A 72,089-nucleotide genomic window follows, 5' to 3' on the forward strand; every position below is an offset into this window, starting at 1 on the left:
TTTGGATTACCTTCTTCTTTAGATTTTCTCTCTCTACTTAGGATATTTCTCTCTCTTAAATTCTCTCTCAACTTTTGTTCTTAATTACTTTCATTAATCCAGATTTCCTTTGGTAATAATTTCTTCTCTTTTAATTTCAACTATTTTATTTACTTCTTTGATTATGCTTTGCTTTATTTATTTAAGTAGTTTAGTTGTGATGATGCTTGAGTAGTTTTATTTCTAGGGTTTATGGGGATCTAATAAATGATATGAAGGGGTAATTTGTGATTGTTAATTATCAATGCTTGGTTAATTTCCTATTGATTGATTTAATGCTATGCAATTAGGTTTGGCCATATTTAATTGTATGAGTTTAGCAATATTAATTCGAGATTCGACATATGAGAATTGATGTTTAGGCTTAGTTTCAATAGGCAGACTAATTTATAAATGGTTAAGTCGAGATTCGACAGATGAGATTTAATACCGGTTAATTAACTCTGTGATTATAATACGTAGCGAAAGCCCTTTGTAATCTGATTAATCAATGCTTGATGATTGCTTACTGTGATTTGCCCTGGAATATTGTTTATTAGTGAACCTATGCCCTAGGTCTTTTAATATTTGATTTTCCCCTAATTTATTTCTTTCGACCTTATTCTTCGTAGTATAGAATTTATTAACAATAATATTGGTTACTTAGATAATTTAGAGTATAATAATTAATTAGGAGTAGAAATACTTGCTTCCCTGTGGAGTTCGACCCTACTTCCCTATCTACTTTAGTTAGAGCACTTAGGTAATTACTTTTGATTAGAGGATACGACTTTACCCTGTCAGATTGTGAGCTATATGACAATCAAATAAAGCTTTCCTTTCGAAATTGGGTTAGAGATTATAAGCAGAGCCTAACGCCCTTTGGTCAAGGGTTATGCATGCTAAATATTGTGATAATCGGTGTGAATTGACATGTTTAAAGAGAAAGCGAATTCTTCGAATTCTCGGCGTGATATTATGAATAGCAATGACGTGGTCCGAAAGGGATTGAATATGGCAGTAGGAGCTGGACATCGCACCTTCTTTTGGCACCATTGATGGGTGTGTAAGGATCCCTTAATAAGCTATGCCCATGTTGAACCGCCAATTAATGTCCAAGATTTAACAGTACGAAAGTTATGGGACAATGAAATAGGGTGGAAATTTAACAAATTTGCTGATTATTTTCCAACTAATATACCTGAAGAAATAGCTGCTCATGAGTTGGTAGCAGATGAGGACAGTGGTGAAGAGTTTTATTAGAACGGTTTGACTTTGGGAGGATTTACTTTAAACTCTGCTATGAGCATTGTACGTGAATTAGGCGGAGTAATTGATACTCCAAAGGAAGGTTGGGCTTTGATTTGGAGCACTCCGGTTCCCCAAAGAATTCGCTTCTTTTGTGGTTGGCTATACAAGATAGATTAATGACTAACACTAGAAGGTTTGTGCGAACTTTGAATGATGATCCTTATTGTTTTATCTGTGGAGAAGGGGAAGAAAATGCATACCATGTTCTACGGTTTTGTCCCATGGATAAAATGCTATGGAATATATTGGGTGTGCGAGGCTCAAATTTGAGTGAGGAATTGAGTTTAGAGAAGTGGATTTTATTGAATATTGACGCTTAAAAAGCAAACATGGGAAGTGAATGGCCTCAGGTTTTTTGTGTGGCATGTTGGTGGCTTTGGCATTGGCGTAATGCCGGGACTTTCCAACATAATCCTAGCATCCCTTTCGAATAGGTTGGTTTTATCCTTGCTAGGGTGGGTGAGATTAAGCGAGCCATGGATAGAGCTAAAGTATATTATGATGATGCTAAGATGCCGAGGGTAGAGAAGCTCATCAAGTGGCAGTTCCCTAAGGAAGGGTGGATGTGTCTTAACACTGATGGGGCATCGAAGGGCAATCTTTGCAGAGCTGGAGTTGGAGCTGGAGGTATTATTGCAGGTTATCGAGGTGAAACTAATGAGATAATTACGCTGAATTATGGGTTGTGTTCGTGTACAAGGGCTGAGCTTGCGGCTGTTTTGAGAGATCCAAGTGTGGCTTGGGATGGAGGCCATAGAAGAGTGCAACTCATTGTGGACTCCGAGGTTGTTATGCGTATGTCAGTGGATGAAATTCCCTCCAACTCTCCATTTATTCACATCATTTGCAGATGCAAAGCTCTTGTTTTCGAAAGGAAATAGGAGGTGACCATCTCTCACTGCTATAAGGAGGCTAATCGGGCGGCGGATTGGTTAGCTAACTTTGGAGTAAAATCAACTGTGAAATTTGTTCTCTTTGTGGAGGTACTGAAGGATCTTCTTGCCGTTTTATTGGAGGACTTGAGTGGAATAACGCATACAAGGACGGTGCCGGCTAATAAAGCATAGTTGTAGTGGTGCTTTGGTTTTTGTTTTTGCTTGTTTTCTTTTTATTTCTTTGTTTTAGTCGTTCTCCTTGTTTTGTTTTTGGGGATTGCACCTTTGTTTCACAAAAAAAAAAAAAAAAAAAAAAAAAAAAAAAAAAAAAAAACCAACTAAAATTTTGCTGGTTTACAAAAAACAAAAAAAAAACTAACTAAAATTTTGCTACAATTGAAGTTGTATAATTTTATTATTGCTACCAATGAGAAAAAAAAAACCATTTATGGGATTAATCTTTATCTTTATTTTTATTTTTTTTAGAGTGAAAAATTATAATTCCTCCGTCCCCTATTGATAGTTCTTTATGGAAATTTTTCACGAAAGTTAATAAACACAAATAAGAATAGTAAAAGTACATTGAAAAAGTAGGGGTGAGCATGGATCGGATATCCGATCCGAAACCTAATTTGGGATCGGATATCCTAATTAGAAAATTCTCATATTTGATAATTGTATCTGATCCGAAAATTTTCGGATATCCGATATCAAATAAGTTCAGGTCTAATAAGGTGAAAAGAACACACCCTAATAAAAAATTGGATGTTTATATTCATTTTTATAATGAGGGAAATTCTCAATGGTAATCTTGAACTTCCTTTTTTTTCTAAACGGTAAACACTAACTTTTTAAATTATCCATGGTAATCAATAATTAGCTAAACTAATTCAATGGTAACTTGAGTTAAGCATTTTTAAGGAAGATTAACCATGGTTTATGTTTAAATGGGAGGGAAAACATGAATTGACTAAAACACCCCCATTTATTTTACCCAACCAACTATGTCTTGTCAAAAGGTCTGATTAAAACATTTGAACTTCATCATCTTCATTCAAGTTCTTCAGTCTTTCATCGTGTAGACACCCATTTGTGTCTCCCCAAAACCAAACCCGGTGATGAGTACCTTTCACGTCGAATCATAATCGAATGAAGTGAAAGTGTGGAAAGTTTAGTGTTGCGGATAGTTTTAATTTATTTTCTCTACTCTCTGTTTTTGAAAACTTATTTTAAGAGAACAGCCAATCCAGTTTGTTGGTCCATGATATGGGTCCAATAGTAGTGTAGTTGGATGGGGCTTGACAAGAGCTTTCCAACGATATATTATAAGCCCAATTCCGATGAATATTGAGGAAGTTATGGCCAATTTACTGAACTAGGCCCGGTTTGAACCTTATATGCGGCCTAATGATCTAGGGGAGGGCCTAATATAGATTTATCATTCCTAATGTAATTAGGAATGGTTTTAGTCTTCTAGATTCTTCTAGAAGGTTCTTTTCATTCCTAATTCAATTAGCATTGATAAATTGACTTTTGTTGACTTTTCAGAGTTTTAATTAAAATCAAAGAGCATTTTTTAGGGAAAATACGATTTTATTCTCCTGTACGGCAATTTTATCTGATTTTAAGAAAACGCGTAATTTTCCAGATCAGCGCCAAATGCCAGCTGTAGCGCCTGGCGCTACATTTGGCGCCTAGCGCTAGCATTGGCGACTGGCGTTAGTGTTGGCGCCTGGCGCTAGTGTTGGCGTCTGGCGCTAGTGTTGGCGCCTAGCGCCAATAGCCAGCGTTGGCGCTGGTTCATTTTTACGTGCATCAGAACTCTGTTTTGATATTTTATCTTTTTGGCTGATTTTCTCTATAAATAACGTATTAAAAACTCCGTTTTCGATAACCAGTTTTAATCTATAATCATCAAAATTCACCAACTCTCATCAAGATTCTCTTGATTACTCTCTTTCTCTCTCTTTCTAAACTAGATTTTATATACAAAATTCCACATTCGCAAGACTTAGATACACCTAGCCATATTCGAAGTTGCCTACGCCCTAGACGTGAAAGGTTTAATTTCTGAGGGTTTGGTCCCAAATCTCTCTTTCCATTATTTGATTTAATTGTTTGTTTATTATTTTCCTTGAAGTTACTAACCTGTGTATTTTGTTATTAGAAAGAGGTACGAGGCATCAAAGTAAGTACTTTAATGGTTTTTATTGATATTATGATGTAGAAATCATGTTTAGGTTGTTATTATGATATTCCTAGTATCATGCCTAGGTTAATTTTAATATCAATTATGATTTCTATGATGTCTTTTATGTTCTTTCTAATATTTATTCATGTTAGTATCATGTTAGGGTTAAAGATATGATTTTTATTGTTTAGTGACATGCTAGGGTTTGTTATTAATCTTGTTAGTATCATGCCTAGGATCTTGCTATTATTATTATGCTTTAACATGATTATTATTATTATTATTATTATTATTATTATTATTATTATTATTATTATTATTATTATTATTATTATTATTATTATTATTATTATTATTATTATTCTGATTATTATTTTGTTGCTTGATTTTTATTGTTATTGCTTAATCATGCCTTTTATCCATGTTTAAAGGGAATTGGTACTTGTAATCACGCTCATATAAGATAATTAATAATCTTGTTTAGGGTTAATTTGATTATAATTCAAGTGATCGCCAATAATAGATTTGTCTGTGCATTAAATTCAACCAACATAGATAAACAGGTTTAGGGCTAAACCTATTGATTGCATGTTAGTCAGAAAGCGCACATGAATACGATCAGAATAAAGTAGAGGCCTATTATTAGGGCAGGTTCAATCTCTTTTAGGTTGGATTTGTACCTTCATCCCCGAACCCTTATTTGGTTCAAGACCTTATGGAGTTGACGATCTCTTGGATCGTTAAGGGGTGTAACCTTCACCCTGTGAACGGTTTACAAGTTCCTAAAAAAACTTGTTGGCGACTCTTTTGCTCTATCTTCTTTCCCTTTGGACGCCACCGTACTTTAGTGTATGATCACAGTGGGGTTCAAGCTAGGGGATTAACGCTTGAAATTATTCCCTACATTTTTTGGCGACTCCACTGGGGAGGATTTTTATTTTAATTCCTGAATTTGTTTCGGCAATGATTTAGAATGAGTGGATGAGACTCGAAACGTTCTAAGTATTTCATGTGTGTAATTTCGATTAACATTATTGTCATATGCATAAAAAAGATCTCATTGGAAAGACCATCCGTAATGAGTTAAAACATAGGATTTTACACGTAGGAAATTTGAGGAATATCTTTCACAACTAGGACCGAAATAACACTGCGTGAAACTGGAAATTTTATCGAGCACAGAAAACTGCTGAGGCAGGTAGGAATTAGCGCCAGAGGCCAGAGAATTGGCGCTAGAATTTTAACTGTAGCGCCAGACGCCAGTATTGGCGCCAGGCGCTACAGCTAAAACCTGGCGCCAAGCTCTGTTTGCTGGCGCCAAATTCCTCCAATACCGAGCCAAAAATATGCGTTCTAATTTTGACCAGTTTTTCGTATTGTTTGCTCGATCCTACTTCTTGATTGAGTTTTTCTCACTTTTCTGAAACCCATATGTGTTCTACATATGGACATAACCCTCTGGGAATTCATGCTCCATCTACCTGATTGAACGCTCTGAGCAACAAAGGGTACATCCGAGAATGTTGAATTCACTAAACCATGGAAGCAAGTTTTTCTAAAACTCGCGGTGTCCCAACCACTCGCGCCAACCCTTCACGGTTAGGCTTCCGCGCGGTGCATCTGGACAATTAACCATGGACCCTCTATTGACTAAACCATATCACGAACTTTAGAGAACTAGAGCCATGGTTAGGTTGCAAACTCATTGCATCATATTGTGCCTACTTGACTAATTGTGCATTATTTGTTGTGCATATATACTATGATCTCTTAACCATTTGTTTAACTTCTATTGAGATTTAATAAATTAATGACTTAAAGAACTTTTCCTAATTAATTAATTTGATTCAATAAAGTCTAATTTTTTTAATCAGAATTGACCTAGTACGACTTTAGGCATACCCTTGTTGATTAATAACACCGAAAACAGTTCCAGATTGAAGCTCCAGCATTGGCGCCAAAGTCTGGACTATAGCGCCACTCTGTGGAGTGTGGCGCCTGGCGACAGCTCTGTCGTCTGGCGCTACACTACACAGTGCAACGCCAGTCCTGTCGTTTTGCCGACAGTTCGGATTATTGATCGAGTTATCACCTAGTGTCTAATTGACCATTTTGCTAATTAAGTCGGTTAAATTTCGCTGTCAATAACACCTTGTCGAGTCATTAATTGAGTCTAGTCACATAGTCTAGCCAGATGGTCATGACACGAGTCTTAACATATCACCTACACTCACTAGTCTTAGCACACACTTCGAGTATATGTCACCATGACCATTTCTTAGGTTCATGCATGAGTCGGTCTTTTCCGTCATTTGAGTTGGGGGGTACACTCTATTCCTAATCCTTCATATCCCTCCATTTACATCATTTTCCTTCACATTCTATTCCAATCTTTCTTCACTTCCTCCATCCATTGCATGTTGAATAAAGTTTGAGTCAAATAATTAACAATGAATATCCCCAAATTCCTTGTCCACAGTACTTGGTCGAGGAGAGAAGGGCGATTAATCAAGGACAACCTCTTTATTTAAATCTTACTTTTTGATAAACGAATTCGTCAAAAGAGGAAAGCTAAAAAGATAATGGCAAGTCAAGAAGAGATCAATGAACTTAGGAATCAATTGAATGACGTGACTGAGGTGTTAAAGTCTTTAACCCTCAAAATTGATGACCCTGTGAAGCAACAACAAATGAACCTCATGCAAGAAAGTTTGAGAAAGCTATCTAGTGACTATAAATTTCAGGGCATGAGTTCATAAGGGGTCTCGCTGGACAAGGAACTTCTTCCGCATAAGTTCAACACCACTGACATCCCTAAATTCAAGGCAACAGATTACCCTTACTTTCGTCTAAAAGCTTTTGAAACTATAATGAACATTAAGGGTATCGATAAGAAGGTTTTCCCCTATCTGTTCTCTCTATCTCTTGAAACCGTTTGCCGACAATGGTACTTCTCCCTTGACAAAGAGAAAACCTCTACCTAGGAATCGATAGTAAACGCTTTCATTGATAGATACAAGTGCAATATTCAATTTGTAACCGATCATAGACAACTTGAGATGCTAAGACAAAAAGAGAATGAAGGTTTTACTTCTTTCTTTAATAAGTGGAGGGAAACTTCCGCTAAGATGATTGAGGCGCCCACTGAAAAAGAATCTGTGAGAATGTTTATCAAGAATCTTCAAGAGAAGTATTCGAAGCATTTAAAATATCAACATAATCTGAATACTTTCAAGGCCGTTTCTGACATCGGAATTGAAATCGAAGATGACCTCGTAAAGCAAAAAGCTACTAACAATAGTAACCACGGTGGCTGGAAAGGAAAGAAGAACGACAATCCTTCTTCTTCCGAAAATGCCCACTCTAGTAACAATGTTAGTACCTTTGATCTCAGTGAATTTTTAGCCATGGATAACCAAGGATCTAAGAAGCAAATAAGGAAAGACTTCACCCCCATTGGGATGAGCTACGATATTGTCTTCGATCGACTCCATGCCAAAGGAATCATTACTCCCATTGGACCTAATCAAGATCCCGCACCTGAAAAGAGATTGCCTAGTTGGAATCCAAACGAACACTGCAAGTACCATCAAGGTAGGGGTCATGCTACTGAGAGCTTTTGGAAGCTAAAGGAGGCTATCCAACATTTGATTGATAATAAAAAGCTTCCCATGCCTCCAGTTAACAAGAAGAGCGAGTGGTGATAAAGGAAAAAACACAAGACAAGAGGCTAGCTTCAACGATAAGATTTTATGACCTCTTTTTTCTATTTCTTTTTTATTTACCCTTTCCCCAATATGTCTAGCATAGGCACCTTTTTATTCTCCTTAGATTTATTTTGTAGGATCATTATATATTTTCTTTTAATAAAATGAGCATTTATTTCCTTATATATGATCATTTCATTATATTGCATAAAAAATAAAAAAAAATCCATGTTGAATTAAGCACAAGGTATACCAATGATTTGGGGCACCCCTTGTAGCCACATCATATTACCTTTCACCCTTCAAGTATACATCCTTTTTTGGTAAACCACTTTGAGCCTCATCTAACGATAGACCCTTCATTTTTTCAACCCATATCTATCTAACCTTGGGATGGGACAGTGTGCAACTTATGCAATCCTAAAAAAAAAGGCTTGAGCGAATTCAAAAGATTAAATAGAAAAAAAAAATAATAAGCAAAAGCAAAAATAAAATAATCATAAAAGTGTACAAAAGGGTTATTGTTCCAATGTCTTTGATATGAAAATATCTTTGATATGAAAATATCTTTGATATGAACACGTCTCAGATTGCGTCTCTTATCGAGTGCTCAGTACCGTGCCTGAGAAACATGAATTCCATGTGAGTGATAGACCGCATGATCGGGATTGCCCACACTTATAAAAATGAAATAAATGCTAAAGCAAAAGAAAGAGCTAAAAAAGAGTAGAAACTCAAGCATAAAAATATAAGATCTCAATAGCAAGGTTGCACACCTTGTGGGCTTATCTAGGGTCTTAAGCCTTTATCCCCTTCTTCTATAAACTTTAGCCTAACCACGTTACAACCCTTAAAAGACCTTTTTGAGGCATACACACTTGTGCGAGGTTCGGCTAGAGCTACGTTCGGCCTGATTCCTAACGGATACGTAGGCAACCTCACATCGAGGTGCGGCCGTAAAAAACATGCATTCATATTCAAATTCACACACTTACACCATGATCATATCAAGGGATATCCTATGCTCATCCCTATTCATGTAGAGCTAGACTTGGGGGCTTGATCCCTACATCATTAGCTTACCTAGCCTAAGAGTCACCACCATTTGACTTTTAAAAACAATATTTTCCCACACACTTAGCTCTTGTGGCTTAGCTTTAGAATCACTTTCACATACCGCACAGATACATGACCAAATATACTTCCCTTAGGAACCCTTTGTCATGGAATCTTAACACAACGCTGAAGCATGCCTTATCATATCAACATCACTCATCAATTATAATTGTCATTGCATCACGAAGTACGAAGTACTTAGCCTCCGTGCCTAAGTTACCCAAATACTTTCATCATTGAGTCAACCATTGAGATAGCCTAGGATGGGTTAATCCTTGCACCTTGAGAGATAGTATCAAACAACATTTGACTAAGCTCATTCAACATGCACCTTCAAAACTTTCGATTCTTTTTCGCGTCTTTCTTTTTCCGGAGAAAGTCGGTACCCTCCACAAAAATGACGGAAAATTTTTGCTTTTTTGCATTTTTGAGTCACAATGAATCAACACTATGCACACACGGGTCATGAGTCACATGTGTCAAACACTTCGAGTCGAGTCAACCTCGAGTCAATCACAGCGAGTCAAGTTTATACCTTGAGTCGTGTCAAGTCAATGAGTCAAGCGACATTAAGCCTTAGGTCAACCCTAAGATAATTAAGATAAATAAAGAGATTGGAAAAGTTCTATAGTCAAAAATAAATACAGGTGCAGCAGAACAGGGAAGACCCTACTCCAGCGCCAGACGAAAACATCTAGCGTCTGGTAATAATTTTTAGCGCCTGGCGCTAGATCCCAGCGTCTGGCGACAGAGCCAATTCTTGGCGCCAGAGATATTTCAGCAGCGACAGAGCTCGAAGCCTCTCAGAAAGGTGATTTCGACCTCATACAACAATTTCGGGTTCCTTGGTACGCCAGTTAGCCCCTATAAGCAATTTGACATGATTAGGTAGTCAGTTTGATTACAGTAAGTGATTGACCTGACAAAAAATCGTCTCACTTAGCCTAAGCGCCTAAAACACTGGCTCATTACAATCGGTTCAAAAGTAAGCACTTAAACGACAATATTTCCAAATATGGATTGTCGCGCATTCTTATTAAATGACAAATTTTTCCAAAAAATTGGATTGTCATCCCCAACTAACAATATTTCCAAAACATGGATTGTCGTGCATCTTTTTCAACGACAATTTTTCCAAGATCGGATTGTCATCTCTGGAAAAGTTTCCAAGCGTGGATTGTCGTGCTCCTTCTCTGTTTGGCAATTTTTTTCCAAGTTTGGATTGTCATCACTGGCAAGTTTTCCAAGATTGGATTGTCATACACCTAGTTCCCTATGGCAAAATTTCCCAAAGGATTGTTGTAGGTCTCTATTCATCATAAATTTCGGCAAAGTTCCTCAACGTGGATTGTCATTCATTTCACTAAGTGGCAAATTTTCCCAAAGTGGATTTTCGGTCGACTCTTTTTTGCAAATGTTCCAAGACGCGGATTGTCAATAGTGGCAACATTTTCCCAAAAGGATTGTCGCATAGCGTTGGCAAAATTTTCAAGGTGGATTGCTTTCAAGAGTTATATTCCAAGATGTGGATTGTCGATCGTAGCAAAGTTCTTATGAAAGATTGTTACGAAACATTGGCAACTTTTTCCCAAAATTGGATTTTGGCAAATTTTCCGAGATACGGATTGTCGCTTCATCGTGGCAACATTTCCAAGGATGGATTGTTACGTGGCATTGACAACTTTCCCTAAATGGGATTGTCGTACATCATACAAGAGTTGTGTTGGCAACTATTCCCAAATAAAAGAGGATTGTCGACATACTGATTCACAAGCAGCAAAGCGCCGATGTACTGGCGTAGCAGCATTAAGGATCAACAAGCAGTGATCTTTTCGAAGACTATCACGGCGGAAATTGGAGGCATATCAATCAAAAGCTCTTTGCTTAGAGACGGGTGGGAATATCGTTCAAGCTCTTTTGTTCAGAGACGCGTGGACATACCATCAAAGCTCTTTGCTCCAGAGACGCGTGGGCATATTATTCAAGCTCTTTGTTCATAGACGCGTGGACATATCATCAAAAGCTCTTTGTTCAGAGATGCGTGGACACATCATTCAGAAGGACATATCCAAAAATAAAGAATCTCTTTGTTCGGAGGCGCTGAACATATCCAAAAAAAAGAAGCTCTTTGTTCAGAGACGAGTGAACATCGAAACAGCAAGGTGGCGTTCCCTAGATTGTGGAGAGTTGTCACAAACAACTGAGGATTGTTTCAAGTGAAGCAATCTTCGATAGTATTCCCTTGGACGTGGAATATTATCAATGCGGATGAGGATTGTTTCAAGCGAAATAATCTTCGATAGTATTCCCTTGGACGTGGAATATTATCAATGCGGATGAGGATTGTTTCAAGCGAAGCAATCTTCGATAGTGTTCCCTTGGACGTGGAATATTATCAAAGCGGGGGAGGATCGTTTCAGGCGAAGCAATCTTCAATATTGGAAGCAGTTACAAGTGTAGCGGTTTTCAAGCGGGATGGCATTCTCTTGGCAGGAGGTCATCAAAACAACAGAAAGCGGCAGCAAATCGGTTACTTTCAGAGAAGTGTGCTTGACGGTGCAAGATACGCGTTTCTTAACTCTTTTATCTGTTTAACTAACGCTAATTTGCAGGTATCGGCGTTACAAGAGTGATTTAGGATCGCAGAACGTTCAATACTTTGACTTTTGTTTTCGAAACTTGCATTTCTCCAAACTCAGTCAAAGTGGGGGCTTCTGTAGACACCCATTTGTGTCTCCCCAAAACCAAACCCGGTGATGAGTACTTTTCACGTCGAATCATAATCGAATGAAGTGAAAGTGTGAAAAGTTTAGTGTTGCGGATAGTTTTAATTTCTTTTCTCTTCTCTCTGTTTTTTGAAAACTTATTTTAAGAAAACAGTCAATCTAATTTGGTTGGTCCATGATATGGGTCCAATAGTAGTGTAGTTGGATGGGGCTTGACAAGAGCTTTCCAACGATATATTATAAGCCCAATTCCGATGAATATTAAGGAAGTTATGGCCAATTTACTGAACTGGGCTCGGTTTAAGCCTTATATGCGGCCCAATGATCTAAGGGAGGGCCTAATATAGATTTATCATTCCTAATGCAATTAGGAATGGTTTTAGTCTTCTAGATTCTTCTAGCAGGTTCTTTTCATTCCTAATTCAATTAACATTGATAAATTGACTTTTGTTGACTTTTCAGAGTTTTAATTAAAATCAAAGAGCATTTTTAATGGAAAATACAATTTTATCCTCCTGTACGGCAATTTTATCTGATTTTAAGAAAACGCGTAATTTTCCAGATCAGCGCCAAACGCCAGCTGTAGCGCCTGGCGCTACGCTTGGCGCCTGGCGCTAATGTTGGCTCCTGGCGCTAATGTCGGTTTTACGTGCGCCAGAACTCTGTTTTGATATTTTATCTTTTTGGCTGATTTTCTCTATACTAACCAGTTTTCATCTATAATCATCAACATTCACCAACTCTCATCAAGATTCTCTTAATTACTCTCTCTCTCTCTTTCTAAACTAGCTTTTTACATACAAAATTCCGCATTCGCAAGACTTAGATACACCTAGCCATATTCGAAGTTGCCTTCTCCCTAGACGTGAAAGGTTTAATTTCTGAGGGTTTGGTCCCAAATCTCTCTTTTCATTATTTGATTTAATTGTTTGTTTATTATTTTCCTTGAAGTTACTAACGTGTGTATTTTGTTATTAGAAAGAGGTATGAGGCATCAAAGTAAGTACTTTAATGGTTTTTATTGATATTATGATGTAGAAATCATGTTTAGGTTGTTATTATGATATTCCTAGTATCATGCCTAGGGTAATTTTGCCTTTTATGTTCTTTCTAATATTTATTCATGTTAGTATCATGTTAGGGTTAAAGATATGATTTTTATTGTTTAGTGACATGCTGGGGTTTTTTATTAATCTTGTTAGTATCATGCCTAGGATCTTGCTATTATTATTATGCTTTAACATGATTATTATTATTATTATTATTATTATTATTATTATTATTATTATTATTATTATTATTATTATTATTATTATTATTATTGTGTTGCTTGATTTTTATTGCTTGATCACGCCGTTTATGCATGTTTAAAGGGAATTAGTACTTGTAATCACGCTCATATAAGATAATTAATAATCTTGTTTAGGGTTAATTTGATTATAGTTCAAGTGATCGCCAATAATAGTTTATTTGTGTATTAAATTCAACCAACATAGATTAAACAGGTTTAGGGCTAAACCTATTGATTGCATGTTAGTCAGAAAGCGCACATGAATACGATCAGAATAAAGTAGAGGCCTATTATTAGGGCAGGTTCAATCTCTTTTAGGTTGGATTTGTACCTTCATCCCCGAACCCTTATTTGGTTCAAGACCTTATGGAGTTGACGATCTCTTGGATCGTTAAGGGGTGTAACCTTCACCCTGTGAACGGTTTACAAGTTCCTAAAAAAACTTGTTGGCGACTCTTTTGCTCTATCTTCTTTCCCTTTGGACACCACCGTACTTTAGTGTATGATCACAGTGGGGTTCAAGCTAGGGGATTAACGCTTGAAATTATTCCCTACATTTTTTGGCGACTCCACTGGGGAGGATTTCTATTTTAATTCCTGAATTTGTTTCGGCAATGATTTAGAATGAGTGGATGAGACTCGAAACGTTCTAAGTATTTCATGTGCGTAATTTTGATTAACATTATTGTCATATGCATAAAAAAGATCTCATTGGAAAGACCATCCATAATGAGTTAAAACATAGGATTTTACACGTAGGAAATTCGAGGAATATCTTTCACAACTAGGACCGAAATAACACTGCGTGAAACTGGAAAATTTTAACGAGCACAGAAAACTGCTGAGGCATGTAGGAATTAGCGCCAGAGGCCAGAGCATTGGCGCCAGAATTTTAACTGTAGCGCCAGACGCCAGCATTGGCGCCAGGCGCTACAGCTAAAACCTGGCGCCAAGCTCTGTTTGCTTGAAATTATTCCCTACACATCGCAAAATCCATTTTCCCTAAAATTATTGGCTCCAAATTCTGGAAAATTTAGGTAATTATCAAGGATTATTCAGTCGAAATTAAGTTAGGGTTTTTTAGGAGGTTTTAGGGGAATCTGGGTTGTGTTGTTGAGGAGTAAATTGAGTGAATTTGGAGAAGAATTTGATTCGAAGAGGTTGCAATTGTCAGCAAGGTTCGATCTTTGGGAGAATTATACCATTTGAGGTGCGATCCTAAGTCAGGCATGTATTTATTTCAATTTAATTTGTTGTATGCTCTGGTTTTGTAAATATGTAGGGTATTGGTGAATTAATAATACTATTGTTGTTTGATGTTGATTAATTTTGAAAAATTAATGTTATAGTGTGTATAGAGTTAATTATTGGGGTTGTATTGATAAAATTACTTGAATATTGTACTTGATATTCTAGGGCATTATGCTTATACATGTTTTTTATATTTGCTGCAGAATGGGTGATAATGTTGTCTTACAGTTTTAATATAGGGGTAAGGATGTGTCTGTTGTTGTTGAGGACATTAATAAGGCAAATTTAATTGATCTTATTATAGAGTACTGGGAGAAAGCAACTAAGGACAATTCGGAAACTCCAGAACACCCTACATTCTTATATGTGTTTAAACTGAAGCATTTTTTATTCTGATTTATGTAATATATTTTAATTTCGTAATATATCTGAACATGTTATAGGTTTCTTATGAACTTTGAGTTAGATATTTGAACATATGTTGGGTTAAGTAATTATGAACATTATATAGGTTATATATTTTAACATATAAGTTATATATTTGAACATTTGATACTTTCCTTATGAACATTTATTTTATTCTGATTTATGTAATATATTTTAATTTCGTAATATATCTGAACATGTTATATATTTCTTATGAAAATTTGAGTTAGATATTTGAACATATGTTGGGTGAAGTAATTATGAACATTATTGTTTTATATGTGAACATAAATTACAACGCTTATGTACAATTCTTTTTTTTTTAATTTAAAACAACCGCCCTGTATATAATCATTTTTTTTTTGGGGTGAAATATAATCATTAATTATAAAATAAACATGAGGACAATTTATATGAACATGAGCATACATAAAAGTAAATATTAATTAAAAATGAAAATGAAGAATGTAGAAAGTGTGTAGGCCATGTATTATATTAAAAATGAACACGAGGACAAAGAATGTGAACATTGATATTATAATTATGAACATAAAACATGGAGTGGCTAAAAGGTGCATATTATATTTTCATAATTTATGTTCGGTAGTATTTTAAATGAACATAAGGTTTTTTTTCCCCCCAAAGTGCATTGAATATAGGATTTTTTTTTGTAAATTACCACCCCAAAATGTACCCTGTATTGAAATAACCACCCATTTTTTTTTGAAATTAAAAATAACCACCCATATTTTACAAAAAATGTAGGTTTTACCACCCGACTTATACTCCGATCAATTTTTCGAGCATGGGCCCCACATAACGGCTGTTTTTTATTTTTATAAAAGTTGTTTCTCAATTTATTTCCTCCCTTGTTTCACAAACTACTCCCAAACTTAAGATCTTCATTTTTCCCACAAATTCTACCAATTTTTACTCCAAGTTTTGCAAATTGACAAGCGGATCCTTTGAAGAACGCACTTAAATTTTCTTACACCAATTTGTAAAGCAAGGTAATTGAAGATCGCACTTATTTTTTATTTTTTTTTATTTTTTAGTTATTTTGCAATGTTTTAATGAAGTAGAATTCAAGTTATACGATATTTTTTGTTTGGAATGTGTTTTATTAGGAATTTAATGATGCAATTGTTGTTTGATTCATTCAATTTATATAACTTGAATTGAAAATTAGGGTTCTTCATAATGAAATTGTGGGGCACGTGCTCGAAAAACTGGCCGGAGTATAGGTAGGGGTGGTAAAACCTACAGTTTTGTAAAATATGGGTGGTTATTTTTAATTTCAACAAAAATGGGTGGTTATTTCAACACATGTTAAATTTTAGGGTGGTAATTTACAAAAACCCTTGAATATATGAAGTATATATCTTGTGAATTTAAATTGTTCAATTGATTAAATAAACAAAATAATGTTGTTACTTTCATAAATTAAATATTCAACCATGTGAAATTGTGAACTCAAATTATTTAAAGCTTTTCAAAAATGAAACATGTAGCTTTTGTAAAATATGAACATACTTACCTTTTGTTATGAACATTTTGATAACAATATGAAGATAATGGATATGAAACGATTAACATGAGATTTGCTAATTTTATTGCACAAGCACAATCATCAAAATTGATCAAAAAATTCCTTAAAAAAACAAAAAAAAGGAAGCAAATCTCCATTTCTTTTAACAAAATACAAGAAAATTTATATTAAAGTGGAGAGAGAAAGTAGACTTTTCCCATTGTTGAAATTTTTTAGAGCTTCTAATAATTTAGAGAGGTAGAAAAGGGGAGTATCAAAACTACCAATGAGGGAAACAAAAAAAATAAAATAAAAAAGGAGGAGAGCGAATAATCAAAAATGATTGTTGAAAGTTTTAACTTGGTTTTTTAAAAAATTTAGAGGTAGAAAAAAGAGAATATCAAAATTCAATGATGAAAACAAAAAATATGAGAGAAATTAGATATTGGGGCATGGCCGGAGATGGATGTTCTTTGATTGCTAGCATGAAGAAAATAGAGAATATAAATCAAAGTAAGAGAGAAAAAATATGTTCAGTTTTCAATGGGGCAATTTTTATTTTTTTGAAAGTAAAAAATCTCTTAGTATGATGGTTGGAAGTGAGGATGAGGGAGTATAAATACGACTAGTGCATTGTTTGTAAGGTTATGTAGGCTGTTAATATGTTTGGGCGTGTTTTATGGGTGGATATAGCTTTAGGCTGCTATTTGGGCCTGGTGTACCTATTTCCAGGTGCACTATGGTGCATGTAATAATAATTGCTCCTCTTGGAATCAACTAGCAGGCTTAAACAAAGGTGCGTAGAAGACCCATCAAGGATGTCAACTATGCCCGGCCAGAAGATCAGATTGACAAAATTTTTGGTGCCTAGGAGACACCCAGGATATCACTCCGGTAACATTGCACAGTGGATGGAGCTTAAAATAGGAAAGACTCGGGACTACAATAAGCAGCTATAGGGTGGGTTAAGGAAGGCATAACCCTTGAACAGGAAGCCCAACCAGTCAACCACTACACTCAGAAGTGGAAGCAATTTTGACAGGAATAGCGAGAGCACAGAAGTATGCAGCAAGTGTGGAAGTGTGGACAGATAGTCCAGAGGCAATAGCAGCGATTAGAAACTTGGAGGATTAGACATGGGAACTCAGGAGTTAAGTCAGAAATAATAGATCTTATATTAGTAAGTTGTCATATTTTTGTACAAGTGAACTCCCTTGATTCACAGGTTACTTCTTCACATTACCTTGCTACCAATGCCAAAAGCCAAAAGTAACCAGTTACTAACCCGACTCGAGATTCAACCCGACCTGTTACAAACCCGACCCAAAATCAACCCAACTTGTTTGACCCAACCCAAATTCAACCCGACTTGTTATTAACTCGACCCGAATTTTACTAGAAATAATATGAACTTATAATGTATATATATATCTTATCTAAACTTATTACTTGAACTTATTAGCTCGAATTTAAACTTCTCTGAAATTATTTCTCTTACAATAAATGAAGAAATTGATAATGATTAAACGTGAATGTCATTACATGAACCGTTAACAAACCAACCTAAAAAATGTAACTGAACCCGATATGACCCGACCTGATAATCCGATATCAACCTTAAACCCACATTAACCTAATATTTTGATGCCCGAATCCAAACATGACCCGACTTCGAAATGACTGGACTTTTATTAACCCGCAAATTATTCTGAGAATGACAACACTTGAAAAGGATCGACCTGATTATAACCCGAAGATTATTGACTTGAACCCAACCCGAGAATGACTCGACTTGTAAATGACCCGTCCTGATTATAACCCGCAAATAATTGACCTGAACTGAACCCAACTTGAATCCGAGAATAACCCCACTTGGAAATGACCCAACCAAATTATGACCCGCAAATTACTGACTTGAACCGAACACAACTCAAACCTGAGAATGACCCGACCTGATTCTAACCCGCAAATTATTGACTTGAACCAAACCCGACTCGAACCCGAGAATGACCCTAACCCGTTTTAACCCGTGAAAACCAGAATTACGCCCGACCTATTATTCACCCGACCCGAATGTAACCCGACTTGTTATTAACCCAACCTAAACCCGACCCAAACCCGATAAGATGTTAGACCCGACGTGACTAGACTCAAGCATGACCCAACCCGAACCCGACCCACATAGGTTATAGCATTTACCCAAATGGACCCGACCCGATTTGACCCGACCCATTCTTACCTGACCCGTTTAACCGAATTGACAGCTCTACTGAAAATAATAAAACATAGTTGAAATTTTACTCATAGTAGTAAAGGGAGTTCTTCCCATAATTATAATCAGGCTTCTGTGTTCTGTCTAACTAGTCAAGGAGAACAAACACAAAGCTACCTTCATCCTTTGCAAATACTTTCGCTAAATTACCAAAATTTCAGCAACACCAGATCAAATAACATGATCAGCCCTTCCTCTTATTTACGGTACTCCGTCTCTCCACCTCTTTTTCAGCAACTGCAACACAAAACTCTGCCCCAAGCATGTCGTGAATGTCAAGATTCAATGAGGTACTCAAATCACACAACTCCAGTATAACTTCAACAGTTATATTGAAACCCAAAACGGCTAAGACCCGGACAGCATTCGCAATCCTGCATATGTTCTGCCGTGTTTCCAAGGGAGTGTAATTTTCTTCAAGATTCATTTCGCCAATGGAATTTGCATGGGTTTTCTCAGATTCATTCGCATCATCCACTTCCATACTGTCTTTTGCTAAAATGAGTTCACCAACCCAGACATAACCATTACAACCAAGTATTAAGAGAACACCATATTGATCTAACTGGTGGAAGTGCTGCTTGCGTCTTTTCACCAAATAGGAAGGAACGGTGATCAGTTGACCCCTCTCAAGCTGCAAGATTAAGCATCAAGTAATGAAAACGAAGTAAAAAAAGAACTTGCTGGTACTATTCCTAAAATTTAGGGTCCCATTAATTACAAAATAAAGTGTAACATGCTCTTGTCTCATTCTATGTTGAAGCAATTACAAATGAACATGAAAGAAACATTAACAACTACATACTTAATCCTTCTATGCAGAATAGTATTCTAGTCATGGTGATTTCAAGGACGGGCGAAGGCCCAAGTGGAAGATAGGATGTTTCCAGTTTTCCACAAAAACAAAGGGAAAGAAAAAAAGCAAGAAGTGAAAAATGATGCCACAGATTTCCATAACTGCTTCCCACAAGTCCCTTTATTACTCTCCCTTCCCTGGAAAATGACTTTATTTATACCCAAATTCCCTTAACAATAAACTAGCAATGTTAAGGATGATTTAAGAATAAAAAGCTTGAAACCATACCTTCCCATACTTATCACTCCTTGCATGTAGCTGCCAAGTACCATCGTGTTGACTGTTACGAACCTCAGCCTGTGCGGAAGGCACATTTATCAAAAAAAATCAGAAATTTGATTATTTGAAGTTGTCATTCACCAAAGAATTTAACAGTTGAAAAAACCAACTAAACTTACAGAAATAACATCATTCTCTACAAAAATATTACGCATGTTGAGTTCATCAACCGCTGTACGCCGCCTCTAGCAATGACAACAAACTGAAGATTAATTTTTACCATGCTGATCTCAGAAAGCCAAACACATACATAGATGAGCACATCATCTGTCAAACAAAATCGACAGCATTGACTACTCAACTATGATTACGATTCCAAAGACCCATTCATGAATATGCATGTTGCTAATAATATTTCTTCATTATTTATTCAAAGCTGAAAACAAAAATTCTTATCAACATATAGGAAAGCAAGAGACAAAATAGATTATTAATTACAACTTTACAAGATGGCCTAATAAAGTAATAAGTAATAGGCTTTCCAAGTCCTAGAAGCATCTTATAGAGACTCCCCTGTGGCAGGCTTAAGTATAACCAAAGACCAGATGAGAGAATAAGCAAATATGATACTCAAGAAGTTGGAGATCAACCTTGCAAGAAGAATCTAAACATCTTAAAAATGCATCTAATATCTGCTAGGAATTCAGCTAAAACAGAGTATGAAAGGGAAAATGCAGAAAATGTGACCCAAAACTGATATTTGTATTGTAGATCAGTATAATCTAGCAATACAATCTCTCTTCATTCGAGAGGAAGAGATTCTCTCCAAGTTTGTTCATTTTCATGACCCCTTCTACAAGCCAAATTACTTATTAAATACAATTAGCCGTAACAAACTAACTGCCTTAGAGAATAACAAACTAGGATAGGAATTACTAAGCTGCCCTTAAGGCTAACAAACTTGTAACAGAAATTCCAGCTCATTCTTCCAGCTCATTCTTCCAGCCCATTCTTCCAGCACCTTCAGCGGTTAGATGCAGCTGATTTAGTCTTCCTTCGGGCATAGGTAATCTGTATAGCAGGCTTGGGCTTATCATTGGGCTGATGCCTTGCAATACCCCCTTCCCAAAGATTCACCTTGTCCTCAAGGTGGAAATGAGGAAACCTGCAGTCAAGGTCAGTGAAGTCCTCCCAAGTGGCTTCCCAATCTGGCAGCCCCTTCCATTGAACCAGGACCTCTGTGGCAGCCTGAGTAGTCCTCACCCCAAGAATTGCTTCTGGCTCTGTGTCAAGCACCAAGTCAGAAGTGAGCTGGACAGGTAAGGGAGAGGCCTGCTGCCCTGCTCCTATGGCTTGCTTGAGCTGAGAAATGTGGAAAACGGGATGAATTCGAGCTGTAGCAGGAAGGTCAAGCTTGTATGCCACCTCTCCAATTCTCTGGATCACAGGATATGGGCCATAGTAGCGCGGAGAAAGTTTCTCATTCTTTCTTTTAGCCAAGGACTGCTGTCTATACGGTCTGAGCTTCACATAGACCAAATCCCCAACCTGAAAGGAACCATCCCTTCTGCCCTTATTCTCATACTGCCGCATATAAATCTGAGCCTTGACTAGATGGAACTTAAGGTCATCTAAAATAGCATCCCTCTCCGATAATTGATCTTCCAAAGAAGAGACATGAGTGCTACCAGGTGTGAAACGCAACAAATTAGGAGGATCCCTCCCATACACAGCCTTGAACGGAGAGCATTTGGTGGCACTGTGAAAAGCGGTGTTATAGCAATATTCTGCCCATGGTAGCCAAGTAGCCCAAGTCTTAGGTTTGCCATTAATAAAGCAACGCAAGTAGGACTCCACGCCCTTGTTCACAACCTCAGTTTGGCCATCGGACTCAGGATGATAAGAGGTGCTCCTTTTCAGCTGAGTGCCTTGAAGCCTAAATAGTTCCGACCAGAAAATACTCAAAAAAACCTTGTCCCGATCAGAGACAATAGAAGATGGGGTTCCATGAAGACGAATTATCTCCTTAGAGAAATTGTGAGCCACGGTTTGTGCAGTAAATGGATGTTTTAAAGGAATGAAATGCCCATACTTAGACAACCTGTCAACCACCACGAGGATTGAATCCCAACCCAAGGATTTGGGCAATCCCTCGATGAAGTCCATGGAGACGTCCTCCCAGATCTTGTCCGGAATTGGCAAAGGCTGAAGCAACCCGAGAGGAGAGAGAGTCGAAGTTTTATTTTGTTGACAAACATAATCAGAGACATCCTTCCTCATGCCTTCCCAATACCATTCCCCGGCCATTCTCTGATAAGTCTTAAGGTCACCAGCATGACCCCCAACAGGAGAGTCATGAAATTCCTTGAGAAACAGTGAGATGAGCTCAGAATTCTTTGGAAGCACCACTCTTCCCTTATACTTCAGAATACCATTCTCTAATGTGAACCATTTAGGAACAGCCTCCCCATTTTGTAACTGAGAGATCAATTTTTGCAAGACTTGATCCCTGGTAATAAACCCATGAATGACCTCCCAGCTCAAGCCACAAGTAGTGATTACAGCCGAAAGTTCTGGTGAGAATTGGCGCGATAAAGCATCAGCTACCTTGTTGCAAGGTCCGGGTTTGTAGTGGATTTCAAAAGAGTAACCCAGCAGCTTACTCACCCATTTTTGATATGCTTGCCCCACTTCTCTTTGTTTCAACAAAAACTTCAAACTTTTCTGGTCGGTTCTTACCACAAATTGTCTTCCTAGAAGATAATGTCTCCATTTCTCGATGGCAAACACGATTGCCATAAGTTCTCTTTCATAGATGGGCTTCATCCTAGCACGCATACCCAAAATTTTGCTAAAGTACGCAATTGGGTGAACACCTTGAAGCAACACAGCACCTAAACCATGTCCTGATGCGTCTGTCTCTACAATAAAAGGCTGAGAGAAGTCAGGCATAGCCAAGATCGGGGCCTGGGTCATGGCTGCCTTTAATGCCTCAAACGCCTTAGTGGCCTCCCCTGTCCAACCCAACAATCCTTACGAAGCTGGTCAGTTAAAGGGCTAGCAAACAAAGCATAGTTCTGAATGAACTTCCTATAATACCCCGTAAGCCCCAAAAAACCCCGGAGCTCCTTGAGACTTTGGGGAACAGGCCACTCTAACATAGCATGAACCTTAGATGCATCAACCTCTACCCCATCTGCCGAGATGACATGACCTAGATAGGCCACCTTAGCCTTCCCAAATTCACACTTTAAGGTTAGCATAGAGGTGATGTGTAGTCAAGGTGGACAAGACTTGCTGCAAATGCCCTTGGTGCTCTGCCATAGACTTGCTGTAAACAAGTATATCGTCAAAGAAAACCAAGACGAATTTCCTGAGAAATGGTCTGAACACGTCATTCATTAATGACTGGAAGGTGGCAGGAGCGTTGGTGAGGCCGAAAGGCATCACCAAAAATTCATAATGACCCTCGTGGGTCCGAAAAGCGGTCTTATGAACATCCGATTCCTTAACGCGAATCTGATGATACCCAGATTTAAGGTCCAATTTAGTGAACACAGTAGCACCAAATAATTCATCCAACAGTTCATCTATTACGGGAATGGGAAATTTATCAGGGATAGTCTCCTTATTCAAAGCACGATAGTCAACGCAGAAACGCCATGATCCGTCCCTTTTTTTGACTAAAAGAACAGGACTAGAAAAAGCACTAATAGAGGGCTGAATTATACCTGCAGCAAGCATATCTTTCACCAATTTTTCGATTTCATCCTTCTGGTATTGCGGGTATCTATAAGGGCGAACAGAGATTGGGTTTGCTCCACTCTTCAGGATGATAGAATGATCCACTGATCGTTGAGGAGGTAGCCCAATGGGCATATGAAATACCCCATGAAACTGAGTCAGCAGGGGCTTGAGAGCTTCAGGAAAATGTGGTTCCTCCTCCCCCGAACTCTCCAAGTAATTAAACTCCAACAACACACCATGTCCAGCCTTCTGTATAGTTTTCACCATCGCTTTTAGAGTGATGCAGGAGCGCCCTAGCTGAGGATCTCCCCTTAAGGTGACTGACTCTCCACCCGCCTGAAAACGCAACGTCTGAGTTTTCCAATCGGAGGAAATAGTCCCTAATTTTTCAAGCCATTGAACCCCTAAAATTACATCAGAATTTCCCAAAGGAAGAACAAGGAAATCCTCCTTGATTATGAGTCCTTGCAGCTCCAGCAACACCCCAACGCAAACCCCTTCTCCTTGTACAGCTGCCCTGTCCCCAACGTGACACCAAAACTCCTAGATTCAGTAATGGGTAACTGCAAATGGTTTGTCGCCGCCGTTGAAATGAAATTATGAGTCGCACCAGGGTCTACCATCACAACAACCTTGCCGCCATTGATTTCACCTTCCAGGCGCATAGTTTTTGGGCTGGTAATACCCATTACCGAGCAAAGAGAAACGCCCGGATTAACCACAAGTGGTGGTGAGAGTGGCGGAGGTGCAGGTGTATCAATTTCAGCGGCAGCGAGTTCACCAGAATCGCCTTCCTCCTCGTCGCTGTCATCCACCATGAGCAGCACGCTCAGTTCGCGGCGGCGACATCGATGATTTAGATTCCATTTCTCATCACAACGGAAGCATAATCCCAACTCCCTTTTCTGTTGGACCTCCTTTTCCGTCAACCGCCTTATATCGCCGGTTGTTTTGGACAATGGGGTGGTGGTGCGATTTTGGGTAAGGTGGGTGCTAGTGTTTAGGTTTGGGTTTGTGTTTTGATTCGGGTTATTTGGGTAGGTAGTTTGTGGGTTGGATCTTTAGGTCGGGTTTGGGGTTCTCCAACTGGGTAGGCTGGAATTGGGCCTTGGTTTTGGGCTGAGCTTTAATTTTTCATCACTCCTCATGGATAGCTCCATTGCTTGATCCAGAGTAACCGGATCTAAGATCCGAACCTCAACCCGTATATCCTCTCTCAAGCCATTGATATATTGTCCCTTCGCAATCTCCTCGGGCACTCCATCAATCGGAGCCAATAACTCGATGAATCGGCGTCTGTAGTCGGCCACCGAGCCGGTCTGCTCGTGGGCAAGCCACTGTTCGTGGAGCGTGCCCGTGGCGGTGGTGCGAAACCGACGGAGCAGAAGCTTCTTCAAATCTTCCCAAGTGAGTAACGGGTGGCGTCTGTGTTCCCACTGGTACCATAGCAGGGCGTCGCCGTCGAGCGCCACCACCGCGGCCTCCAGCTAATCCTGGCCGATAATCGGTAAAAATGGAGAATCCATCCATCTGGGTTTCCTCAGCTTCCAATTCGAATGTCCACCATCACCACTCTCCAAACGTGGTTGCGAACCAGCGAAAGGGTTGTCCCACTGATATGGTGGTCCATTTCCCAAGGGAGAGCGATTGTCCGACCGATCCTTCTCTGCTCCAACAGCAAACTAAACTGGGCAGTAAGGTCGGATTTGAGCGTTGCCAGAGCTTCAGTGATCTCCTGGGCCACGCGGCCAGGGACTCCGGCAATCTCCTGCTCCAGTAAATCCAAACGCTACGCATGAGTCAAGCGAGCCATCTTCTTCTCCGGCGAGAATCGAAACAGCTCTGATACCAAATTTGCTAGGAATTCAGCTAAAACAGAGTATGAAAGTAAGGGAAAATGCAGAAAATATGACCCAAAACTGATATTTGTATTGTAGATCAGTATAATCTAGCAATACAACCTCTCTTCATTCGAGAGGAAGAAATTCTCTCCAAGTTTGTTCATTCACTAATAATTTTCATGACCCCTTCTACAAGCCAAATTACTTATTAAATACAATTAGCCATAACAAACTAACTGCCTTAGAGAATAACAAACTAGGATAGGAATTACTAAGTTGCCCTTAAGGCTAACAAACTTGTAACAGAAATTCCAGCTCATTCTTCCAGCACCTTCAGCGGTTAGATGCAGCTGATTTAGTCTTCCTTCGGGCATAGGTAATCTGTATAGCAGGCTTGGGCTTATCATTGGGCTGATGCCTTGCAATATCATCCATCTCAACATCAGTGACATTTAGAATGTTGGCCAAGGGGCCATTCACCCTCTCCTTAATTATTGTTTTGTTCTTTTCTTTTCAGTGTGTGTGTGAGTGTAAATGTTCAAGTCGCGACAATTTGTCAATCCCAAGGATAAGGTGCATCATACACCAACAAGTCCCTGCTTTAGGTGGAAGGTTTACATATCATGGTGGCCGTAACATTGATATTATACATAATTGTTTATTTCCCTTCATCTCCCTAACATACTACTGAAGGTTAACATACTTGGAAACAGGTTAGCTAGCATTATCATTCTTCTTTACCATCTCTTTCAAATAATCACATCCTATCCATGCACAAAACATTTATTATTTACAATTTGATCACTAATGTCTAAGTGCATGGTCGAAAAGGTGCTCTGGTGAGTGAAAGCAGAGAGAGACACATTAAAATAAGTCTGCAGCTGCAGCGGGTGGTGAGGGAAGCTGGTGGGCAAGCAAGGATAATAGGAAGAAAATGATGACTAGACAATAGACACTAGGAGAAACAGTGGTGTGTACAGGGTAGGCAAGGAAGATACTCTGTAGTATCTTGTGACTTTTGTGTTTTGTCAACCACTTAACCCAAACAACATATTATAACAAAAGCATTTACAATCTTTTCCTTCCCTATCTCTTTCTTAATTCCTTTCCCTATCTCTTTCTTGATTCCTTCCCCTTTCCCTGAGTGTACTCGATGAGAAGGGTTAGATGGAGTAATACATATCAACCCCTTAGTAGTTACTAGAACATAGTAATCCAATAAACACATTAAAAGTTTAATAACTACAGTAAGGTAAAGTCAAACTTGTCTGTATTTAAAAGTACCTAAATGCAGGCAAACAATTTAGAGGGTAGAGCAAGGAAAACCAGCTCATCTTGCCAGTCCTAACCTGGTGCTGCACATGTTAGAATTTGAGTTTCTAGGTTTGTTCCCAAGAATTTAAAGATTAGAACATCACAAATCAGTACCGGATGTCGTGATGCATGGTTTGGTGTTGGATATGAGAATTTATTAAACTTTTTCACAAATAAATCAGAAAGCTCACTGACTGTTGAGCAAAATGATGAGAGTACACTTCAGAGAAAAACAAATAGATTTAATCTTGGTACCATTCAGATACAAAGTATATAGATATATCAAACGGATAAGTCCAATCTATTAATCTAATGCCTAAGGATTTGGACTCTTAAAAGTTAATGGAACTAAAATGATTGATAAGTAAAAATCACCATCCTAGAAGCAGCAAAATTTTCAGCTCAAGATTGACTATAAGTTCATAACAGAGTGTCATATACTTCAGTAAAAGGTGCAGAATAAAAGAAATTTCAAGTAACAATGCAAAGCATATCGAGACAGAGAGGACAAACAAATATTCTAACAGCAGTTAAGACCAACATATACCTGGATACCATCAGGTAAAGTCACTGAAGAAAGCATAAGAACAGCATCTTGGTTCGAATGGATCTCAACTCTCCACCGCTTTTGAGCAACCTGATAAAAAAATTTCAAATTTAGCTAACACTTCATATATATCAAAACTTCGAAACAATTTAATGAGCAGATATCAAATAGACAAACATGAAATAGTCAAAAACGAACTAAACAACATATAAATCACAAGCCATCCAATTCTACTACAAAACATCATATCCCCTCTTTTCACAGAAATTGTTAGATTTTCTCAATAACCACTTTCTAAAAATCAATTTTTATAATTTTTGCCTACTGATATTTTTCATGTTGGCAAACGCACCTAAAGAAATGTGTCAACTCAAATGAAACAGACCAAATACCACATACGTAGTATAAGTTATACTCCATAGCATTTAAGTTTAATTCATAGCACTAAGCTAGCAAAATACAGCAATTACAAATTAGTTCAACAACTATATGTTCTTTTGATCATACACTTAGCAGGTAATTAAAACTGACTACATATCATCAAATTCTCATGTATATACCTCAACAACTCGTCCAACAATGATATCTCCAGTATCAGGCTTATACCTACATAAATCAATTCATCAAAAAAAATTCAAAACAATTTTTCAAGCATAAAATCAGCAGAATTTCTCAAACTTGTATCAACGAACCTGGATCGCAAAGAACGAACAATAACAAGTTTATCAACTCGGTCGACAACACCACACACAGTTGCAACCACTTCGCCGTCAAGCTCCAATGTTCCATGTCCCCTTCAAAACAAAAACAGCGACTATTAGACATTTTCTACTCACACTGTATATCAAATCGTTGCAAATAATATGAAACGGATGTAGTGTATAAAAATTAGGGATTCGAGAAAAGAATACTTGAGGATATTGTCTTCATTGTTGACAGGAATAGTGTCGGCGACGGTGACGGAAGCATTGGCAGCAGATTTGGAGGAGAGAGATTGGAGTTTTTCTAGGGCTCTTTGAAGTCGAATCTTTTGGGTTTGATTCAACGACAATTCTATTTCTCTCATTTTCTTCTTCGGTTATTGTTGTTATGAGAGTAGCTCTTTCTTTGGAGCTTGTTTGATTCTTTCTTTGAATTTGGTGAATTGCTTAAACCCTGTATGAGATTTTGCAGTTTTTAAATGAGAAAACTAGCGATATTCAGCATTTTATTTGGAGTACTGTTTCCGCTTCATTCTAAAACTCATTTAAGCAATAACAAAAAATTCAGCAATTCGAATATACAATCAAATACACACAATTTCAGTTTTTTTTTTTTTTTTTTAATGAAAAAGGGAGATTAAATTAACTTAGATAAAAATCCAAATACAGCCAAAGTTTTCAATGAAGCAAAAGAGGCAGCAGACTATACCACTCACCCAGAAGTCCCAAAAGCAAAACCAAATTGTTAAAAAATTTCCACCTCAAACAAAGACAAATTAGCAATTAACAAAACATAAAGACAAGAAACTACAATCAAATACAAATCAAATCTGAATCAAATGACCAACTAATCAAGACTAAAAAAATACAAAGTAGAATATTACCAAAAAGTTAAATTCAATTCAACTTTTCAACACCACAATGAACAACCTGTCAAGAACTCAAGACTATGAAATTATAATTCATAGATGACTGAAATTATAATTAATTAAGTAATTAACACAATAATGAACAACAAATCAACAATTCAGTTCAATTTAATCCATCAAATAAGAAATAACTGAAATTATACATAATTAAAATTAAAACAAAATAACAAATTAAATAGTTCATACCTTTACTTCAGTGCTTCAGTCGGTGGTCGCCTAGATGTAAGGGCGGTGGCGCCGTGGCGGCAGGCTTGCAGACAGCAGAACAAAGGCCTTGTCGCCTTGAAGGAGTGAAGCGGTGGTCTGACGAAGTGGTGCGCACGTACGAACGGTACGGTGGGCAGGGCTGGTGGCTGGTGGCTGGTCCGGCACTCCAGCGTCGGCGGTCGGCTGGTTGATGTGACAGAGGGAGTTAGGGTTGTGAGTTGTGAGTTGTGAGTATGTGATGTTTGAGGTTCGCTAATTCCCTGAATTACGCATTCACGGCTTTCACGGGCTTTTTCTTTTTCTTTTTTCATAAAAAATTAAACTTTTTTTTTTCCTGTCACGCATTCATAAAAATTTTAAATTGCACCATCGGCCAATTTTTTTTTTTTTTTAAACTAGGTCCGCCAAGGCGCCAATTATTTATTCATTATTTGTTTATTTATATAATAGTTTGGAAAATTTACAAGTTGCAGCCATTTAAAATTCGTATTTTGCAAATTACAGCTATTTGAAAAATAAATTGCAAATTGCAGCCCAAAAGTTCGTATTAATTGTAAATTGCAGCCCAAAAGTTCGTATAAATTGTAAATTGCAGCCTGATTCAACTTTTTTATCGGTTTACAAGTCGAAAAATCTCCGATTAAGGTTCTAGGGCCATTTTAGCTCATAGGAGCCCGAATTGAGCTCGGAAATAGCAAAAAAATTACTCCCTCTATTTTTTTTATATGCATCACTTGGTGATGCGCGGAGTTTTAGAAGGGTAATATAGTATTGTTTGTGGATGAATAATTTATTATAGTATAAGTATGATGGGGACCATGAAAGAGAAAGAATGTGAGGGAGAGTAGATATTTTTATTATATAAGTGGGTACCATAGAGGAGAGAGAAATGATAAAATAATTTAAGTGAGGTTTAAAGTAAGAGAGAGAAATAATAAAATATAGTATAAAGTTTCCAAATAAGGAAGTGATGCATTTAAAAAAAACACCCATAAAAGGAAAGTGATGCATATAAAAAAACGGAGGGAGTAACGCAAGTGCCCCGTTTTATGTAATAAAAATGTATTGATCTGAGGGAAACTATAAATATGAGACACTTACGTTATTTTTTTGCTAATTCCGAGCTTAATTCGGGCCCTTAAGAGTTAAAACGACCCCTAAAACCTTAACTGGAGATTTTTCGACATGTAAACCGATGAAAAAGTTGAATCGGGTTGCAATTTACAATTTATACGAACTTTTGGGCTGCAATTTGCAACAAAAAAAAATTAAATGGCTACAATTTGCAAAATACGAAATTTAAATGGCTGCAATATACAAATTTTCCTAATAGTTTTTCATTTAACCTTTAAATAATCTATTTAAGGAGCAATCATCAATCAATACTATATACTAAAAAGCACACCAACAATGACACGTGTTATTTTTTGGTGTGTTCCTTGTCTTCAAAAAAAAATCCATATAAAAAACAAATATTATACATAATAAAAAATTTGATGTATTTTTATATTTATTGCCAACTATAAACTTAGGTATAAAACAAAATAATATATTATTTACCTAAATAAAATATTTGATGTATGCATGTATCCCTCCACAATATAGTATAGACAAATGCATATTCTAAAATATCTGTTTGGCAAATAGGCTATTTTATATCCATTATAATTTACTTACACATGTAAATTTACTTATAAAAAGTTAATTTAAAATTAATTATTAAAAAATTTCGTGCATGGCATGGGGTCTAACCTAGTTAATTATATAAACACTAGTTTTTGGCCCTGGGCAATGCCCCTGGTCATTATATTTATATTATAAATGAGATTTTATAATAAATTAAGTGATAAAATACAAATATAGATTAAATTAGTTACATTTGATGTAAATAAAGAAGTAGGGTCTGTTCTCTTCCATTGAAATTCAGTTCAGTTCAGTTCAGTTCAGCTCAGTTCAGTTCAATTCAGCTCTTAATTTACGTCTAATGATATTGCTAATGATATAAAGTCAAATTTACAACAACAACAACAACAACAACAACAACAATAATAATAATAACAATAATAATAATAATAATAATAATAATAATAATAATAATAATAATCAATAAGTAATAAATAATAATAATAATAATAATCATCAATAAATAATAATAATAATAATAATAATAATAACAACAACAACAACAACAATAATAATTGAAATAATAATACTAATAATAATAATCAATAAATAATAATAATAATAATCATCAACAAATAATAATAATAATAATAATAATAATAATAATAATAATAATAATCAATAAATAATAATAATAATAATAATAATAATAATAATAATCAATAATCAATAATTAATAATAACAATAATAATAATAATAATAATAATATTATTATTATTAATATGTACATTTGTATATACACATATGTATAGTAATAAATAATCAATAAATAGTCAAAGATCACTAATCCGTAGTTAAAAATCACTAATTAATAAGTTCAGTTCAGTTCAGTTCAGTTTAGTTCACTTCAGTTCAGTTCAGTTCAGTTCAGTTCAGTTCAGCTGAGTTCAGTCAATCGGAACAGACCCGTAGTCTAGTACAAACAGTATAAAAATATTTAAATAATCTCACAAGCAATGGCACAATATCGGCGCATCGTGATGAAAATCACTGACTTGAAAACGAATTTTCGGCGCAATTAATATGCTCAATTGTATTCGTTTGCACGAACCCTAAGGTTAACACACCACTTCCACTCAAAGACACTTTGGGTGGAAGGTTTGAGTCAAATAACTCCCAATATAGAATGTGTGTTAGGGCCTGTTCTCTTCCGTTGAAATTCAGTTCAGTACAGTTCAATTCAGTTCATCTCTTAATTTACGTCTAATGATATTGCTAATGATATAAAGCCAAATTTCATTCTTTTAAGCTCTTATTACAACGACGACGACGACGACGACAACAACAACAACAACAACAACAACAACAACAACAACAACAACAACAACAACAACAACAACAACAACAACAACAACAACAACAACAACAACAACAATAATAATAATAATAATAACAATAATAATTGAAATAATAATACTAATAATAATAATCAATAAATAATAATAATAATCATCAATAAATAATAATAATAATAATAATAATCAATAAATAATAATAATAATAATAAATAAATAATAATAATAATAATCAATAAATAATAATAATAATAATAATAATCAATAATTAATAATAATAATAATATTATTATTATTATTAATATGTACATTTGTATATACACATATGTATAGTAATAAATAATTAATAAATAATTAAAGATCACTAATCCGTAGTTAAAAATCACTAATTAATAAGTTCAGTTCAGTTTAGTTCAGTTCAGTTTAGTTCAGTCAATCGGAACAGGCCCTTAGACTATTGTGCTTGATGTATTTTTCAAGTGTAAAAATCAGGGGAAAAAAAAGGCTTCTTCTGTTTATAGAGAAAACTGAAATAACATAGAAGAAGAATCTCAAGCATAAAGGAGGTGAATAATCACCTTAAATATATTAGAGGGTGGTGATTAATCACCTTAAACATCCTCTTAAATTAAAGGTTATAAGAATTACTCAAGAAATGACATGGCACCACATCATCTGCCTAGTCATGATGACATGTGGCGGGTTCATGTCTTCCTATTGAGTTTTAATATAATGATGACATGTGGCGGGTTCATGTCTTCCTAAAATTTGTTATATAATTTAGATAAAATTCATGATATCAAAAGATAATATTTTATATTTAATTTATTTAAACTGGAAAATCTCATTGGCCAATTTTGCTTACGTATCATTTAAATTATTTAATTCTAAAAGAAATTAATAATCTCGTATTTAATTGGCTAACACTAAAATGTATTATCCTACATGGCGCGCTGAAAAAATTAAATCCTACTTGGCTCTCTAAAAATCGGGAAAAAACTCCCCTTTATTATATATATGTGTGTGTGTGCTAAAATTTGTTAAATATTTGGATAAAATTCCTAATATCAAAAGATATTATTTTATATTTAATTAATTTAAACTGAAAAATCTCATTCGTCAATTTTACTTACGTGTCATTTAAATTATTTAGTTCTAAGAGAAATTAATAATCTCGTATTTAATTGGCTATATATATATACTCTTGTATTGTCATTGTAGAGTGAGAATGAGACGAAGGGAAAGATGTAGAGATAGAGAGAGCCTCATGTAAACCCAAACACTTAGGGTTTGAGTGTTTGAGAGGGTGAGCTTGGGGTGGGAGCTTTAATGGTGATTGAAGCTTGTAATCTACATGTTTTTCATCAAATTGTTACTCCATAGTGGATTGGTGAGTTTTTCTCCCAGTTCTCGGGTTTCCCACGGTAAATTCTCCTTGTCTCGTTTATTGCTTGTTTTTCTGTCTTCGTTGTTGTTAATTGTCGTTAATCGCAAACTTAGCTAGCACATTCGTAATCCCTTTCAATTGGATATATATATATATATATATATATATATATATATATATATATATTAGATTGTACTCTGTAAAGCCTCCAAAAAAAAAAGGAAAAATGGAAAAGAAAAATCCAACCTTTGAGCGGTCTGACATTAAAAATCCAACTTTTCATTAATCTCACAAAAATCCAACCTTTATACCCCACCTTCACCAACAGATCCATTTAACCTTTAACTGGTTAAACATGTTAAATTTTTTTTATTTTTTTTAATTCTCTCACTTTCACTTCTCACTCCTCCTCTTTCTCTCTCCTCTCTCCTCTCTCCTCAAAAACTGATTCAGAGTTGCCCTGTAGGGAATAAATTCAAGCGTTAATCCCCTAGCTTGAACCCCACTGTGATCATACTATACACTAAAGTACGGTGGCGTCCAAAAGGGAAGAAGATAGAGCAAAAGAGTCGCCAACAAGTTTTAGGAACTTGTAAACCGTTCACAGGGTGAAGGTTACACCCCTTAACGATCCAAGAGATCGTCAACTCCATAAGGTCTAGAACCAAATAAGGGTTCGGGGATGAAGGTACAAATCCAACCTAAAACAGATTGAACCTGCCCTAATAATAGGCCTCTACTTTATTCTGATCGTATTCATGTGCGCTTTCTAATTAACATGCAATCAATAGGATTAACCCTAAACTTGTTTAATCTATGTTGGTTGAATTTTAATGCACAAATAAATCTATTATTGGCGATCACTTGAAATTATAATCAAATTAACCTAACAAGATTATTAATTATCTTATTAAGCGTGATTACAAGTACCAATTCCCTTTAAACATGCATAAAAGGCGTGATCAAGCAATAACAATAAATATAATCAAGCAACACAATAATGATCAAAATAAATATCATCATTATAAAAATAAATTATAATTGAAATAATCATGATAATAATCATAAATAAAATAATCATCATATTAATAATAATTAAAATAATTATCATAAACAAAATAATCATCATCAAAATAATAATATTCATAATATTCATAATCATCATAAATTATAACAATTATAATCATAATCATGTTCATGTTAATATTAAAGCATAATAATAATAGCAAGATCCTAGGCATGATACTAACAAGATTAATAAAAAACCCTAGCATGTCACTAAGCAATAAAAATCAAATCTTTAACCCCTAACATGATACTAACAATCATAAATATTAGGAAGAACATAGGAAGCATCATAACAATCATATTTAATATTAAAATTACCCTAGACATGATACTAGGAATATCATAATAACAATCTAAACATGATCTCTACATCATGACATCAATTAAAACCACTAAAAGCACTTACTTTGATGCCTCGTACCTCTTTCTAATAACAAAATACACACGTTAGTAACTTCAAGGAAAATAATAAACAAACAATCAAATTAAATAATTGAAAGAGAGATTTGGGACCAAACCCTCATAAATTAAACCTTTCACGTCTAGGGCGAAGACAACTTCGAATATGGCTAGGTGTTTCTAGATCTAATGAAGGCGGAATTTTGTATTTGAAAAACAAGTTTAGAAAAAGAAAGAGAAAGATGAATTAATGAATTAAAGAAGAAAACTTGATGAGAATTGGTGAATGATTAAAGAGAGAATTAATGATTGCGAATGAAAACTGATTGTAGGTGATTATAATTGAAAACTGGTTGTTGATGAATGAAAACAGAGTTTTTAATACGTTATTTATAGAGAAAATCAGCCAAAAAGATAAAATAAACAAAACAGAGTCTGGCGCACGTAAAACAGAGTTGGCGCCAGGCGCCAATGGCTAGCACCAAGCGCCAATGGCTGGCACCAGGCGCCAGTGCCTGGAGTCAGGCGCCAAGCCTGTTTTTAATGCATTTTCGAAAATCAGATATATTTGCCGTACTGGAGGATAATATCATATAATTTCTTCGAAAATTCTATTTGATTTTAACTAAAACTCTGAAAAGTCAACAAAATTCAATTTATCAATGCTTATTAAATTAGGAATAGAAAGAACCTTCTAGAAGAATCTAGAAGAATAAAACCATTCCTAATTGCATTAGGAATGATAAATCATATTAGGCCCTCCCCTAGATCATTAGGCCGCATATAAAGCTCAAACCGGGCCCGGTTTAGTAAATCGGCCATAACTTCCTCAATATTCATCGGAATTGGGCTTATAATATTTCGTTGGAAAGCTCTTTGCAAGAATACTATTGGACCCATATCATGGACCAACCAAACTGGATTGACTATTTTCTTAAAATAAGTTTTCAAAAACAGAGAGAAGAGAAAAGAAAATTAAAACTATTCGCAACACTAGACTTTCCACACTTTCGCTTCATTCGATTATGATTCGACGTGAAAGGTACTCATCACTGGGTTTGGTTTTGGGGAGACACAAATGGGTGTCTACATGCCCACACCTCCGCCACCACCACCACCTCTGCCACCATTTACCCAGCCCACCCTACCCAAATTCACCCTCTTCCTCCTCCTCCACTCTCTCTCTTCCCAAATCAACTCCCAACCACAAGCAGTCTCCCCAAACAATGCAGCCTCCCTTTGATAACACCATGGCCATTTCTGATTTCTAAATCATGAACAAGTTAAGCGCATAATCTATGCATTAACTCTAACCAATGCATTACAAGATACATCCATATATATCTAAATACCAACAATTATAACATTTTGTATACAAAAATCAATAAACCAACGATTGAACACACCCACCTATGTTGCACGGAAACAGGACACGGAAATGGAAACGGGGAATCGGGGAAACGGAAATTTTAAAATTATGGGAAACGGGGACACGAAAAATAATAATTAAAAAGACATTTAATTAGAATAAAATAACTAATTGCAAGAAATAAAAACAAACTAATACTTAGTCTTTTAAGTCTGAAAAAAGCTTATGATAAAGATAAAAGTACTAAAATCTAATTGGTCTAATTAGTGTCGTTCGAACAAAACTCAAATTCCAATTCTGGTTCATCAAGAGAAAGCTCGGCAAACTCAAGAAATCCACCTTCTTCCATGTTATCAAATTGATCACCACCGATATCCCACATCCGTGTTTTCTCATCTTTGTATTCATTTGTGTTTCTTGATAAAAGTCGAAGATTGTTATGAATATAAACCAAATCCTCAGCTCGTTGTCGAGTTAAATTATTTCTTCTTAGTGAATGAATAAAATTGTATGTGCTCCAATTGCGTTCACAACATGATGATGAAGTAGGTTGTCCAAGAACTCTTAAAGCCAATGCATGTATAATAGGAGTAGATGAACCAAAACTTTCCCACCGGAGTATAGGATCCATGGTGCTTCTACAATATAAGTTCTCTCCACCCATATATGGTCCTGACTTGAAAGAAAACATCCCAAATTCTTCCATAGCCTGTTTAAAATCTTGAGGATCTAGGAAACACTTAATTCTCCCTTCAGATATTTCTGCATCTCTATGAGGTGATACTCTATTGGGATCCTCATGAAGCCACGCATCACTATAAGACCTTGAAAATAAAATCAATTTCATAGTGTTATGAATGCAATACAAAATATTTAAAGATAAAAAAAATAATTAAAGTAATAAATGGAGTAAAAATACCTAGGGTTTAATGAGTGAGCTAAACAATGAAGAGGGGTGTTACTTTTTGCCCAACGTGATACCAAAATTTTAAAAACTACTTCATAGAAGTCAGATTGTTGATCATGTTGCAAGCCTTCATGAGTATAAATTTCAAGCTTCACCTTTTCAATCATAGTATCCCACGACATCTCATACACTAAATGCAAAGTTGGTTTGTCAGTATCACAAATCCTAATCATGTCATATATAGGTCCAGTGAAGGCAACAATGTAATCTACTTTCTCCCACCATGCATCACTTGTTACCTTTTCTTTCACAAACCTAGCCTTACCTTGATCATCTTCTCTATAACTCGTCTATTCCTCACTTACTACCATTGTTTCAAGAGCACGACGAATAAGCTTAAATATCTTAAGCATAACAACCACTGAAGCAAAACGAGTATCAGCCACAGCAAGTAACTTCAAAGAACAGTATTTGTTAAATATGGCCAATCTCATATTATGAGTCATAATGAAGTTTTTCACCTGAATAGCGTCCTCATGAACTTCAGTAATCCAATGAAACTCATCATATGTTTCTTGATTAGAATCTAAATTTTTTGAAGCACAACTGTTTTTCAAAGCAAGGTTTAAAGTATGGACAACACAAGGTGTCCAATAGATCCAAGGATATCTGCTCTCAATGATTTCTCCAGCACCTTTGCAATTTGGAGCATTATCAGTAATTATTTGAACAACATTCATAGCTCCAACCTCATCAATTACTTGTTTCATAAGATCAGCAATAAAATGTTTGTCTTTAACCTCACCAAAACAACTAACAGATTTAATAAATATTGGAGCACATCCAGAAGCAGCCATAAAATTAATAAAGGGTCTTCTTTGAGGGTCACTCCAACCATCAGAAACAATAGTGACTCCTTTCTCCCTCCATGTATTTTTGATGGGTTGCATTAGTGTCTCTATATTATCCTTCTCTTGTTGAATTTGTACAGTTCTCAACTTATTGTAGCTTAGTGGGATATAACCAGTCAACGACAATAAGCTTAAATAAACTTCTCCTGCTTGAATAAAAAATATATATAATTACTCAATTAATTATATTCTCAATAATCAATAAAGCACATAAATTGCAAAACACGTGTATTCTACTCCACTACTCCAGCATATACATAATTGAATTTCTTGAAAAGCTGAAAAGATACATTAAAAAATTAAATAAAAAAGTAGTACTAATATCAATATCACTACCAAACAAAAACCATTCAATCAACTATCAAGGCAATCATGATTCATGAAGTACCGATCAAAATCAAAAGGTCGAAAACTAAAACCAAAAATATAAAAATCGATCAGTAGTACATATCAAAGTCAAAATTGAAACCAAAATAAAGAAATCGGTCGGTGGTAATTGGTAATTACCTCGACGTTGTTCCGACAAGGCGGTGACGGCGACAAACAAGGGTCGGCAACTATGGAAATGGCAACTATGGAAACGAGAACTATAGAATTGCTGCACTACTGCTCGTAATATGTAAAATCAAGGGTTTAATTGTCGGGGAAACGCCTATTTATAGAGAGAATCAAGTTTCCCAAGGGTTTCCAAACTTCCCAATTATAAGAGACGTATCCAATATTTAGGAAACTCAAATAATCGTTTTGAAACACGTTTCGAAACGTCATACGTTTCCGAAATGTTTCGGAGACGGTACGTGAGGTAAATTTGCCGTTTCCGTGCATCACAGACACCCACAAATTCAAACAATTAGATTCCAATTCCAATCAATTTAAATCCCCTAATGATGGAAGTTGGGCTAGGCTTCTGGGTTTGTGGAGGGGTACGGGAATCAGGGCTTGAGAAAGGGTGGGATGGGCAAGTAGTGGTCGATCAGGAAAAGGGTGGTTTTTCGGGTTGTGTTTTAGGCAGGTCGGGGAGATTTTTGGGGGTTAGGGGATTCGACGATGGGTAAGCTGAGTGGTTGGTCTGACGGAAAAGGAGAAGTGCAATGTGGGTTGGCTGATGGGCAGTGGAGATGGGGTGGTCAGGGAAGGAGAGGGTGGGGTTGGGTTGTCTGAATTTTTTTTATTTTGTTTTTTTATAATTAAAAAAAAATAATGGACCTATTAATAACTGACACGTGATGTATAACTTATAAAAACCGGTCAACAACAGGTAATGGATCTTTAGATGAAGGTGGTATAAAGGTTGGATTTTTGTGAGATTAATGGAAGGTTGGATTTTTAATGTCAGACCGCTCAAAGGTTGGATTTATAATTTCCATTTTTCCAAAAAAAAAACTCTGATAAATGCTTAGGGCCTGTTCTCTTTAGTTTTTTCAGTTCAGTTCAGCTCCAATAAGTTCAGTTCAATTCAATTCTTATCTCAATTTCCATGTAATCCCCCGTATTTTTAAATATTTTATAAATGAAATTTTATTTTATTTATAATATTTATTTGTAATTTTTCGGAATTTAATTTCAAAAAAATTCAAATTATTAATATAGGTCGAAAATTATTTAGCACAAACTATTTTATGAACCTATGTTCTACAATTTATGGTCATACAAACAAAGCCTAGTCCATTTCATTTACCTAATTGACTCATTAATTTTATGAGGCTCAATCTTCTTACTTACCCTACAACAGGTCTTAGCTGCATCCTAGTGTAGCTAAGATAACTACAACAAGGGGAGGCCCAAAACATGTGGCCCAAATCAAATAACCTAGACAACATGTCCGTGATCCGCCCAAATCAATACCACGCTCTATAAAATGAACATTTATTTAAAAAATATGAACATGAAAAAAATGAACATTTAATAACAAAAAAGGAACATGTAAAAAATGAACATAAAATACTAAAAAGTGAACATGTTATAAGAAATTGATCATTTATTAAAAATGAACATGATTATCATATAATCCTAAATTTGCTAGACCACGACCTTTAAAAATGAACATTTAATTAGAAAAATGAACATATTTTTTAAAAAAAAAAATCAGTAATAAAAAATGAACATTCAGTAATAAAAAGTGAACATGTTAAAAAAAAAGAAAAAAAAAAAGAAATGAACATTTAGTATATTAGAAATGAACCGTCATATAAGAACACTTAAAAAAAATAAACATTTAGTATTAAAAAATGAACACTTATAAATTGAACATGTAACAAAAAGTTATGAATATTTAGGATATTAAAAATGAACATGATTTTCATAAAGGTTCAAATTCATTGTATATAATTATTAATGAAAAATACAGATAAAATAAATCGTTGAAATATGTTCATTTTTTATGTATTTAATATTCATTTCTGGTGTACTAAATGCTCATTTTGTAAAAGATGTTCATTTTAAATTCCTACGTATTTTGTGTCAAAAAATAAATAAAAATTCCTACATATTCATTTTTTTTAACATAAATTATATTCAAGATCAATTGTAATTATTTAATCTCTAAAAATTGAATATACACCTTAAATCTAATCTTGATTCATCATGATTTGTAACATGATTAGAAATCAAAAGAAAAATCAAAAGAAAAAAAGAGAGAGATGGAGAGGAGAGAGAAATGACTACAAATTAAGCAATACAATTGATATACATTAACAATTAAGAAATTTAATTGATATTCATCACAAATTCATAATAATTTCAAATAATCAAACAATAAATCATCATGCATGATCAACAAAATCATACAAAATACAATTACAAATTGATAAAATCTAACTTCCATTGTTTTCTTTGACCTTCAACTTTCTCTCTCCTCCATTTTTTTCTTTTCTCTTTGATAAAGCCAATTGATTGAATCTAAAACTCATAGATATAGAAAGAAAGGAGTATATCCATCAAAACACGAATTACTAACTAAAAAATTTATATAAACGAAGAAGAAAACTTTAAAGATTGAAGGGAAGTGAGGTAAAGAGGAGAGAGAAAATTTTAAATTGAGAAGAAAACTGAAGAGAGAGAACAATAATAGAGCTAAGGAAGAAGAAGAAAGAGAATTAAGATATAAGGAAGAAAAAAAGTATGTTCATTTTAACCTACTATATGTTCACATTTAATGTTGTTGCAGCTAGCTTGGCTGCACTAGAATGCAGCCAAGAATTTGCGCATTCTCTCCTATAAAAACCCATTAATCCCCAAAATTTTCCACACACAAAAAGATTAGTTTTATTTTCTTTTCTCTTTATTTAATTTAGGAAATTTTGTCAGAAACCACCCGTAAAAAACTCTTTTTTGTCAAAAAACAGCCCCGAAAAATTTTTTGTTGCCAAGGACCACCTATTATAAAGGACCACCTATTATAAAAAAAAAATAGTTGTCAAACACCACTATGGGCTGAATTCCGGCATTGACTGGCCAACTCCGGCGTTGACCTAAGTCACGTGCCTTGCACGTGACTTTTAATGAACCCCCCTTCCCATTTTTTTTTTCCTTTCGAAAATTTCAGACTTCCCTTTATAATCTCTCTCCTCTTCCTTCTCTCTCCCCTCTCTGTTCTTTCTTCCTCTATTCTTTCACTCTCATCCATTTGTAAAAGTTCCATTGTTAGTGAGAAAAGGTTTGAAATTAGTATTAACAACCTTAGATAATTCCGAAACCTACAGTGTCATTGTCGTGGTTGTCTTCCCCCCCCCCAATTTGCTTAATTTAGGGTTTACTAATTGATTGGAATTGGGCATATTTCAGGTTAAATGTCGCAATCTCCAGCATACACTGTTAATTCGAATGAAATACTACAAGAGGGGGGGTGAATTGTAGTATGTTCCTAGTGCCTACTTTTCGCGGAATATAAAACTGATTGTTGTTAGGAACTTAGACAATGCAAAGCGGATTTTACGAGGAAATCATCCAGGGCCCAACTGGAAGTAAAACCTCGACCCTACCTTAGGGATTTCAAACACAAACCATTTCACTATAATAGGGAAAACACCAAGTTACAACCTATTAGACACGGACCTTTATTTCACAAGTTCCTCACTGGACTTGCTACTTGATAGGACCCTAACCTACCCAATCTAAGTACCACACTTAGATTCACTCGTACCACCAAAGTACTACACGTACTGCCAAAGCACTAAATACTTGTACCACCTAAGTACAAGACTCACAGCTTCACCTAGAACCTTACACATTGCACTCTTACAATTATAACGAGAATCCTCACGAACTCTCACACCCCAATACATAAAACACTCAAAACCCTTTTTCCCAATTATAATCTCTCAAAGAATAACTCTAAATACATATCAATGAATAAAGAGATAAAACTAATATGCTGGACACTTCAAGATCTGTCTGGAACTTACTGGACGAACTGTAGCTGGAACCTGACTGGAACTTCGACCTGGAGGTTTGACTTAGCTTCGTGGTGAAGGATGAAACCATTAAGCACGATCACTAAGCTTCATCAGCCTCAACTTTGAATGAATATATATGAGCATATTTATAGTACACCCAAATTATTCTTTTCGTAAAAGATAAGTTTTATTAAAAGATAGAAATAAAAGATATTTTCCAAAAATAAGTTTTCCAAAAATATATCTTTTGTTAAGAATATATTCTATCAATAATAATAAGATATATTTACCATAAAATCAGATTTTATCTAAATCTTATATTTTCCAAATATACTAATATATCTTTTAACAAAATATATACTTACCATATCTTTTTACAAAAGATATACTTGCCATATCTTTTTATAAAACATATACTTACCATATCTTTTTACAAAAGATATATTTACCATATCTTTCAACAAAAGATGTACTTGCCATAAAATTAGATTTTATTTAAAACTTATTTTACTGAAAATATTTTCCAAAAATAACTTATCTTTTTCTAAAAGGGATTTATTAGAAAATAAATATTTTTATTCTGTAAAACCAAATCCCTAAAAGATATGCACGTATTAGGTAAATATTTATATCATTAAATTCGACCTGCGACCTTTAACGACGTGCAGACCTAAGTTCCGATTAGGTTCTGGAACTCTGACAGTCTCTGAGTTCCTGACAAGTCAGTAACTCTAATTTCATTGACTATCATGAGTTCACCTTGGTTCTTTAGACTTGTTCCAGACTGACTTTTATGTCCAACATACTTACATGAATCCTAGAGCGACATACTTCGATTTCTCCGTCTTCATGTTGTTTCTTTGAAACACTTGTTCTGGAATCTTGTAATATTGATGTATTCTATATCTCGGGGCAAGTTCCTGTTAGGGAACTAAGATAGTTCTTGTTAGAGAACTAAGTTCCTGTTAGGGAACTCTTCATGTACCTGTTAGGGAACATGGAACTCTTCATGAACCTTTTAAGGAACATGCTCCGACTTTCGTGGGAAAGCCTGCCGAAAGTTCCTTCTGGATCTTGTTAGAGAATACCTTCAGGTCCCTTCGTGGTTTGGTTCTCATGGGAGAACCTGCTTTAGGTTCATTCATTCTCTCTTGTTCCTCTTGAAGTCTTCTATGTTCCAACCCATTGACTTCACCTAAGTCAGTTCCTGTCTTCACATAAACACTTAAGAGAAACATTAGATTGAAGTTTGTTTGTCATAAACAAACTTCAAGTGAGAGAACTAATTAAACTTAAAGCTTATGTAAATACTCTTACACATATATAACTCATGTATGCATAGTGTACTTACCTTATGAAGCTAACATATGCAAACACCTATTTACATAGTTACCTTCATGGTTCTTTAGCCATCATCATGTTTATCAACTATAACACTCATCATTGTTCTTGTTTCTCTATTGCTTATCACATATTGCTCAGGTTCCTTATATATATATATGTGACTGCTCAGGTTCCTTGTATCCTGTTCCAAGTATAACTTGTTCTTTCTATGCACAACTTAACAAACACATTAGATAGATAATCATCATTAGTTTACAATCATCAAAACCTAATTACTCAACATACACTAAGTGCGGGTGTGGCGTCCCAGTTGCTAGGTTGAAGTCCTGGACTCATGAGAACCCTGGTCGTAGATTTGAAGCCTGTAAGTTCTATAACCCATACACTAACCATAGGGGCTGCAAATTCTTTCGATGGGTCGATGAGGAAATGACAAATTGGCAATGAGATGCTCTAAACCTAATTTTGTCTGACAAACAACTTCTGAAAGGGGAAGTCAGTGTTCTACAAACAAGGTTGTGCTGTGCAGAAAATGAGAAGAAGAGGTTGAAGGAAGAAGTTGATAAATTGAAATTGAAGTTGAAGAAAAGAAGGATTGAACATGGTGACAACTTTGGAATGACTATGGTAGTTTGTGTTGTGATGTCTATGTTGCTTAGTTTGATCATGGTGAAATTAGTGGCCTAATGTAGTTTAAGTTGGGAATGCAGTAGCCTAATGTAGTGCTACTGGTTAGTAGTTTGTATTAAGGCTGGTTTAGCAAGTAAGTTTGTAATCATATTGACTAAGTAATGAATGAAATGGTTTCCTTTTGTCTAAATTAGTTTGCACAAATATAGAAATGCATTGCTTTTGGTTGCCAAAACTAACAACATGTTTAATATTTTGCAAATGTTTGCATAAACAACAATAAAGACATAGGAATGTATCAAGTTTGCAAAAGATAATCCTAGCTTAATAAACTGAGTTCACATGACAGTATAAACAACAATCAAAATTATGAGTTTGTGTTTGAGGCTTGAGATTGTTGTGATGTGCAGCTTGCTTGAGAACATAACACTGAGGCTGAGGATTCTGCATTGGTCTTTTGTCTTTTTGAGCTTGTTCTAGTAGAAACTTGTGGTGCTTTTGAGCACCTTGGTTGCTGCTTAGTAGTTTTTGCACACTTTGCAGACTTTGGTGCTGGTATTCTGAAGGAAGGAGTTGTTGTTGCTTGAGTTGTTGTGGTGATGTTATTGTTGCTGCATTGGTGGTGGCTGCTGCTGCTGCAGTAGTGGTGGTTGTTGTAGGTGCTGCATTGGTGGTGGCTGCTCCCTTCTTTGGTCTGCCACCCTTATTGACAGGAGGAGGTGGTGGTGGTGGAACATGTGGATTTTTACATGTTTTTTGGTAGTGGCCAAACTGACCACATTTCTTGCAAGTGGATTGCTTTTTATTCTTGACAACATAATTTTCATTTTCTCCCTCTCCTGGCTCCTTAATTCTCTTTTTACCCTTGGGTCTTCCTGGCAGCTTCTTATATGCTGGTGGCAGTGGCTCTAGGAATGTGGTCTTTGGCCATTGGTTTTTACCAGGCATGGGGTGGAAGGCTGGAGCATATGACTTAGCATATGTAGAGACATGATAGGCTGGGTGCACATAGTCCTCCCAGTTCAACCTTTGCTTTACAATACATGCCAAGGCATGATAACATGGGATCCCCATTAACTCCCACCTAAAATAACCACAAGTTCTATTTTGCAAATTAACCACATAAGTCTCACCAGTTGACTCATGATCTACCTCAAATTCATGAACATCAGCTTGTGTAACATCAGACTTGCTGACTTGTTCACTTGCCCTATCAATCATCTTAACCACTGATGGCATAATCATACCATCAAAATTCTGTAACCCATCTCTTTTTGCATAACACCTTTTCATAACCCACCTTCTAATCCATTCCAACATTCCTAGGATAGGCATAAACCTAGCTTCCCTTATGACATTATTGAAGCTCTCACAGTAGTTGTTGAGCAACATTCTAGACTTGCATCTAGTGCTAAATGCATGTCTTGACCAATGACAAGCTGGAATGTTGTTCAAATAGTTGTAAGCATCTGGAGACAGTTTTTTAATTGCTTCCATGTGTTGATTGAAATGAAACTGACATTCACACAGAACACCAATTAAAACAAGGAAATGTAAACAACTTAACAGTCCACTTGTGGGTTGAAAACTGGATAATGTATCCCTCTCTCATCATCTGAGTCTGCCAAGCTCTCAACATCATCATCAGATTCACATAAATCAACATCATCACCTAAGCCCAAGTCCACCAAACCAGGCTCTTCTGTAACAGGGACCTGCTCTGTTTGTGGCTGGTATACTTGCACTGCCTGACTACCACCTAGACTTCTAGTCACTCTCTCACTGATTGTTTCATCAACATTTGCTGCAAACAAATCATCATCTTCTTGATCCTCCCAATCATCATCACTTAATTCCACATCACTGTCATCATCTGAACCACTAAAGTCCTCCTGCTCCTTCTCTAAACCCCCCTCAACTACAGTCTCTACATTCCCAAGATCCTCACAAGTTTGCCATTTTCTAGATCTAGCAGTAGCTTTCCCTTTAATGCGTGAAGAAGGATGTTTTTGTGGTTGTTTTTGGATAAAGGAAGGGTTACAAGGTTGGTTAGTAGTTGAAGAAATAAGTGAGAGTGTATTTTCAGATCTAGGGTTAGGTTGTGCAACATGTGGGGCCCTCTGACTTGTTGACTCACCATCTTTTCCCTTTCCTTTATTGTTCACACCAAACAGATGGTGCATGTTTAACCACTCTTCAACATTATCAAGATTCTTGTATTCCTCATACTCATTATAATACTCACCTTCACCATACTCATCATAGTCAGCAGGTGTAACACCCCAATAATTCTCTCTTTAAACATGTGAGGACCCTGAACAAAATCCAAGAGAATTACTGGCGTGCTATCGCCACGTGTTCAAACGTTAAGGCTTTATCAGAAAATAGCGGCGGAAAAACTAACTCAGTTATAAATAAGTTTCAAAACCAATAACCAAAACCAAACTAAATCATAAAACTTGGAACCAATAAGGCCCTTATTTAAAACCCCACAAAAGTAGTAAATAAATAAAACCAGAGTTTAAATAAATTCAAACTTATGAAAAGAAATAAACTGCGAATAATAACCAACTCTCCACTCAAAATCCCACAACCTTGATGCGAATGCTGTGTATGTAAGAACCTGTGGTTAATCTGCTCCCCAATATTACAAGTGTAAAAATTGGATCGTCACAGGGTCATTGAAAGGCGAAGGCCATGACCAAAGAAAGACACACACAAAAGCACGCAATCAGCAAAGCTGAGTACATACAAGCTGCGAAACAAATAAGAAATCCATAACATGATACTAATAATCAATCATCATGCATCATTAAATTATAGACTCAACACACGACTCAACTATTTATATTTCTAAGACTCCATTAATTAATAATAGGTAAATCATTATTTTTATTCATTGGATTTTGCAATAGACAAGGTTGTCCAACCCATGCTCCATTTGGAACATCAATAAAAGAAAAACCCCATGCCTCCTTTTGGAAACATCAATAAACACCAAGGACCACGGGCGCGACTCCGTGACCGTAGTTAGTATGAGATCTCACCTAACTCCTAGTTTTAGAAAAATAATATTTGAAATAGGAGACTCGTAGATCAGACGGCCTCGATAAAAGTACACGGCTAATACCCCATATACCCCAACCCCTGATTGTCATTACTCCAGAAGTGCACCAATCCAGAGTTTTATTGCTCATCCATCTTGCACTTTACGTGATTTACAGGTTTAGACTTGGTGACGACTCATATACATTACAATACAAACATTCCAAACACAATTCAATCAAACATGACAAATTCTCAATTTAAATTCTTGATTTATAAGTGACAAACAACATTTATTAATTATTCCTTTACTACCTCGGTGTATAAACACCTTGAGTGCATAAGGCACCCCAAAACCTTAACCTCGTCTTACAAGACTTGAATTCCTCCTTTACTCATCCTGTTTGCATAATCATGAATGAGTAATAATTTAATCTTTACACCAATCACATACCTTTGCCTTTAAGCGCACCTTGCATAATTAGAGCACAAATAATACTTGCATTAAAAACTAGTGCACATCATTAGAAATTCACAATGTATAACCAAACAATTTAACCCAGTCAATCCTATACATGATACTAAGTTGTCGATCCGTCCTTAACCATGCACCTACAAGCAAGGTTTCGTAACTTGTACGTACCTTGAGTAAACAAATCGGTTGGCCACTTAAAAACTAGAAATCACCTTCATGAAACTCCTCTCCTAAACCAAATAATAACATCTCAATCAATACCCAATCAAAATTAAATTTGTAGCAATACTAACTTACTTTAAAACCTTCAAAATCCAAATCAAACAACACTTTAAAACCTTCCCTTTAGTTAAAATTAAAGGCTTATATATAGTTCTTTAAATATTCTTCATAAAAACCTTAAAATACACTCTTATACATGAAATTACAGCAAGTTCAAAGTCTAATAAAAATCTGAAAATTATTTAAAACCCCCTAATAATCTCTCTTTTTAATGGGTGATTAAACACTCTTTGTAAAACATCAAAAGTAATACTTAGAAAATATTTTCAACACTTAAAAATTCAATAAAAACATATATTTATGCTTAATTAACTTTAAACATAATTAATTTTATTAATCAAACTCAAGGATAATATTTGAAGTATAAAAAAACTTCGTTAAAATCAAAAATTGCCCGAAAATCATATTTAGAGGCTGAATTTGGCCACGAGGGGGTGGGCTCACTACCAAAGGTAGTGAGTCTTTCTTTAAACGTTGTTTCCACATGTAAAATACTACTTTTTCATCAAAATCGGATGAATTCAGAATCTGATTGGGATTAAAACGGGATTAATATTAACGAACGAAAATCTAAAAATTAAAACACGAATTTACATATTCAAAAATAATCTGGAATTAAGTTAAACTAATCATTAGTTATAATCACAAAAATTTCAAAACATCATTACTATAAAAGCCTAAATCAATTGTTCATAAAACCCTAAAATCATGATTTTCAATAATTAAAACCCTAGGTTTATAATTCATAAAATATGAAAATTTATAACATAAATATAATCTGAAATTTATAATCTTTATACCATCAAAATATAATTTGATACTAAAAATATAATCTTTATACTAAAATCAAAACCCAAAACAATTAAATTAACATTAAGCAAAATAATGAAAAAAAGGAGGATGAAAATAAGACTAACCTTTTTGTGTGGGAAATTTTTGGGGATTCATAGGGAATTTATAGGATACAATTGTAGGGTAAATAGGAATATTGGGCCTCATAAACATAATGGGTCAATTAAGTAAACAAATGGGTTAGGCTTGTTTGATTGGACATAAATTGTAAAATAAAGGTGCATAAAATAATTTGTTCAAATAATTTTCGACCCAAATTAATAGTTTGAAACTTTTGAAATTAAATTCCGGAAAATAACAAATAAATAAAATAAAATTTCATTTATAAAATATTTAAAAATACGGGGGTTTACAGCAGGCCCCTCCTCTTGGTTTTTCCTTCCCCCAACATTATCCACTCTCTCATGATGTACAACATACAAGTTGTACCAACCATCACTTTCAGGGAATTCCAACAGCTCAGGAATCTCTTTGTCACTCTCTAATTGCTTCCTCCCAGTGAATAAAGTACAATTCTTTTTCCTAAACCAAATCTCACCAACATCCTCATACTTCAACTCCTGCCTAATCCAGTAGGCAAACTCAAAGTAACAACATTCCTCTACATTTAGGTGTAAACTAAGTCCATGATAACCAGTAGGACCTGGTTCATAAGTGGTTTGTCTACTCTTCTTATTAGTGACAAAAACCCCTCCATAATACAGTCTAAAGTTCATTTCCCCAATTTTTAATCTATACCTAGGCACACCTATAAACTTTTGCCCATTAAACCTGATACACAACAACAAAAACCAACAGAGAGTACTTAAATTATCACACTAACTACAATTAACAAGTACCATATAAAGGATAACTAGATTATCACACTAACTACAATTTACAAGTACTATATAAAGGATAACTAGATTACTAATTAAATAATCAACATGCAACAATTAACAATAGTTGAAACCAATTCAAACAATTCACTTTGCCCAATTTTCAAATTAATCAAATAATTAGTGGTAAACACACGTAATTAGTGGTACAAGGACATAATTCAGTTTTAAAATCACCCATAAAATACACCATTAACCCATACTAATACTCAGAAAATCGTACCTTGCTTTATGAACTATCTCCCATTTGGTCCCCCCTTCTGATTGTGTCTTGCGTTTGCCATTTGTACCTTTACCCATTGATTATGACTCAGCTTGATCAGAAATTTACCCAGAGAACAAAAATAGCAAAAAGAAGGAAAAAAGCTCCGTACAAATTAGGGCAAAAGTAGAAAAAAATTTACCTTTAAAACCACGAAATCACTGTTCCAACAACTTGCAATTACTTGATTTTACCTTCGCAATTAAGGATGATGTCCAATCGGTTCTGCAATTTTGAGAGGTATTAATGGCTGACAGAGGAAGAAAGAACAGAGAAGGGATAGAGAAGGAAGAGGACAGAGATTATAGAGGGAAGTCTAAAATTTTCGAAAGGAAAAAAAAATGGGAAGGGGGGGTTCATTAAAAGTCACGTGCAAGGCACGTGACTTAGGTCAACGCCGGAGTTGGCCAGTCAATACCGGAATTCAGCCCATAGTGGTGTTTGACAACTATTTTTTTTTATAATAGGTGGTCCTTGGCAACAAAAAATTTTTCGGGTGGTTTTTGACAAAAAAGAGTTTTTTACGGGTGGTTTCTGACAAAATTTCCTTTAATTTAATTTAATTTTCTTTTCTTTCTTTTTTTTTTTTTTCTTTTTTTCTTTCTTTCTTTTTCCTCTTCCTACATGAGCTACTACTCACTTTGCAACCACCGCAGCTTAGCTGCTGCCGCCACCTGTGCTCGCCGGAAACCGACGTTAGCCACCTCTGACCGCCGGCGATCACCACCGCCTGGCCTCCCACCGTGGCTGGTGTAACACCCTAGAAATTTCTTTCCTTCAAAATACTTGTTTTACTCTTTTTAAAACACAAAATAGGAAATTTTAAGACATTATCGCCACCGTGGATACGGCTAAGGCAATATCAAAGAAACACGGTGGAAGACTATCTTTAAAAACATTCAAAACAAGTCAACTATAAAGTCAACTAAAACGAAAGTAAAGTCAAACCCAAGTCAAACGAAGTAAAATAAAATCAACCTACAATTTGGAATCATTATAGGCCCTATTAAAACCAAACCAACTTCCAAAACTTTTGCGTTAGTCATGCATAATAATATCATAAATAATTAAGGCACTAAACACATCATATACTTATGGAAACTAGCATGATTCGCTTTTCACTCATGCCAATTCATGAATATGCTTCAATACCTGAAAAACTTATCTCTACTCGTTTCCAATACTCTCCATTAAAAATGGGTCATCATAGGGCCAAGATAAAGACAAGGCCAATAACACACAAACACACACAATCAGCAAAGTTGAGTACATAAGCGTAATTAACACACTAACATGCACATACCTATCAACACACAACTTACCGTGTTGCACCTGTTTTTCAAGCATACAATACTCAACAAAACTCCTCAACTAGACAACTACATAATTTATTTAGCGTTGATTACGTATCGAACGGGTTTCCCACTAACCTCCCCCAATAAATTGAGGTTACTGACACGGGAGCTAACCGTGCCAGCATCAATAACCACTCATAGGTGGCGGAATTCCTGCGCATAATAATATTAAAAGAAATGTACATCGTCTTGTACTCCAGTAATAGTTATGTTCAAATATAAAGTCACATAATTCCTCCAATATGTTCATACTCAAGGTATATACGTTCCAAGAGTTTTGGTGCGTAATCTCTTTCACTTTACGTTATTTATAGATTATTAAACTTGGTGATGACTCTCAAACTATAATAATTCCATCAACAATAATTATTTAATCAATCAAATGTACCAATTCAATTCATGAATAATTTGTGACCACATAATATTTAATGCTGAACCCTTTTTTTAATCTACCTCAGTGTCAAAGACACCTTAAACGCATAACGCACCACAAATTCTATTCCTCGGTGTTGAAAGCACCTTAAGTGCACTAAGGCACCAAAAATATAATTTACTTCTCGTGTACAAAGACACTTAAATAGCTCCTTCCTCATGCTTATAGCATCTATAAAAATTATATGAACCATAATAAAATTCCTTTTCAATATTCCAAACCAAATTAAACATTTAATTTAATTAAACATGTTCTCTAACATGCCACAAATAAATATGTGATTCATATACAACATGCCAAATTAACTATTTCCAATCACCAATCCAACAAATAATTTATTTCAACCAATCATGCTTCACAAATAATCCACCAAAACCATTCTCAATTCAATCAATCCAATTAATATCACCAATCTCATTTCAATTCAACCATTCCAATCAATTCCTAGCATGACACTAACTTGGAATCAATTATTCAAATCCTAGCATGTTTCTACACGCTTAATAAATTTTTGGGTACGCGTACGTACCTCAATTAAGCCCTTAAAGTAGCCGATCACACTACAACAATTCCCGAATCAAGTCTCCTACATAAAGGGACAGTAACACTATATTACTTCTCCTTGTATACACAATTTCCAGCAACTTAAAAATTCACTTTAGACTACTTAAAATAATCTGAAAATTATAGTAAAACCCTTAATTAAACTATTCTTTAATGGGTAATTAAACCCTTTTCATAAAACCATCAAAACTAGTACTTTAAATCAATTTCAGCACTTTTAGAATAATCTAAACCCATTAAAACACCATGAAGAATACATCTTTATACTTAAATTATCCATATAATCATTGGGTATATAAAAGCCCCAAATTAATATATATAAGAACCCTAAAAATCAAGTCTTTAGTAATCAAATACCCTAACTTTATAAAATCATAAAATCTGAAAAAATAATATCAATAATAATAATCTAATTTATAATTTTAAACCAACAAAACATAAAAAAATTGCATCGGAACTTAAACTATAATGCAGTTAATACACTTTGTAATAGTGGAAAACATAAATAAGCTAAGTGATATATATAATAAATAGCTGTAAAATATAAAAAGTAGAATAATGTTATTTTTGTCTAAGAAATAAATTAACAATGTTATATCTTTGTCCAAGAAATACTTCATAAGTTATTAGTAAAGTAGAAAGATTTCTAATAATAATAAATAAATAATGATGATGATAATAATAATAATAATAATAATAATAATAATAATAATAATATTTTTGAGGGAAATACTAATACTAATAGTAATAGTAATAATAATAATATAATAATAGTAATAGTAATAGTAATAGTAATAATAATACTAACAATAATAATAACAACAACAATAACAACAACAAGAATAACAACAACAATAATAACAACAACAACAATAACAACTAGGGGTGAGCATAAGGGATTTGTTAAACATCGCCCGCGTTTTTCTACATAAAGCCCACATTTTTTAAAAATGTTGACATTATTGCCCTTGTTTTAATTTTTACCGAAAATAAAATTTTTCACTCATAAAAAATGTGGAGCAGGACTGGATCGCCGAGTGAAACCGAAGAGCCCTCAACGTCGGGTAGATGCACCGGAGAGACGCCGTTGACGCCGGAAAAGGAGGTACGAAGCCATCTAAAACCACGAATTGGCGGCTGGCGTCCTGCCGGGACGCCGTGACCGTAGTGGTGGCGCCTAGCCAGGACGCCGCCACCGTGGCTCTGGCGCCTGGCCAGGACGCCGCCACCGTGGCCGTGGCGTTTGGCCAAGACGCCGCCGCCACGGTGGCGGCGTCCTGGCCAGGCGCCACCGCCACGGTGGCGGCGTCCTGGCTAGACGCCACCGCCACGGTGGCGGCGTCCTGGCTAGGCGCCACCACTATTTTTTTTTTTTTTTTTTTTAATTTAATTTAAAATTTGTTTATTTTTTTTTTTTTGTGTTACAATTTTTTTCTTTTTTTTTGGTTTTTTTTTTGTTTTGTTTTTAATTGTTTTAATTTGTTTTTGTTTTTAATTTATTTATTTTTTATTATTTTTTTTACAATTTTTTTCGTTTTATGTTTTTTTTTTGTTTTTATTTTTTTGGTTTATTTTTATTTATTTAATCTAAAGTTTTGTTTATGTTTTTTATTTTTGTGTTTTGTTTTTTTTTTTTTTTGAATACTTTTTGTTTATTTCTTTGTTTGTTGTTTATAATTTATTATTGTTTTTGCTTTTGTGCTAATGTTGTGTCAAATGTATTAATTTAATCTACTCTTATGTGATTATATTTATATGTTATTGTTGCAGGATTATGGTGGAGACGGAAATGATTATAGTGGGATTTTTGTACACGATGGTCTGTTCGAAGATGCTCAACAAGCGGTTGATTGGGCGAAACAGGTTGCAATTAGATCAGGTTTTTGTTTAGTAGTAGCAACTCATAAATCTCAACGGGATGGTAGAATGGATCGCATTTTGAGATGCGACCGTTATCGCAAAAGGGAGGAACGAGATTTCAGTCAAGCGATTCGGTTTGATACAAAGCGGAAAGGTTGTGGGTGTCAGTTCAGAGTAAAGGTTCGACAACAGCAAAGGGGTGACGGTTGGGAAGTGAAGAGTTACGGTAAATGGGGGTATCACAACCATGAGATGATCGCATATGAAGTGGGTCATCGACAGTTAAGTGGCCTAAGTCCTGCTGCGAAACTAATTGTAAAAGAAATGAGTGATGCTCAAGTGAAGCCTGCTAAAATATTAGCATCTGTGTTGGAGAAATTTCCTGAAGACCAGCCAAACCGAAGACACATCTACAACGTCAGACATAAATTGAGGTTTGAACGGTCAGAGGGAAGGAACCCTATACAGCAGCTTCTACACCAGGCACAAGCACGTGGTTACCTGTACTGGTTTGAATCTGATGAAGACACATCGGAGGTGACTCATTTGTTCCTTGTGCATCCTGATTGTGCTGATATGATTTCGTCTTGGCCATCTGTGATTCTGATCGATTCAACGTACAAGACAAACAAGTATAAGTTTCCACTGGTTGAGATGGTTGGGATGACTCCAACGAACCAGAACTTTTTGATTGGTTATGCAGTTATGAAGGATGAGACGGTTGCGAGTTACCGTTGGGTGTTGGAGAAGTTGAGAAATTACATCGGCCCAAGTGTTCAGCCATCGGCCATCGTCAGCGATTGTGAGGGAGGTCTCTTTGCCCCTATAGCGGAGCTGTTTCCGGAGTCGAGCCATTTACTGTGCACATGGCACATCAACAAATGCGTGAAAGTCAAAGCCTACAACCTTTTCAACAAGAACTTAGATTCAGCAGAGAGATTGGTAAATGGTAAGTGGCGGAAGATCCTGCAAGCTACCACGGTTCTGCCTTGGTGTTCGCGTGAGACCGTCACCAGACCGGTAAGAGAGGTTGCTATTGGATTTCTGGGGCCGTCATACAGACATTTCATCCGACTGGACCTGTCACCCGATTTTCCGGTCCCACCGATTATACCAACGTGGTACACCATTCGTACAGCAAGCGTAGAGGGCTGGGATGCGTTATATCATGACCGGGTGCAGCAGTGGAACAATCTAGTTGCCTTTTCTATGTGACCTAATATTGCTATTGCTATGTTTTTCCCATTTATTTAATTTTCGGATTCTAATTTTCGTATTTAGTTTTCCCATTTAAATGTGAACCTGTATTTAGTTTTCGTATGCCCACTAATTACAACTTAAAATAAAAGTTATAAAAACTAAAAATATAATGTCAAATTCTAAGAACTTAAAATAATAATTATAAGAACAGATAATGTTAACTTTTACAAACAACTAGGAAAATGTTTTATAAATGCACTGCCGACATATCAATAATCTCTCTGTGACGCCCACTGCCACTGCTCAAGGGCCCGTTCCAGTTCATCAATAACAGCTCTGCCTGTTGCAGTCGTCATGTTGTCCCTCTCCTCAAAAAGTCTGTGTCCCAACTGCGTCATCTTTCCCATCCACTACACATAACAAAACACATAAAATTCAATAACGACGTATTATGAGACGTATTATATGAAAAAAAACACAACTACAAATGTTTTATGAGACGTACCGCATCCACGGCAGTGGGCGGTGGCACATCATCATCATCGGCGTCGTCGCCGTGGTGGACGTCTCTGATCAACCTCGGGTGCGAGTGCCGGTTGTACCACTCCATGTAGTGCTGGTCACACATGGCAGCCACCCCAGTTGGCGGCCGCTGCAACTGCTCAATCCATATGCGGGCAACCATCGGAAACTGCTCCCACGTGCCAATCATGCTTGCCGGCCATTGGACGACGTACTCCTTCAACGACGCAGATCGGACGGCCTTACTGGGCCATGCTGGTGGAGGAGGAACAACTTGGACATATCCAAGCTGGCGAAGACAGCGCTGCGGCATGTACGCCTCTACGATCTCACGATACTGAATCAGTCCCGTGTAGAGGGTCCTGGGTACCCTATTACTAGGGTTCTGGCCGAAAGGCATCCAGTTCACCTGCACATTTTTTAAAATTAGTAAGATTCATACAATAAACACATCAAACTATAAAAGTAGAAATAATTTAAACACTTTACCTCTAATGGGGACATCCTGTCAAGCAATAACCGTATCGATCGCAGGCGGTCAATGGACTTCTTCTCGACACGCGGACTCCACGCACAGGCACGTGGCTGGCCATCCCCAATAGGAACCGGGTCGCGGTGTGGTCGAAACGCCGGGAAATACTCGTATATCCACGTCTGTAACAACGTCATACATCCAGTGATACCTGCCGCATCAGCCCGGCTCGAGAATCCTAACTGGCGATACATGTACGCTAATGTAGCCGACCCCCAAGAAAACTGGCCTACTCTGTCGGGCTCACACGCGTCAACTATGTCGCGTGGCCTGAGCTTGTTTCCGCTCTTATCCGGAAACAAGGTACACCCGAGAAGAAGAAAAACATATGCAGCCAGCTGTGTGTCCTGCGTCCTACGTGAAGTGGGGTGCAAACATCGCTGCAAAACTGCTGCGATCTTAACACCGCCGTGATCCCACACACCAAGTGCCGCTGTGTACAGCGCAGCCCTATTCAAGTTTATTGCGATCAAAAGCACGCAGACAGCAACAAGATGAAGTTTGGTTCCTATCAATCAATGCCGTAAATAGTAAAACTGCATTTGACTTGAAATGCTGGATATTGAAGTTGTAATCCATTGTTTATTCAGTTCTTCTGGTGCTTTAACAGCTAACCGGATAGCAGACTGGAACCGAATTAAGCTCTGAAATTCTAAAAACGGAAAAATACATACACCATAATTCCATACAAAGGAAAGACCAAAATAGTTATGTGAGTCATAATTTCTCAATAACTTTTTTTTTTTTTTTGAAAGAAAATGCAAGCTAGTTCATTAATCAATAGACAAAACGTCCATAGTTTCATAAACCAAAAGTTTTGAGAAATTAAATCTTTTCAATTTCTCCTTGGTGCCAACTGCCTAGTTTCTATAATCACTGTCTTCAAGCCCCCAGTCAAATTTTGCCAAATGAACAGGAGGTAGATTCTAAATATCATAGATACAAAGTCATTTATTAGATTAGTACCACTCTAACTATGTTACATCATTTTTTAGAAATATATTTTGATTATGCATGACAGAATTTCAATCAATGCGAGCAAATTGAACGTATATGACTGATAACAAGCTAAACTACTAAGTGCCTAGAAACATCACAAGATTGAACCGAAGTATAATAGATTAATAGGTACACACTCTTTCATCTCTAACATCAATATAACACTTGGCTGACCTTCTAAAGAGACTCCCAACATGGGTCAAATGTACACAACGACAACCCCAAAATTAACATAGACTTTCTTATTAGCCCTTAACCAAATACACAACAACCATCTGCTGCTTCACAGTAGATAAGAAGTTGGTCAAAGTTTAGATATGAATTAGTCAATTAGAATCGTAATGATCTGACAATGAAATCATCTTATTCACCAATCTTAAATTTCTTTAAAGCCGCTAACTAAAAGTCTAAAACCCTCGTTTTCTAACTGATAAACGAAGGCATTATAGATTATTTTTACTTCCGGCTTCAATAGGGGAACGGGAAATTAACCTATAAGTCAAGCAGTCAAGTTTAAAGCTCTAATCAGCTCTTAACATGTATGCAATCGTAAATGGTATTTAACGAATTGCCTCTCTAAAATGCCAAAATCATTGTAAAAAGATAATATAGACAATGATTTATTCATTAAACCAACAGTTTTAACAATGTACTTCGAAAACAGTCTCGAATTGCTCACAAGGTACAGCTTCACAATTTGGATACGCCCTCTCAGCAGCAAGCTGACTGTATGCACCAGGAACTCCCTGTAAATGCAAGTTTGATTCAAAAATTAATCAGAGACTTTATATTCGAAACACCTGTCAAAATTTCTTGATCAGGTAACTCCATTTTAATTTCTTGATGAAGAAACTCCATTATATATTTAAACAGCATTCTTGTAGAAATCTCCCTATAAACTTAACAACATTCGAGTGAAAACCTCTTTAATTTTTTTTACTTTTTTTTAAAGAATTATCAAAACTTTAACGTAAATTTTGACAACATTTTAGTCAAACTCCACAATTTTGGTAGCACAATTATATATTTATATATATTCTACTCAGGAAGAGCCACAAATTAGATACTACAGTTCTTATTTCCAGTGAAATAACTTCTCATTTAAATACATGCGTTTCAAATTATTTGCAACGATTTGAAGTGTGAGTAAAAAATATCTAATCATTGAAAATATCTAATAATTGCAAATAATTTGAAACTGATGTAATATATTTTTTTAAAAATCTGAAAATCAGCAACAACTTTTTCAAAATTTTGAAACCACACACTGGTATCTTATTTTTTATTTTTTAAAAATAACTGGTATCTTATTTATTCTCCGGAAGGGAGAGAGTAAAGTGCAAATTAGATCCTACACGCGGAAGCACGATTACCACAAGCCGGGAAAACATAAATTGAAATTGTACTATTGAAAGTAAGTAAAGGAGGACCTTCCACCGGGGTCATTTGAGGCCTGGCCCCCGGTAAATTATTGTAATTAATTAGTTAATAAACTTAAATAACCTTATTTTCCTTAAAAAAAAAAAAAAATTTGGGACATTTAGTGATTAGTTTTGAGTGAGAGGTAAAATATTCATATCCCGACCCCTTTAATATTTTCGGCCAAGATCCGCCACCGTAAGTAATGAAAGTGATAACTGAAAAGTAGGCACATATAATTGGAAATGAGCAATAAAAAAAAGTAAGAAAGAAAGACCTGATATGCAACACGAAGCAGAGGAAGTTGGGACGACGGATCAGCCATTGAATGTTCTGGGGTGGATGGAGATGGTGGGTGGGTGGGTGTGTGAATTGGAATTGTTAGGCAGACACACAAAAATGATTTATGACTGTATGAGTCTTACTTATAAAGGTAATCTGCACGGTTGGTTTGTACTTTGTAGCATGTGTAAATTACTAGATTATGACTGTATCAGTCTTCTTCCCATCTGTTTGGGTGTCAGTTGTTGTTGAGGTTTCAACTTTTCCTAAATAATACTCCCTTCGTTTCTGGTTGATAGTCACTTATGTCATTTTTTTAGCATCCAAAATGTTAGTCACATTTGTTTTTTTTTTTTCAAGTACTATTAATATCATTTTTTTACCAAAATTCTCTAACATTTGCAAAAATATTTGTGTAAATTTAATTTTATAATGTAAATTTTACTTTCTCATGTATTTTAATTACTTTCTCTCTATATTTTTTTGCATACTCAATGTAAATTTACCTTTTAAATGTACTTTCTTTAATTCTCCTTGATTCCCGCGATTTTTCTTTAAAAGTGACTATTAATCGGGGACGGAGGGAGTAATGTTCCTTTATGTTATCTGATACTCACTTCGTATTTAAATAAGTGAAATGTTTTGACTTTTTACATTATTTATCTAATATACTGTACTTTGAGTAATATTTGTGATTTTTATATTAGAATAAATTTATTCTTGTTATAATCATCTCAATTAATAATTTATTTTTTTTATACTCCATTGTTATAATTTTTACTTATTGATAATTGAAGATACCCTTAGTAATAATGTTGTATTGGCATATGAGCATATGAGAAACGTTTCACTTAGGGTGTGTTCTATTATCTGGTTTTCACTTATCTTATCTTATCTCTTATTAGAACTTATCTGAACTTTTCATACCTTATCAAAACTTATTTAAATCAAATTTATACTTGGATAACTCTTATTAGAACTTAGAACTTATCTAATTAAAGATGGACATCGTGTTGTGTCGTACCGTCGCGGGCCGTGCTTGGCCGTGCCGGGGTGGGACTCGTGCCGTGCCAAGTTTTGGCACACTCTAGCCCACGGCACGGCACGACCCACGTGCTAATGGTATATTGGCGGGCCTTGCCGTGCCGCGGTCCACCACGATTTTTTTTTTATTTTTAAAAATATATATATTATACAAAATCGATACATACATGTTATAAAAATAACGTGCCGTGCCAATTTTCAATATTTGTGTTCACGGCCCGGCCCACAAGTGGGCCGCCGTGCCGTGCCGGAATCGTGCCGCCCGCGTGCCGGCACGGCCCATGCCCACCTCTATATCTAAGCTTATTATACTTCAAGTAAATGAAAATAAGGTGAATAGAACTTATCTAAACTTAATATACTAATTACACCACTTATTTTTTTAGAAAGTTTCATAAGCATTACACCATATATATTTTAAAAAAACAAAACATATGCGTTTACAGTGCAAATACCCAATATAGCCCTTACTTTTAACACTTGATTTTTTAATGTGTACTTTAAAAAAGTTGGTTAATAAGGTACAATTGTAGTATTTTACAGAAAATTTAGGTAAAATCACTAACATTATGACATTGCTAACATCATCAAACTGTTAATGGTATATTGGTATTAGCAGTTTTTCCATAGGCAACTTATTTACAGTGTGAGTTAGAGTAGTGGTTATCAAGATGATAAACTTGTGCAAAGTATACATTTTTTCAATACAAGTATGTAACGATTCTGGACTCATGGTTATAAGGAGAAAAAAAACAATTATCTAGTGGCATTTTCATAAATAAATTACGGAGTAATAACTTTTTGTTAAATGCGGCTTTCGTAAGTGTAGATTTATTTTCAAAAAAATGTCATGCTGATTGATATTTTTTGTTGATTTAACTACAAATGTTATTCAATAAACGATTTTTGTTTATAAATTTGCAAAATACTTGCCAAAATGAAAATGCTAAAAGTCAATTAGTAATTAAGATAAAAATAATAAATTGATAATTTAAATTCATAACCCTAACCCTGTTCCTAAGCTGTTTAAAATGGAGTCTCTCTGGTATTTTCACCCTGGGTTCAAATTATTTGTGGATAGTGCCTGGTCAAGTCTGCAGGGCAACCTTAGTGACAAGCTCTCTGCTATAACCCCCTCTATCCTCACCTGGACTAAAGACAATGTGCCTAACTTCAGGAAGGTTATAAGACAGACCTTAAAAAGGTTAGAAGGTACCCAGGAAGCCCTTGAAAATGAACCTACCAGCCAATTTCTCCATAATCTTGAGTATGCCCTTTGTTCTGACCTTTCCAGAGCCTATAAAGAGGAACAAGCCTTTTGGGCCATTAGATCTAGAATCACTTGGTTGAATGAGGGAGATAGAAACACCAGTTTTTTCCACAATTCAGTCCTAATTAAGAGAAGAAGAAATAAGATTCAGAATCTTAGGAACAATGTGGGGGAGGATATCCCTGAGCATCAGCTGTCTAATCATATTTCCTCCTTCTTTTCTTCCCTATTTTCAAGCCAGGGGTGTATTATCCCTAATCTTCAAAGCCCTACTCCTCATATCAGCATTGCTATGCCACCCTCTATTGGTGAAATACACTTGGCCATCTTCTCTATGGGGAAATTCAAGGCCCCTGGGCCAGATGGTTTTCACCCCTTCTTCTTTCAGCGGCATTGGGCCACCATCTGGCCTGATCTGCTAGCTTTCTGTCACCAGTGCTTCTCCACCAAGTCCCTCCCTTCAGGAACCAACAACACTTGCATCTCTCTAATTCCCAAAATCCAAAACCCTGAAACCATCAAACAGTTCAAACCCATTAGCCTCTGTAATACCTCCTACAAGATCATAACCAAGATCTTGGTGCAAAGAATCAGGCCCCACCTCAACTCCATCATCTCCCCTAATCAAAGCAGCTTCCTACCTGGTAGAGGTTGTGACAGTAATTATCTAGCTGCTTATGAGATTCTCCATTCCATGAAAAAGAAATCTGGTCAAAAATCTTGGTTCACCATCAAAATTGACTTAGAAAAAGTGTATGATAGACTTGAGTGGGACTTTATTCACTTCTGCCTTACTAGGACTGGTTTTGATAGGGACTCTATTCAGCTGATCATGCATTGCATCTCCAATCCTAGCTTCCATGTTAAGGTTAATGGTGTCAATTCCTCTGACTTCCCTGCTTCGAGAGGCATTAGGCAGGGGGATCCTCTATCCCCCTACATCTTCATAATCTGCATGAACTACCTCTCCTTCCTTATTGAGTCAGCTTGCCAGGAGGGAACCTGGATACCTTTTAGATTTAGGAAGCACAATACCCTTGTCTCTCATCTCATGTTTGCTGATGACCTTTTGCTTTTTGGAGAGGCATCTCCTGGCACCCTTGCTAGCATGCAATCTACTCTATCAAACTTTTGGGATGTGTCTGGCCAGTGCATGAATAATGCTAAGAGTAAATTGTATTTTTCAAAGAATGCCTCCCCTTTCATCAAAGACCTGTTCACCTCCACTCTCTCCATTTCTGCAAGTGATGACCTTGGCATATACCTAGGTTTTCCCCTCACTGATAAAAGGCCAACTCCTTCCCAGCTTAGCCATATCACCAAGAAATTGAATTCCAAACTCAATGCTTGGAAAGCCAAGAATCTATCAAAAGCTGGTAGAGCAGTGCTAATCAAATCTTCCCTGGCTGCAATCCCTGCCTATACCATGCAGACCATTATGCTTCCTAAGAAAATTACATCTACCATTGATCAAATTTGTAGTAGGTTCTTCTGGGGTACTACCACTGAAAAGAGGAAAACCCCTATGTTGGCTTGGTCAAAAATCTATTGTCCTAAGGATTTGGGGGGTTTGGGATTTAGGTTGACTCACATCCAGAATACTGTCCTCATGGCTAAATTGGGTTGGAAAATTCAGAATTCAAACAACTTGGCTGCAACTTTAATCAAAGAAAAATACTGCCATAGGCCTCATCCAACCAAGTTTAGTAATGGCTCTCACATTTGGCAAGACATAGGGAAAGGGTGGGACCTGCTAACCTCCTTTTCTCAGTGGGCTATAGGTAAAGGCAATATTTGTTCCCTTTGGAATGACAATTGGACAGGGCTTGGGAATCTCAGGAGTTTAGTTCAAGGCCCTCTAAATGACCATGATGACTCTCTCACTGTTGATCATATCTTATCTGAGGGTCAGTTCAATCCCTCCCCTCTGGAACCCTTTCTCCCCCCCCCCCAAGTCATTTCTCATATCCACAGTATGATCCCCCCCTGTTTTGGTGAGGATCAGATTTTCTCTGCCTAAGGTAAGGGTGACTTTTTTGATGCAAAAATTGCTTACCTTCATCTTTGGCTTCAGCAAAATAATCACCCCCATCCTAATAAGGATTATCTGTCTAAGGTATGGCAATTGGCCATTCCCCCTCCTGTCAAATTCTTCCTCTGGTTAGGCTTATGGAATAGGTTACCCACTGTAGACCACCTCCATACTAGGCACATTATAACCTCTGAATCTTGCAGCTTTTTCCCTGGTACCCCTGAAACTCTTAGCCATGTACTTAGAGACTGCAATAGAGCTCAGGAAATGTGGAATCTTATCTCCCCCCTACTACAGACCAACACTCCAATGGATATGATTGGATATGTGCAAATTTGGACATTACCACTCCCCATGACCTATTTCAGCTTCCTTGGAACCAAACCTTTGCTTTAATTGCTTGGAGACTTTGGCTTAGAAGGAATGAATGGCTTTTCAATAAAAAATCAACCCCTGTCTCTAATCATATCCATGCTGCCAAGTCTTGGGCCCTTGAGATAGCCTGGCTAGGTCCAAACTCTTCAAACCAGACCCTTGTTGTTACTACCAATCCCCTTTATCAGGTTATGGTGGATTCTAGCCTTTGTATAACAGTTGATGCTTCTTTTAAAAGGCAGGGAAATGCTGCAAGCTTTGCTTGCATTTGTAGAGACCAGCAACAGAACTGGGTTAAAGGTATTGCAGCTAATACATGGGCCTCATCTGCCCTTATGGCTGAAACTATGGCTATTCATGCTGCTGTCCAATGGATTCTGATAGAAGGCTGGGAAGATGTAACCATCATCTCTGACTCTCAGGCAGCAGTCAATGAAATTACAAAACCTAACATTGCTTTTGATGAATTGGGGAACCATTACTCATTTTGTAGGGACCAAATAAGCAGGATATCAAGGGGAAAGCTGTTCAAGGGCCCCAGGGGTCAAGTCAGGGAAGCAGATGTGGTGGCCAAGCAAGCTATGCTCAATCTAACAACCTCAAATAGGCTGGAATGGAACTTCAGCACTCTGCTCAGGATCTGTGTAATTATTAACCCTCCTGGTGTTGGAGTGGAATTATGTAATAGCAGTAGTGTATCTTTTGGCAGTAAACTTCTATCTGATCATAACTTAGAACAATATTTGGGTGCTAGTACACCACTTTTGAATCCACCTTGATAATGGTGGTGATAACTGTATGGTGGCCTATAGTCAGGCCTAAAGTTTGTAAACTTGTTACTATGTTAACCCTTTAATGCAGTTCTTTTCTACCAAAAAAAAAAAATAGTAAGCTAATAATAATAAACTGATAATTTAAGGGCCTATTCACATTTACTGAACTGAGCTGATTGGAGCTGAACTGAAGTGAACTGAACTGAATTGGAACTGAACTGAATTGAGCTGAACTGAATACTTTATGAGAGAGGAAAATTAAGAGCTGAACTGAACTGAACTGATTATAGCTGAACTGAAATGAAATTAAGTAAATGTGAATAGACCCTAAATTGATAATCAAACTAGCTACAAACATAATTAGCTTGAAAGCTTATGTGGCATGACAAACTAATTTAACAATTAACTTGTCATTGGAGTTGTTCAAACACAACGCCTCCGAGTCTCGGTCTCTCGGATGGTCGGACCCTTGGTAATACTCCGTAGCTACACTTGTACACTGGCACAGTGAACTTCTTTTATTCCCTTCATTTCCTCACTCATTCGCAATTGTCGCAAGTTCCATTTCAAAGATGTTAGACGCCGTGTGTTCCAGTTCATCGCAATTCCGCCTTCAAATTACGCCACCCAACCATCGCCACCACAACCACCGCTGCTCCCTCAATTTTCCGAGACGCCGTAATCTCATTGCTTCATCTCTTCCTCCTCCTTCTTCTAATTACATTTCTCAGGCTATTTTGTCCCAGAAGTTTCCTGATGGTTCTCCCTCCTCTGCCAACGACGCTGCTAACCCCTTCCTAGTATGTCTTCTTTTTCAAATTTTCTGGGTTTTTTTAAAATTTTTTTGTGAATTTTTGTGGGTTTTTTTTTTTTCGGTTGTTCTTAATTTTGCTATATTTGATATTGCTGGTTAATTTATAGTTATTTTTACATATTTATGTTGGTATTGCAGAGCCATTGACGTCCAGTGTTGCTTCAAAATCTGATGGGTCCCGTCTTCGTGTTGCCTACCAGGTATTCTGGGTTTTTATTTTTTATTTTTTTTTTGTTTATAATATTTAAATTTTTTTTTATTTTTATTTTGGCATGTTTTGGAACAAGTGAATTAACAATATAATGACAATGAAATCGTTCCTAAGTGTAATTCGGTCGAAGATGTAGTTAGAGGCTTTAATATATTGACAATGTAATGACAATGAAATCGTGCCTTGGTTCATATGTGTTATTTGGTCAAATATGTAGTAAGAGGCTTTAATGAATTAACAATGTAATAACAATGAAATCGTGCCCTGATTCGTAAGTGTTACTTGGTCAAATATGTATTTAGACGCTTAAACGCATAGAGCATTGTTGTTATTAGTAGAGAATGGTAATGATCATGGACTGTAAAAGAACATACTTAGCTACTAGTGAGAGTAGTGACAAATTGACAGTACAATTCCTTTCGATCAATGATTTGGATAATAAATTATTTTCTTTCATATTTTTGTATTTATATGTTACATTATCACATGATGAATATACATGGGGTTGATTTTTTCTTTTCTCTCTTCAAAAAGAAGTCATTGACTGCGTTTTTTTTTCCCCTGAGATATTGGTGATGATTTGATGTTTTTGAGAGGTTGCTTATGATTCAATTGTGTTTTTGAGAAGTTGGTGATGATTTTATTGTATTTTGGAGAACTTTGATGATGAATTTATGTGGGAGAATGTTGGTATCTTTGTATATACTGGCACTTTATTGATTAGAGTTTTATAGGCTGGAAACTAAACACTTCTTAAAGGTGGAAGCTGCCCTTGTTAAAGAGTTGCTTGTTTAGTGTGTATGTTTTTCATGTTTTTATTAACTTTATCTATTCCCGTTAGTGTGGCATGAAGTTGGGGAATATGGAGAAATTGGAGAGAGATTTGGTGGTGTGGAAAATGGACCCAAAGAGTTTTCATTGGGTAATGTAGGAAGAAGTTTGTCATCACTAGTAAGATACGGATTGGGAGCATCAAAATGTGATGCTAAGTGGTTAGGCTGATGGACCCAAAAGCTCTCTTGTGCTTTTAAAAGTGTAATTTGGAAGTCTATTATAGCTTATTTGCAAAATAAAAATTAGTTTGTTGTGGGTTTTAAGGTGAATGCTGGGTCTTGGATGGTGGTTAAACTTTTAAGGATTGATTTTCAAATCATATAATTAGTTGCATAGGATGTTTTTGTGGATTTTTCTTTGGGATGCTTATAAATTGCTTGTCTTCCCATATCCTTTTCTGCACTTCTTAAGGCTTAATTGTGAATGCCCTGATTGGATTTCCATATTGGAAGTGTACTTAAAGATGTTGATTTGGTATTTTGGTTTTAGGACAAGACATGTGCTAAAAGTACCACTTTCTTACTTGAAGTGAGTTGTGAAAATATCTACTTCTAAATTTTATAGGAAATTGGCTGCCAAAACACTCCTCCAAAAGCATTTTATATGCAAGTATATATTTTGTATTAGAAAGCTTCTTTGCGCCAAGCTTTTGGAACGGTTTTGAGGTTGTATCTTTGGTGTCAACTCATTTGTCACGTATCTAAGATTGCCGCTGTTAATCAGGTTTCTGATGTAATTTAACTTTTTAGGACCCATAGTTAGACTTGAGCTATTCAGCTCCATGCATCAATATAATGGACTTCATGGCCAATTGATTACAGGCTATGTTACTCGGACTCTTCATTTCACCTCACTTACCCGTGTCGGACCCTCGACACTCGCACATGAGTGGGACACTTGGACACTATATTTTAGTTAAAAATCATTGAATTTGTTTAAAAAAATAGCCGGGTCGAACACTTGGACACGTATCCATGTCGGACATGGGTACCCGAGTCCAAGTAACATAGATTATAAAGCTCCTCAAACACCTTTATTTACTCGGGGTATCAAAATCAATACCCACTGTTCATTAATAAATGATCACATTTTATCAACTAGGAAACTAATTTAAATTGATATACCACCTGAACAAACAGCTCCTACGTAGATTGGATTACTCATGTAGTCATTTTAATCCATTTCTTCAAAGTCAACATTACTAATTTACTATGCAAGAAAAGCCATGCCCAAAGCTCTTAATTCTAATTCAACATGTAATAATGGGTAAGTTGAATGCTCTTGCATCAGTGGAGATTTTGTATTTAGCCATGTGTTAAACGTCTGTACTGGTTTATCACTGTATTTGAATGCCATGAAGCTGGATATTGGAGGACTGGTTGAAGATGGCATTTAAGTAGACACACTGCTTGACTTTTACCTCTTTCAATTGTGCAATGATGAAATAACCGGGTGCACAAAGCCAAACTTTAGGGCTTGTTTAGCATTGTTTTTTGCTTTCAGTTTTTAGTTTTTTTGAAAACAAAAAACCAAAAGGAAACAAGAAAAAGGTGTTTCCACTTTTCTGTTGTCAGTTTTCAATATTATCATGATTTTTAATGGGTTTGTCTAATTTTTGTTCTATTATATGACATATCATATGAGTTTGAAAACCAAAAAACAGAAAACCACAACGATGCCAAACGAACCCTAATAAATAGGTGTTTTTTTTTTTTTTTTTTTTTTTTTTTTTTTTTTTTTTTTCTCCTGATGATGTAATGATGTAATTTTTTAAATATTTATAATCTTCTACTTGTTGCTTCAAAAAAATTAAAAAATTCCACTTGAGTTTATCAATGCATAGCTTTTATATGAGTTTTTGGATAATTTCTTGTTTATTACTTTTGTCTCTGTACATAATATGTCATAGCAAGAAATTACATTTGTACTGATTTGGTGGGCTTCTGCAACTGTAGGGGGTTAATGGTGCATATAGTGAGCTGGCTGCGGAGACTGCTTATCCAAATTGTGAAGCAGTTCCTTGTGATCAATTTGACACAGCTTTTGAAGTGAGTCTTTTGCCTCATTGATTCTGAAATAATTACATGCTATATTGCTTTGTTATTGAAAATGAACCAGGGTTTATGTTACTACGAAGTACATTCATGCTGTTTTATTTAAATATAAAGAGGGAATTCTTAGTTGTATGTACTTTGAATATATGCATCTGTGTCTCCACAAATCCTTCGCTTTATGTTGAAGTGCTCATTATATGCATGGGAAATACTCTTGTACATCACAAAGAACCTCCAAGTAGGATGCCAATGCTGTTTGAATATATTAACTCACCATTGGAATCTATCAATAGGGACTATTGTTGGTGAGATGAGTAAAGTGGGTTTAGTCTTAGCTAGGGTCATACAGTAATAAAGTATAGAACACCTAGATTTGTCCTAGTTTGGTGCTTTCATGTTTTACTTTTCTCTTTGATGTCCTTGCTGCTTCAAGTATGATATGCCTTGAAATTAGAAAGGTTAGGGGTTGAGTAGATAGACTGATTTTCAAGAGTGCCATGTTCTATCCTCTGTTCCTAAATTGGGATTCAATAGTTGGCAATTATTTATTTATTTATTTATTTTTGTCAAGGTTAAATTTTACGGTTTTTGATGAAAGAATAGAAAATCATGATTTGTTTGTTATTACTGTTCCCTTACACTTCAACGAGTTCAACTTGTGCTGTGCTGTTACTAATTGGATTTAAGGCATAACTTTATAGTGTTTATGGGTTCAACAAACTGTCTTTTTTTAATGATTTGCATCCTTTGCTGCAGGCTCTTGAGCGCTGGCTTGTTGATCGAGCAGTTTTACCTATTGAGAATTCTCTTGGGGGTAGCATCCACAGAAATTATGATCTTTTGTTGAGGCACAGGTTGCATATAGTGGGAGAGGTGAAGCTTCCAATTCGGCATTGCTTGTTGGCGAACCCTGGTGTCAAGATTGACGAATTGAAAAGGGTGTTAAGCCATCCCCAGGTATTTCCCAATACAAATGTGAGGTATCTTAGTTTATGATATGTGGCTGAATTTTAAAAGAAATTTATGTAGGCTCTTGCTCAGTGTGAGCACACATTAGCTAAGTTTGGAGTGACCAGAGAAGCTGTGGATGATACTGCTGGTGCAGCAAAGGTGAAATTCTTTCTTTCTCTAGATGACCCTTTAAAGAGTATTATAAGGATAAAATATTTAATTGACCTTCATTAATGTATACACTTTGGTGTATTTTGCTTATAGATGTTTTTTTTTTCCTACAATATGGAGTCACATGATATATACTTCCTCTGTTACACATTATGTGCAACAAACCTTGTTGCACGTTTCCCAAGACAAAATTTGTTAAAAGGCGATTAACAAAGTAAAGGGTTTGTGATTAAGGGTAGGAGAGAGAAAGGGGGAAAATTAATCAACAGGGTTTGTGATTAAGGGTAGGAAAGAGAAAGGGGGAAAATTAATCAACCACCACCACCACACCTACCAGCAGCAACATCCACCACGCCTACCACCCACCACCCACCAGCAGCAACATCCACCACCACCCACATCTACCCACGCCCCGAAACCACCACCACCACCTCATCCCGTCTCATCACCATAACCACCCAAAACCCACTCTAGACAACTCGCATCAACACTGCAACTCGTAACCCAGTCACCACCGCCAAGATTCGAAACCCCAACCCACCCAAGTTGCAGCCACAACCAAGATCTGAAACCCCTCCAAAACCACCGAAAACCAACCTTTACCAATTCTTAGCCACAATAAAACCTGATTAATTTTGAGGGTTTTAATTTTGAGGATGATTGGCGGCTATTAAAAGGGGAAAAAGAGTCGGCGACGACTTTGACGAGGGAAAATAGGGCTAGTGACTCGATTGATGGTGGTTTCCTTATAAGAATAAAGAAAGAGAAACGGCTTTTGGTTCGGTATGGCTGGTCGGAAATTTTCCAGGAATTTCAGGGCGGCAGCTATGGAGTGGGAGTTCGAGGTTATGGGTGGCCGGCTGAGTGGGGCATTTCGGCCTGGATGTGGGCTGGGGTCGTGGCAGTGAGAGAAGAGAGTGAAAAGTAGTTGTGGTTGTGGTGGTGGTTGTGGTGGAGGTGAGAGAATACTTGGTGATGATGGCGGTGGATAGGTTTTGAGGGAGGAGAGAGATTAAGATTAGGGATTTAATCATAAATGAATTAATTTAGTTTAATATAATAATAACATATAATCTTATTAATTGAATGTGTGTTATTGAACTTAAGTAAGAGCACATGGGTCATTTTACACAAAAATATTTACTATAAATGGAATTTTTTACTTTGTTGCACATAATGTGTAACTTCCGTTTTGAAAATTGTTGCACATAATGCGTAACAGAGGAAGTATATGCAAATGGCTATGATGTAAGCAAACTTGGACAAAGGGATTAATTTTCTCTTGTTTAAATATATAATGAAAATGTTAAGTTTTGGATTGTTATTGTGGAAATTGAAGATGTAAGCAAACATCAGTATTTTAGATTCCCTTAGTTTTCCATAGGTGTTCCATTGGTTTTGCAAGGTATACTATGTGAATCGAAATGCTCCAAATAACTATACGATTTCCACGCCATTCAACAAATTTATATTTCCATTGTTTTCTCTTTAAATAAAAAAAATGGAAAAATCAAGGATTGCATAAATGTCACACTTGTAGTAAGTTTTTTAAAGCAGTATCAAGTTCTAAGAGTGTAACTAGGCGCATAGCTCCTATATGTTTTGTAAACATATAGGAGGGTAAAATTGTAAATTTGACAAGTTTTTGAAAAAGGTTCACTCTACAATGGTACATTATAATGTATCATTATGTACCATTATGCATGTATAATATACTATTAAAATATAAATTATCTGAATAGTACTTTTTGTGTACTATTATGCATGTAGTGGTACTTTTTACCATCATATACGTTGAATATTTTCCCCTAAAATATTTATCACCTATTATACATATAATGCTACATTTTTCATCCTATATATTTGCTTAACCTATAGGAGCTATGCGCTAAGGGTTAATCAAGTTCTAAACACACTATTTGAATTCATCTAATTTTTCCCCTTAGTCAACCCTTGTATATTAAAGCTTCAATTTAATGCTATGGATTAGGGAAAACAAGATAGAAGTAGTGGTAGTTTCGAGCTTTAAGTAATTGTGAGAAAATAAGACTTCACAATGAAATTGAAATTAATCAATCATTTGATCACTCTTCTGGAATATGTTATGAAATTAAGGCAGATTGATTGATAAATAATGTG

The 72,089-nt window shown here is 35.9% G+C and overlaps 3 protein-coding genes across 3 annotated transcripts in view; 1 reads left to right on the forward strand and 2 right to left on the reverse strand.

Moving 5' to 3' along the window:
* Window positions 1–18,710: 18,710 nt before the first annotated feature.
* LOC110700920 (exosome complex component RRP4 homolog) lies at window positions 18,711–29,550 on the reverse strand. Its single transcript, XM_021878486.1, has 8 exons — window positions 29,053–29,550; window positions 28,148–28,391; window positions 27,929–28,030; window positions 27,797–27,842; window positions 27,237–27,326; window positions 19,967–20,032; window positions 19,797–19,865; window positions 18,711–19,346 (listed from the first exon to the last, which is right to left on the reverse strand). The coding sequence occupies exons 2-8, from the start codon at window positions 28,300–28,302 to the stop codon at window positions 18,897–18,899; spliced, it is 978 nt and encodes a 325-aa protein (XP_021734178.1). The 5' UTR covers window positions 28,303–28,391; window positions 29,053–29,550; the 3' UTR covers window positions 18,711–18,896.
* A 26,179-nt stretch (window positions 29,551–55,729) lies between these two features.
* On the reverse strand, window positions 55,730–57,193 carry LOC110700921 (protein MAINTENANCE OF MERISTEMS-like). The gene is made up of 3 exons (XM_021878487.1): window positions 56,679–57,193; window positions 56,173–56,598; window positions 55,730–56,077 (listed from the first exon to the last, which is right to left on the reverse strand). Exons 1-3 carry the CDS (start codon window positions 56,913–56,915, stop codon window positions 55,937–55,939), a joined length of 804 nt encoding a protein of 267 aa, XP_021734179.1. The 5' UTR covers window positions 56,916–57,193; the 3' UTR covers window positions 55,730–55,936.
* Window positions 57,194–65,487: 8,294 nt separating this feature from the next.
* The window catches only part of LOC110701553 (arogenate dehydratase/prephenate dehydratase 2, chloroplastic-like), a 12,543-nt gene continuing 5,941 nt past the window's right edge, over window positions 65,488–72,089 (forward strand). The window contains exons 1-5 of the mRNA XM_021879187.1: window positions 65,488–65,715; window positions 65,837–65,929; window positions 68,730–68,822; window positions 69,585–69,785; window positions 69,858–69,938. Coding sequence (XP_021734879.1) covers window positions 65,488–65,715; window positions 65,837–65,929; window positions 68,730–68,822; window positions 69,585–69,785; window positions 69,858–69,938 — 696 coding nt within the window. The remainder of the gene's footprint in view (window positions 65,716–65,836; window positions 65,930–68,729; window positions 68,823–69,584; window positions 69,786–69,857; window positions 69,939–72,089) is intronic.

The sequence above is a fragment of the Chenopodium quinoa genome, unplaced genomic scaffold, assembly GCF_001683475.1.
Source record: "Chenopodium quinoa cultivar QQ74 unplaced genomic scaffold, ASM168347v1, whole genome shotgun sequence".
NCBI lineage: Eukaryota > Viridiplantae > Streptophyta > Magnoliopsida > Caryophyllales > Amaranthaceae > Chenopodium > Chenopodium quinoa.

Excerpts from the sequence above, each read along its gene's own strand:
- LOC110700920 (XM_021878486.1), bottom strand. The coding sequence starts at position 28,302 with ATGAGAGAAATAGAATTGTCGTTGAATCAAACCCAAAAGATTCGACTT. Across the intron at positions 27,843-27,928 it reads GTTCGTTCTTTGCGATCCAG|GTATAAGCCTGATACTGGAG; the intron begins GTTCGTTGATAC and ends TGATTTATGTAG. Across the intron at positions 19,347-19,796 it reads GGAGTGATAAGTATGGGAAG|CTTGAGAGGGGTCAACTGAT; the intron begins GTATGGTTTCAA and ends TTAATCTTGCAG.
- LOC110700921 (XM_021878487.1), bottom strand. The coding sequence starts at position 56,915 with ATGTATCGCCAGTTAGGATTCTCGAGCCGGGCTGATGCGGCAGGTATC. Across the intron at positions 56,599-56,678 it reads ACAGGATGTCCCCATTAGAG|GTGAACTGGATGCCTTTCGG; the intron begins GTAAAGTGTTTA and ends AAAAATGTGCAG. Across the intron at positions 56,078-56,172 it reads CGCCCACTGCCGTGGATGCG|TGGATGGGAAAGATGACGCA; the intron begins GTACGTCTCATA and ends TGTTATGTGTAG.